This window comes from Phragmites australis, chromosome 8 (genome assembly GCF_958298935.1).
Source record: "Phragmites australis chromosome 8, lpPhrAust1.1, whole genome shotgun sequence".
Classification (NCBI taxonomy): Eukaryota; Viridiplantae; Streptophyta; class Magnoliopsida; order Poales; family Poaceae; genus Phragmites; species Phragmites australis.
In genome coordinates, this window is record NC_084928.1 from 22,550,750 (window position 1) to 22,622,838 (window position 72,089).

General features: G+C 44.6%; 1 protein-coding gene across 1 annotated transcript; it reads left to right on the forward strand.

Moving 5' to 3' along the window:
• Positions 1–3,633: 3,633 nt before the first annotated feature.
• Positions 3,634–29,703, forward strand: LOC133927663 (achilleol B synthase-like). The gene is made up of 14 exons (XM_062374102.1): positions 3,634–3,727; positions 8,397–8,563; positions 9,325–9,513; positions 19,715–19,828; positions 21,946–22,068; positions 22,145–22,267; positions 22,439–22,537; positions 23,343–23,399; positions 24,467–24,513; positions 24,606–24,749; positions 24,836–25,013; positions 25,590–25,664; positions 28,391–28,474; positions 29,278–29,703. The coding sequence occupies exons 1-14, from the start codon at positions 3,634–3,636 to the stop codon at positions 29,392–29,394; spliced, it is 1,611 nt and encodes a 536-aa protein (XP_062230086.1). The 3' UTR covers positions 29,395–29,703.
• The last annotated feature ends 42,386 nt before the right edge of the window (positions 29,704–72,089 follow it).

The window sequence follows — 72,089 nt, forward strand, 5'->3', positions numbered from 1 at the left end:
CTATGAGCTGGCCGCCCAAACTGACCTCCTTCGCAATGGATGCAGCCAATCCTGCCCCTACATCGCACCGCACACCAACCTGCTTGATGATGTCACGGGCTTCCTCGATGGACATTGTTTTTTGAGGCAGAGCTGCAGGAGAAGGACCAGGGGAATGCGGGAGAAAAGAAGCTGGTGTGCACGGAGGGGCTCACCTACTGGGAGGCGCCGCCAGTGCTGGCACATGATGGGATGGGGCGCTGGCTTTCAGATCATGGCAGCTCGCCCCCTCCAGACACCCTCGTCACCTTCTGTTGCGGCCACGCCAAGGTCGTCCTCACACTACAACTACTCCAGCAGCAACAGGGAAAAGGTGCTCACCGTCATAGGCAGCTTGATGTTGTTGCGCCTCAACGGGTGAGCAATGCAACCGGATCGACGAGCTTTGGCGGCTTTGCCATTTTGAAGTGATTTGCTTTCAAATTTATATCAATTTGACTAGAAATCATATCGAATTGCTTTTCAATTTTGTTTCCATCTATACAAATTTTGGTTCTCAAAATCATCCAGTTTTTCGTGCAAATGTTATGTTGATTTTCGTTTTTCTTTCAAACTTAAACCGGAGCTGTTTTTTTGGTTGTCAGCTGAAACAATTTTGTATTTGATTTTCTTATACATCACGTATTTTTGCTTCTCGATTTGTTTAGATCTGGTTGTACATAATTATATATTTTTTCTTTTGGATTTGTTCAAATTTTCTTATATTTGTTTTTCAGAATTGCCTATTACTTCGACTTACTTCGAACATAGTGGAGATCATGAACGTCTGAATTTTATGAAATATCAGCTCCTCCTTTTTGTTTCTTCGCATAAAAATAGTACTTAGGGGGCTGGTGTTTGTGATGCTATGGTAAAGAAATGAAATATTAGTTGTTTTTTTCCAAATGATCCCAATCCTGCTCTGATCTCCAATCTTTAATGAGTTTGCTCATGATCTTTTACACGTTTGAGAGTTGGTAACGATTTGCTCCAAAATATGTTGTAGTTTTATTACATAATTATCACGATTTGCTTTTCAGTTTGCTCTATTTTGTTCTATTTTTTTAGTTTTTGCTTTTTGGTACTATGATAATTTATCTATCCATTTGAACACGAAGAAAATGAATGGAAGAGGATGGGGAGAGACGAAACGAACGACCAAGTGGTTCCCACACTGTGCGTGTAACCACCACATGGTGGGGATATTAAGAAATGGATGTGCGTGCAAGGTGCTAACGGATAGCCGTGTCCATTTAGCATCAAATACACGGTCGTACGACGGAATGAATTCGTCCAACTACCCAACCCAAAGTCCTCTTGTCATTACCATCAATATATTCGTTACAATGCATCAAATGAGATTGTCAGTAGTAGTGTAGATGAAAGTGCCCCTTGCTCTCGTGTCTTACTCAATCAAAATTCAAAAAACCATCAATTAGGCGGAACCCATGACTAACTCTTTCTTTTTTAGGAATGCATGAACGACTTCCTTAATTAACCATAATGTTTATGGGTAAAATAGAAATATCCGAAGGATTAGAGAACCAAACACAACAACCTGGTCCTCGTATAGTACACTTTATTGGCTAGGTTTGGAGCCAATTTGAAAACGATATTTTGTCCATAAAGCATGCACTATCACAGAAAAGTCATCAATACCGATTCAAAAACTGCATTATTATCAGTTTTTGAACCGGTAGTGATTAAGAGACAGTGATAATCACTGCCAGTTATAGAATAGGTAGTGATTATATATATCACTGCTAGTTTATATAAGGAACCAATACTGATACAAACTAAGCGGCACTAATACAAACTATCACTATCGGTTCTTGAGCTTATTCTGTCGATTTATATACTTATCACTACCTGTTTCAGCTACAAACCAGCAATGATACTCAATCCAGGACATAAAAAATTAAAATTTAAACAGACAGGCAATAATTTAACCGAGATTTATATTACTAATATTCAAAACTAGAGCTTTATATCACACTAATCTATAATTAATTCACTAAATCCATCACTCTACACGAAAAACAAAAGGCATGCATGGCTACGCACAAAAAATCTAAACCCGTGTGTGCAAAATACCCTAAGCGTGTGTGTTGTGTCTACCGGTCGGTCAGACTACGAAGAAGTAGTCGTCCTCGTCCTCATCGTCGTTGTTGTCGTCCTCCTCATTCTCTCTGTCGTCGTTGGCCTTCTCCTCCCACTACTACATAATTGTGCTTATATGCCGGCCTATCACTGTCAGTTCCTCATGGGCCGGCAGTGAAGGGGCATCACTGCTGGTTCATAACCCGTGTGGGAAGAATCAGCCATCGTGGCTTATGAACCGGCAGTGATAAGGGTCATCACTGCCGGCTGATGGATTGAGCCGGTAGTGATACCCAGCACCCTCATCACTGCCGGCTTAATTCACTGACCGACAGTGATATGTACATCATTGCCGGTGGATTATATGAGCCGGCAGTGATGTCCTCCTCTTCCCCACCTTCTTCTACCTCGAGCTAACAGTCATTTCAGAACTCTCTCCCTCACAAAATCTCCTATGGCAACAACCACTTCATCCCTTCTCCCGCATTGATTCCCCAACCACTCAAGCTCAAGTTTAGTCAAGAAGGAGGTCTAGATGAGCTCTCTCTAGCTATCTAAACAAAATCCCTTATTTCCTCTCCATTTGCTCATTTGCTTTTTCTTCATTTTTTGGCGCAAGTGAACTCTGGATTTTTCCCCAATAGCAAGCAAGCTTCTAGCAAGAGCCTCTTGAGCTCAAGTAAGTTGAAATCCCCAAGATTAATCCTATATTTAGCATTTTAACTCAAAATATTACCTGAAAAACCAAAGTTGATCTTATCCCTATAGAGATCTAAGCAAATCTTCAAAGTTGATCCTAATGAACCATAGGAATAAATTTAGAAGTACAGAAACTTTAGGTATGAGCATATTTATTTTTATTTTTAATGAATTAGAAAAATTAGCCATGATATTTAGGTATGTAGCAAGATCCAGTTGTATTTTTTATATTTTATTTAATTAGCAAACTCCAATATAGAAACTTTAGGTATGAGCATATTTATTTTTCAGGTGTTGAATAATAAAGAAAATTTCTAGGGATTGCACCAACAAATACTCATCGGAAGCGGACGCGAAAGCATACAAAAGGTGGCTCCTCTAACCCGGGCCAATTGCTAATAGGAGATGGTGAGGTAATTTATTTGTTGTTGATTGCAAAATCTTGTAGATATTTTGAATTTGGATTTACAATAATGATATAATTGTAGATGAACAGAAGATGGATGTACAATGTGAGTCGTGTGAGCGTAGAGTACAAGAATGGCGTGGAGGGTTTCCTGGTAGCAACCGTGGTGCACAAGTCAAATACACAATCTCAATATATATGTTGTCCATGCGTCAATTGTGAGAATAAGAAGCAGTTCTCCACCACGCAGCAGATACATTCCCACTTGATGCCAAGGGGCTTTATGCCTAGCTATACCCGTTGGACTGAGCACGGTGAAGTTAAGATCGTACAGGAAGAGCAATACATTGGAAGAGAAGACAAAGACATGTGCACCTATATGCCAGTCGATGAATGATGATCTAGAGGAGATGTTGGACAATGCCAACATCGATGATTTGGAGAAGATGTTGCACAATGGGGAGGAGAACTTTACCGATGAAAGAGAATTTCAGAAGTTCCAGTGTATGGTAGAGGAATTTAAAACACCGTTGTTTCCGGGCTGCGAGAAGGAGCACACAAAATTGCGTACCTTGCTTTCGCTGCTCCAATTGAAGGCATGCAACGGGTGGTCTGATACGAGCTTCACAGAGTTGTTACTGTTCTTGAAAAAATTGCTTCCAAAGGAAAATGGACTACCAGAAAACATGTACCAGGCCAAGCAGGTTGTGTGCCTATTGAGGTTGGAAGTATAGAAAATACATAAATGTCCAAACGATTGCATGTTGTATCACGGAGAGCATACAGACTTGCATGTGTGTCTCGTCTGTGGTGCAGCACAGTACAAGTGTGACGGTGATGATATCGATGGTGAAGGAAAGATGAAAAGGCGTCCCATGAAGGTGATGTGGTATTTTCCTGTAGTCCCCTGTTTGGAGCATTTATTCACGAACAAAAGGCATGACGAACTGATACGATGGTCCGCCGATGAGCGCAAGGATTATAGAATGCTGAGACACCCTGCTGATTCTACGTAGTGGAGAAACATCAAAAGAAAATACAAGAAGCCCTTTGCAGAAGATGTGAGGAATATAAGATTTGCATTGAGTATGGATGGGATAAATCTATTTGGCAACATGAGCAGTAGTCATAGCACTTGGCCTGTGACTCTATGTATCTACAACCTTCCTCCTTGGTCGTGTATGAAGCGGAAGTACATTATGATACCGGTGCTGATATCAGGGTTGAGGCAACCTGGCAACGATATCGATGTCTACCTGAAACCATTAATGGAACATCTTATAATACTGTGGAACAATGATGTGCAGGTATGGGATGCATACAAACGAGAGAACTTCACCCTATGCGTAATGCTATTCGTAACAATCCAAGATTGGCCAGCCCTTGGTAACCTATTGGGCCAGACTGTCAAAGGGTACTGTGCATACGTGCATTTCTTGGACGAAATAGAGAGCTTGTGGCTGAAGAACAGCCGAAAATAGTGTACCTAGGTCATCATAAATTTCTTTGCAAGGATCACCTGTACCACAACAACAGGAGAGCTTTTGATGGAAAAGTTGAGACTCGATCACCTCTTAAGCATCGCACTGGGAGATAGGTATATGACATGGTAAAGGGACTTAGGGTTATCCTTTGAAAGGGACACGGGAGTACACTGGATCTAAAATATAATCTTAGAGCTCCTGTGTTCAAAAAGAAATCTGTCTCTTACGACTTAGCACATTGACCGAATTTGGTGGTTTGACACACAATCGATGTCATGTACATTGAGAAGAACGTGTGTGATAGCTTGATTGGTACGTTACCTTAGACATACCTGGCAAAACAAAGGATACACTCCAAGCACAGAAGGACCTGATATGTTTCAAACTCAGACAGGCAACAAATATCTTGGCCCCGCTAGCTACAATCTAAGCAAGGCGGAGAAAATTGCAATGTGAAAGTGCTTGCATGGAATCAAAGTTCCATCCGGTTACTCCGCCAACATAAAGAGACTAGTAAACACAAAAGACTTGAAACTAACTGGCATGAAGTCTCATGATTGTCATGTCATGATGAAACCAATGCTTCCATTTGCAATTAGATGTATTCTGCTGCCAAAGGTCCGAAATCAAATCATAAAGCGGTGTTCATTCTTCAATGCGATATCATAGAAGGCCATCGATCCGACCAAGATAGATAAGCTGCAGGAAGACGTGGTCGAGACTCTATCCCAGCTTGAGGCGTTGTTCCCTCCATCATTTTTTTATATCATGATGCATCTCATTGTTCACATTGTGAAAGCGATACGAATCCTTGGCCCCGTGTTTCTGCAATAGATGTACTCTTTCGAGAGGTTCATGGGAGTTCTGAGGAAATATATTCGTAACCAAAATCGGGCGAAAGGCTGCATGGCCAAGGGCTGAAGAACAGAGGAGATCATTGATTTCTGTGTCAACTACATGAATCTCAAATTGATTGGTGTGCCTGTATCTCGCCATGAGGGGAGGCTACAGGGGAAAGGGACGATAGGTGCAAACTCATTTCGCACTGATGACCCCGTATCATTCACACAAACACACAGTTCTGCAACAACCGGTTGTAGTGGACCTATATGTTGAAGAACACCAGACCATGCTACGCACCAGAAACCTAGGAAAGTCCGATGTTTGGATCGCACGAGAGCACCGGGATCCTTTTGGCGCCGGGTTATCTAGATAGGTGATGAATAGGTAGATAGAGTGTGCTCATTTGAATGTGTTGGCTCATGGACCATCAAATACAATCCTCACATTCCATGGTTTTGACATCAATGGCTATACATTTTATACGAGAGCATAGGATAATAAGAGCGCCAACCAAAATAGCGATGTCCGTATAGATACCTACGACTGCAATGGAAATAGGGAACCTACTACGGATTCGTAGAGGAGATATGGGAGCTCGACTATGGAGTGTTAAAGGTTCCTCTTTTCCAGTGCCAATGGGTCAGACTCCCAGGGGGTGTGAAGATCGACAAGTACGGTATGACTATAGTGGACAAAAAATTAGTTGGATACAGAGAAGAACCATTCGTACTTGTGAATGATATTATGCAAGTCTTCTATGTAAAGGACCCGGACCCGACTAACAAGGATGAGCGTCAAGTGGTTCTTCAGGGAAAAAGAAGGATTATCGGAGTATAGAATGTTACTGATGAGGAAGACTACAATCAATTCGATGCGCTACCTCCTTTCGAACAGGACGTCGACCTAGGTCCCATGAAAGACATCGACGAACCTCCCTATGTACGCCGTGATCATAATAAAGGGCGAATCGTTAAGCCAAAGTAGCTAAATTGTATTAATTACTATGTATGAATTTGTTTTAGATGCAATTATACCTCACTTATGTTATGGAAGCTTCAATTTGTAATTTAAATAAATACGTATTAGGATTTTAGGTTAACATAATATTAGTAAATACAAATAGTAAAAAATCAATCGAAAACATTCGAGTAGCATAGTGATTTGTTCAGTTTTACTTAGAGCAGGTCATGGGTTCAAGTCTCAGCGTGCGCGCGCAGCTAAATCAATTTTTTACTCCCCGCACCTGCAGTAAAAGGGGCTTCACTACCGGTGCACATATTCAACTGGCATTGAAACCTTTTTACTGCCAGTGGACTTTGGGCCGGTAGTGAAACTCCTTTCACTGCCGGTTGTCCTATTGAGCCAGTAGTGAAGGTCACCTTTCACTGCCAGTGGACTTCTTTAGCCAGCAGTGAAAGTCCTCCCCCTATAAAACTGCTCTACGCCTCATGCCCTTTGACACTTAGAATTTTTTCCCTTCCTCGCCCCCTCACCGACACCGCCGTCCCCGTCCCAGAGCCCCGACGCAGCCATCCCCGACCCGAAGCCCCGACGCAACCGTCCCCGCAGTCCGTCGTCCCTGTCCCGGAGCCCCGCCATCCTCTCCTTCTCCACTCCAAAGGTTAGTGACGACATCTTCCGCCATCCTCCTCCTCTCCTCTTCTTGTTCATCAGGTTCCTGTGACCTCGTACTAATGTAGACCGCAGACCGTTGCTTGTACCGCATACCGTTTCTTGTACATATTTCCCGAATGAATGCTTTGTGCACTTATGCATGTTCAATGGATGTTTTTCCATAGACAGGAAGTTGAAAGTCATCTTTAATAGCACATAGAATTCATGAAGTCAACTGCATTTTCTTGCCTATTGGGTGCTGCATGTGTTCAAGATATTCGTTGTTTGTATTGGCCTGATGGACAACTATTTGCACTTCGAGTTATATTTTGCAGCAATTGAACAAGTAGGTAGAACCATAATTTGTAAAACCAGTCCAATTTCAACTGAACAGATGCATGTGTCCTATTCCAATGCTCTCCTGTTTCTTCATAAGTGGTGAACTTGAGTGTAAGACTATTACAATTTTTAGTCTCCTTTTCAACTTTCCCCATATTGTAAGACTATTACAAAGTTTAGTCTCCTTTTCAATTTTCCTCTATCAAACTAAGTCATGCTTGTCAATGTAAAGGATGCGTCAATGTTCGCAGTCAAAAAGAGCTATATGATCCTTTCAACAATGAGAAAGTAAATATGGGATTACTTGCATATATTGTTGTATATCCCAAGTAATGCAGTTTCCTAGGACATGATAGGAAGGGAACTTCAATCAACTAGCTGACATGTTTTTTAAGTTCATTCAAAACTCAGCCATTGAAAACTGCACTATTTTCTTACTTGTTTTAGTTTTTTGAAAATGATGAAATTAGAGAACTATTTACCATACATATGACTGCAAAGCTCGATTGGGATGGTTATTACACATGCACCTTGCATGTCTTGTCACTATCCCAGTTGAGCTTGCAGTCGTATATAATTATCTTCATAATCTAATGCGGACCATCAAATAATAGACTCTTTGTTGGATGGTGGTTACATATGATGCTGGTGACTATTTTTTGTTTTTGTTTATTGCTTTTCTTCTTTTTAAATACAAGTATAAGGAGTGACCTTTATATAAACGTTCTGAGAAGCTATATTGGACTAGGATTCCTGAAGCAGGATCCAACATAAATCTCTGTCTTCTAATTATGATATTTGAATATGAAAATAACCCTCAAACTCTATTATATATATATTCGGTACATTTGTACCATGCATATTATGGTATGAATGAGCTTTGTTTTGCACAGGGCGATTCTGGTGCTTCACAAGGATTACTTACATGTCAATAGCTTATCTTTATGGTAAGAGATTTGTTGGTCCAATTACACCCACTATATTAGCATTAAGGGAGGAACTCCACAGTTTGCCATATAACGAGATCGATTGGAGTAAGGCTCGCAATACTTGTGCCAAGGTATGTCAATATACTTGCCCTATAATCCAAAACATTATTATGACTCCATTAAAATATGTGCAAAACATTCATAAAGAAAAGCCCTTCCGTAGCATCTTTGCATTCCACATTGACATTTCGAACATAAAGTTGAAAAAATTTCACAAATTTAATCTACAATGTGTCGAAATTTCAACACAAAATTTAGCCCACACGTTAATTAAGAGCAGAAAAATCAAATTCTGATTAAAAGGACATTTTAGCTAAAGGGAAGAAATAAATATTAAAGTTACTATTCACTGGAATTTTCTCTTCTGTTTTTTCACTGCGTATACATCAAGTGTTAGTTTATAATATGCAGGATGCTTTAAAATCCCTTTATTCATCTAGCCTGTTTTATTCGAACTTTTTCATGACCATCCACATGGCTTTTTTATGCAATATGCATGATGCATGGATGTATCGGAACGGACGAGATGCATTCTATGCATCAATGAAAGTACATCTTCCGGTCTCAACAATAATCAGATGTTAAGATGTCCAGGATGCACATAACGATTTTTTTCAAGTTAGGCACTCAAATTCACACTCGAACTTGTGTGGTTTAGCCATACATTCACACTCTTAAACAACTAAGGTAGGCTCAGTTCCCATATTTTCATGCCTAGGATGCATTTGATGTTTTCCCATGTTTTTTATTTGTTAGGAGGACCCTCAATATATGAATGCATTAAGAAGACAAATTGATATAAAAAAATTTGAGTCTTGCTGTTTTTTGTTAGGAGGACATGCGCTATCGACCTTCAGCAATATACAAATCTATTGCAACTTGTTTGAACATGTTTATGGAGCCGGTGTTGAACTGTTGGCCGATTAACAAGCTAAGAGAGCGATCTTTGAGCCACATCATGGAGCATATCCACTATGAAGATGAAATTACTCAATACGTTGGCTTATGTCCTGTTACAAAGGTATCGTTTAATGTTCTGTTTTTCTCATAGCTACTTCCCCAGATTAATCCCGTTAACTTTGTTCTTTTATTCATATCCGATGAAATGTGTCATTCATGTAAATTATTTTGTATGCCCAAAATCTTTGATGATATATATTCATGCAAAGTCATTATTACGTAGAGAAATATGAAAGTTTACATGACTTTGTTCTTCTCTAGCTAAATGCTAGCTTTAACATTATTAATAAAGAACAACAAAATTATGGAAACCGGTATTTGAAATGGATCATGTGGTAAACACTTAACCAAAGGAATTTTTCCTTTTACCTCAAATGCTTTCAAACTAGTTTGAATTTGAAATGAATCTAAACACCATCAATCCGAATAGGCCCTTGACCCTTTTGTTCCATGTTCTTTCTCACATTGCCCAATGTAGAGGTGTAATACCCTGGTCAATTATTATTTTTGTTTTAGCCCATGTTGTTCAAATATTCTGGTATGATGGGATTAGTCTCACCATACATGGTAATCTAGATAGGTTGGGATCAGCTTATAAGCCTTTGTATTTCAAACATGGTACCTAGAGATTACCCTTTTACACATTTCAAGAATGAAGGTGCGTGCAATAGAGGTGATGTACATATGTGTGCCTGTCTCATATGTGGTGTGGGCTAAAAGTGAATTTTAGACATAGGGTGTTAGAACTGGTGCCTTACTAAGCATGTGTCCGGTGAGTGCATAAGGGGAGCTCAACCTATGAGCATACAAAGGGTGAGTACAACAAGGTCAAGAGTTGCTATAGTGATGCAAAGAACTAAGGAAAAGAAGAGAATATGGGTGGAAGTTGTGATGCATTTGAGTTGTTTCCAGTGAATGTCCTCACCAAGGAGAAATATATTGATGATCCCAAAAATATCGAGTACCGACACAATATCCGATCACTACTAGAAAATTCATTTATACAAACGGTTCACAACACCCGCACGGGACGCTTTTTCAAACCATCTATGGAAAAATATCTGTACAAATCGAATTTATACAGACAGGTTTTGATCCGTCTATATAAACATTTGTACAGACAACTCATGACTCGAGCCATCTGTACTATAGATTATCACAGACGGCTCCAAGTTTCGAGCTATCTGTGACATAGGAATAGTACAAATGGCTCTAATTACGAGCTGTCTGTACTAGAGATTATCACAGACGGCTCTAAGTTTTGAACCGTCTATGAAAATGGTTCAGTATAGACTGCTCCAGTTTTGAGTCAACTGTACTGTGCATTTGTACAGATTATTGTAGGCGTAGAACCATCTGTATTGATTTATATAGTACTGCATTCATATATTATTGAATATAAACTGACATATCAACAACAAATCATTCATGGATCATTTGCATTCAAACAACAATAGATCGAACAACATACACATATCATACACACAACAATCGAACATCTTCATTCAATGTCACAAAGTCATACACATAAACAGAAGTAAAATATCAATATTACAAATCCTTACAACATCGCAAAGTATTCTTCATTCTTCATTCTTGAGTCAACCCTATGTTTGACAATAAACCAACAAATTAGCTTTAGCACACTAAATTAAAAGGAAGTAATAAGTTCATTTGCTTCATTTTCTATATCATTATCCATAAAGGTATAATACATCAATAGACTATAAGATGCAAGCATTTTCAATATAGTGAAATGATCAGCTTCTGTTCATATTACAAACCATAGCTCCTAAAGTTGTCGCGATCATGAAATTCGTCACTCTCCTTTATATCTTTGCAAGTATGAAATGGATGAGCCATTTTTGAATATATATATATATATATATATATATATATATATATATATATATATATATATATATATATATATATATATATATATATATATATATATATATGAGATTGTCCTTCATGAGATTATTTGTAGGAAATTTAAATGTCTGTAGAAGAAAATTAAAATAGTTAGGCACAACGATGAAAAATGCATTTTAATGTACTATAATTACACTAACTGATAGATATACTAGTGGACTAGAGCCAACGATTTGCAGGATATACTAGGGAACATGGAACCCAAAGAGGTTGGTGCCCTGCGACTGCCTGTGACACTGTAGAGATTTGTGCACGGTACATTTAGTTCTATAGAATGCATATTATAATGGTAAATTGACGTGCAACAGAGGAATTATTACCGAAAACTTATGTTGGTGTGTCGCTGAGGGTTTATCTCTCCATACAATCCCCCCTATCGAAACATACTTCGCGAACACCCTTGTCAACAAATCTGTCAGATATGAATATCTATCTGGGTTGTAGTACATCGAGTCAAAGTATATGTAGTGTTCATTGTGTGTATATATACAAACTAGCATCCAATGGTCTCAGTAGTTGTACGGTAGAAGAATAAAGTCATTCGATCGATAGAGAGCGATCATGGCCTCCGCGACGTATTTTTGACCTTCCCTGGAAACCAAGTGATCGTGGACCCACATACGACCTGTAGATTGAGGAATTCAATTCTCAGATTCTCTCTCCTAGCTTCTTGAATCATAAGTCTACACATAAGAGTAATATAGATGAATGAGCGTATTAATGAGTTAGGCGGTTCATTAAGCATGGACCATGATTAGTAACACTTACAGTGTCCAGCATTTCACTAGACCGATGTCCAGCTTGTCAAGACGGTACAGGAGGAATAAATCCCCGAAGGTCACGAGGAAAGATCTAGCTATTTTCAGGAATGTTGTCACTTGTACTTGGTGCTGAAACAAGGAGAAATATGTTTCTCCTCATGGAACCTCTTCATGTATAGGTCCTGCAGAATCATACTTGCCCAGCCCAATTGTTAATGCTTTCTTGTTCAATAACGGCTGGCCTGCCACGTAGGAGTTTGATAGAAGTTCTTCTTCTACCTTCTTGCTCTGGTCCTTTTGTTTGCTGGCTTTGCACTTTCCAGGAGATGCCGTTTTGGCGGACTGTTGGCCAATTTTGCTAGACAATTGTTATTGCTCATGTGGTGCAGAAGGAGATTTGACCTTCAGTGGAGCACGATGAAAAGAGGAGTCGCTACCGTCACGTACTGGAGACAGAGGCTAAGGAGGCGGTGGAGGGGCAACCAGTGTTATGAATTCTTTTTTCACTAGATGAAGGAGTGGACGGCCTCCCCAAGTGTCCTAACATCGTCCTGTGAGGGGAATAGGAAGTGGGAGGGATGTGCAATTCCTGTATACCATGTCCACTAACACCCTAGCGTAACAAGGCTCTAGCGGGAGTCTGTGGATCATCTATTCCCCACCACATGGGAACGCCAAGCCCGTGCCAACCTCAATGATGTTATTGGAGCCAACATTGGTGGGCAGTAAGAGCTTGCACTTGGTGGCTGCCTCTATGTCGTCGACAGGATATCTCTCGCTAGGGACTTCTTTTGGAATGTTGTTGTCGGGGAGGGGGGGGGGGTCACCTTCAAATACACCGATAGGGAAGTCAAGTTGATCAAGCATGTTATCTGGATCATTATCAAGTGCATATGCGCAAATGCTCCAATGCTGAGCCAGTGGAGATTCAAGTTCGTGGCTGCATCCTACTGCCTCATTGCCCGTACTCACTCCTCGACCTGTTGTTCCATCCTTTCTACAAGAATATGCATCTATTCTTTCATCCTTGCTTCAAACTCAGCGACAATCTCCATTCTCATCCGTTCACATTTGGCTGCTTCATGCTTAGTTTTGTTTCTCATTCGGCTCCTATGTGAATCAACGTCGTCAGAGAATCTCAACTTCCATGGAATAGAAACACCTATGCCACATGCGTGACCCGGGTGCTCTTTGTTCCCCAGAGCCGAGGTTAGTATGTCTTTTTCTCGAGATGGCTAGAATGATCCTTGAGTGGATTCTTTCGAAAGTTACAGGATTCTTTGAGCCACTTACTCGGTTTCTTGTTTCCCAAAGGTGGCGGAACCATAGACTGAGCGTACGGCCCGTCCTCGGAACCAGTTTCGGGCTCGCCTTGTCTCCTTGTCATCCTCCCGAGCTACCTGCTCATCCTCCTTATCCTAGTCTACCCACCGGTGCCGAGCCTGTGGGGGTGTGTGTTGCGTGACTAGCGCGCCTTGTTAGCCTAACTCTGCTGCTGAAATTCCTCAGGCTGGCACCTCACCACAAACTCTGCCCATTGATCCACCAAGTACCCATAAGCAATATTATTAGGGATGATATCCTGCTTCATATTTGTATTATACAGCTCGCTCTTAAAGATCTTCCACGCCTTGCCATCTTGGCTATTGCCTATCTTTCCATGTCCTCCAAGGAGGTTCCTTTAGGGAAGTCAAATTGGGCTTCAATTGTTTCCCACAAGAAGTTTTTCTCGCTTTGCGGTATGGCGTTCTAGTTTGGGTAGGTTATCCTGACCCTTGTCCGTCCAAGTGAGGCGCATGCTCTACGAAATGTGCCTCAACTTGCTGAGGCTGTGTTGGCACGCTTGCCTCATTGACATGAGTTGTGGTGTAGTGACCTGTGGGCATTTGCTTTTTGCCCCGGTCACCTCGCTTTTGCTTCTGCGCCTGAGTTTCTTCTGTTTGCTCCTGAGAAGTGGCCTCTGCATCTTGTTGAGTACTAACCAACTCTTGTTGCTGAGGAGAAGAGGCTAGAGGCCATTCACATTCATCTCCAAACACCATCTTCAAAATAGGAAGTCACTTAGCTCAAGCTAACTATCACTTAGCTCAAGAATGGGGAAAGATTCAGCAGAAGGATTTTGCTAAGTATCACTTAGCTCAAGCTAGTTTCAAAGAAGAACAGCATGGGGAAGTATCTTGAGAATAGCATGCAAGTTGTAATATGTGCGATAATGAGAGCATGAATAACAAGATTTCATAAAAAACATAACAAGAATAGAACTGATCAAAATTGATATACATGAACTTGAAAGAAAGAGCCATCAGAGCATAAGCAAACCATCATGTATATAAAACAGTACTGAACAACAAGCTGACGGATTAAAATGTGCTCTCAGATAGTTCTAAACAGCTAGCCCCAGAACTATAAAATTTTGCTCCCTAGCTGATCATAATACGCATCACAACTAGGCATTTAGCTAAGATCACACCTAGAAAGATAACATGCCATCCATTCTCTAAAACTAAACAAACTTACTAGACAGAGCTACTAAACAGGTTCAGAAAAGCAGAATGTAACAAAAACTGCAAAAATCGAGCTGTAGAGAAATAGATGGAATTGAATAGACCAACAATTCTATAGCTCCACCAATGTAGTAGCAATTTATCTAGAATTTTAGGTTACTAGAAAGTGCGCAGAGAAACGACCGAGCTGCAAAACTCGATATACAGGGGTTACTCAGAGATTCCCAAGTCACAACTTTCACAACCAGCTTGAGAAAAATAGTAACAGAGAAGTTTATAGGCTCAATATATTATACTTAGCCTAAATGCCCAATTTCAGTAAACATTATCATCATCGAGCATACATAAGCAGACAACCATGCTGTTTAGGACAAAAAGATTAAAAAGTATTAGTGAAAACTGATGAAAGGAGTGGGTGAGAGAGGCAAGGCAAGCAGGTAAACTAAAAACAAAGCAATTTGATGCCTAGATCCCATTGAAATTAGCTAACAGGTCCTAACATACACTAGACAACAAAATCACCTTTCTCACAGCAAAAAAAAAAAGAAGCATAAATGTCAGATCAATCCTAGACTAGAATGAGTTTGCATAAAGGTGATTAACTGAATTTTGCAACATTAGCACATACTGGATTCCATATAAAATGAAACAAGATGTACATAAAAAAGGAATTATGGGACAAGCCTTGTCATGCTGAAACAACATTTGATAGGATTCAAATCAAGCTAAAACATTTCAATCAATTCTTTAAAGGCTAGGGTTATAATGTATACAAGAAACTTATGATACTAGAGCAGTTAGATAAGGATAATGTGTTATCAACTAACCAAATGTGTAGAAAAATATTTTAAAGAGTGAGTTGCTAGAAATTTTAGAGGATGAGGAATTATATTAGCTTAAAAGGACCATTAGACTCCCCCACAAGAGTCTATGACAAAAGCTTAAAGCCAATGTCATATAAATTATGCAATTTAGTAATATAAATGCTTCATTATGTGTGCTACTTAATTATCCAAAACTCAAACTGGTCATTTATTTGAACATTCGAACTTGGAAATGAAGACACCACAGAGAAAGGAACCGATAACCTGTATAATCTAAAGCTACCAAACTGCATGAAAGTTCCATAGGCCAAAAACTGTGCAAAGGATGCAATTTTGGCAATTTTTTGAAGGAAAAATTGCTCTCAGACAATTGGCCCCAGGACTTTGAAAGTCTTGCTCCCTAATTGTCCTAGCGAATTTATCATCAATTGGGCAATGTTCCTAAGCATCAACTAGTAAAAAAACCTGAACTTAGAACAGTAGTAGCAAACCACTGTCGAACCAAAACTGAAATTGATTCGAGTCGTACAAGACATGACAACAACTTGGACTTAGCAATTCATCCAATACCAAAAAAATGTGAAGCATATACATAGATCACTGCAATACCGAACAAATCACTAGGTGTATCTCGATGCACCGAACAAAGCCAAAACTAGAGAATTCACATGTCTATACTAGATTACTCAGAGAACATGCCCAATTTCAGTAATCTTAATCATCATCGAGCAAATACCATACAAGACTTGCACTGTCTAGAGCATCATCTAGCGTAATCAGGCATCACATTGCATAATCATGCATATCACAGAGAAGAGAGGACCACGGCTTGGCCGGAGCACCGGCAACGTTGGCTCGACCAAGAGGGAATGGCTGCTCACCACCGTGGATGGATGGAGCATGGCCGCCGGGAGCAGGGAGGTCGCTGGGTGGAGCACAGTCGCTGGGGAGCACGGTCGTTAGGGAGAGGGAGGTCGCCGGGAGGAGTACGGTCTTCGGGGAGCATGGTCGGTGGGGGGAGGGAGGTCATCGAGGGGAGGGAGGTCACCGGGAGGAGGATGGTCGTCGGGGAGCACGGTCGGTGGGGGGAGGGAGGTCATCAAGGGGAGGGAGGGAGGGAGCCCGGAGGAGGACGGTCGCCGGGGGGAGGGGGAGGTCACCGGGGGGAGGGAGATCATCGGGAGGAGGGAAGTCACAGGGAGGAGCACGGTAGCCGGGAGGAGCGTGGTTGCCGAGGGGAGGGAGTTCACCGGGAGGAGCAAGATCGGAGGGAGGAACACGGTCTCCAGGGGGAGGGAGGTCACCGAGAGGAGCACGATCGTTAGTGAGGAGCACGAGAGATAGCTAGGGTTTTTTGGAGAACTTGGTGTGGCGCGGGTTGGATGAAATGTGATATATAGTGACATTAGTACAAACGGATCTATAGGGTTGCATTCTGTCTAAAAAAGGATCTTTCATTTCTACAATCACAATAAGGACAATATATAAATTCAACACCCTTCTCTAATCGATCCTCCTCGGTAGCTACCTTGAGAACCGTACATCCATCCACGATCCATCTACAATGTATGAAGTAAATTAATGTCAAATCAACCTAATAAAAGAGAGCAACCAAACTTTTCGTGAAAAAAAATGGAGCTACCATGAATCCATGCATGAATGAACCATAAACAAATGACAATTAATTCAAAAATAATTAATGATTATCATTATATTATACACATGAATACCTAAAACTAATAGCAAATATTAATTCATAACTTGTTAAATACTATAGTTATTGTTAATTTTATTTTTATATACCAAAAATCCAAAATTTATCTACAACACTAGATTAATGCTAGTCATTTATGGTAACACATAATTAAACCTTCATCTATACTTTGAGCTTCATATATACCTAGAACAACTAATATATTTTAGATCATCAAGAAAAAAAAAATCTAAATCTAGATGTAGATATTTGATCTCTCAAAACCAAATTAGAACACAAATCTATATCATCTAATGAATCGAACAAAACTATATCATCATGGAAAAAAAATCTAGATCTCGATCTAGATCTAGCTAGCTCTCCAACCAAAATCTAGACCATCTAAACTAAAATAGAATATAATGCTTACTTTAGAGTAAGAAATGCCAATAAATCTTCAAGTTTTCACCGAAATCTAAGAAATTTTTGGTCAAAATCGCCTTCTCCCTCCAAAAGCTGCGCATATTTGGTTGCCATTGTTCTGCTTCGATCTGGAGATAGGGGATGATGTACTGTTCTAATAGTACATACGGCTTCATATTTGGAGCTGTCTGTACTAAAGTGTCCCACCTCTCCTCGGCTATTTTCTCATATGGCTCGTGTTTGAAGTCGTCTATATTAATTTTACGGATGCATCATGTTTGGAGCTGTCTGTGATATTCGTTTTATTACAGACGACTCCAAATACGAGCCATCTGTATTAATATTACAAATAGCTTGTATTTGGAGCCGTCTATGATATTGATTTTATTACAAACGGCTCTAAATATGAGTCGTCTGTAATACTAATACAGATGTTCCCAATAGGAACCATCTATAATAAAAGTATCCCACCACCTCCGGAGAGGTCTTGCCATTATCACAGACGATTCTTATTTAGAGATATCTGTAATAATCTTTGCAAAAATTGCTCCACATATCCATCTGTATAAGGGCGTCCCAATAAATCATTTATGTAGTAGTGGATAACGACCACACTTTGAACCCTTTTGTAAGTCAACTAGATGGAAGTGCAAGGGAGTGGAAAAGGAATAAATGATTACTACTATAAAACACCACATATGTAACGCCCCATCAGTACCGGTTCAATAGTAGTCGGCACTGAAGATGTATTAATGCCGGTTATTAAACTCTCGCGCGTGAACAACGACTAAGGAGCAAAGAATCGGCACTTATAGTGACTGTATCAGCGTCGGTTCTAGATACGAATCGACACTGATACATCAATGCTGGTTCTAGCCAAAAACCAGCACTGATAATCAGTATCAGTGCCGGTTCTAGCTACGAACCGGCATTGATGATTGCTATTGTTACATCTCATCTTAAAAAATTCATGATTTTTTCACACGAAGTCAGATGGGGAAAAAATGTATATAAAAATTATAGATCTCGATGAGATCTACAACTTTGTAGTTGAAACCTTCTTAATTTGAGATCATTTAAATGCCCAAATAATTATAATAAATTTACAGCAGTGGTCGATGACAGCTCATGACAGCTCATATTAAAAAATTCATAACTTTTTCACACGAAGTCGGATGGAGAAAAGATTTACATGAAAATTGTAGAACTCGACAAGATATACAACCTAGTAGTTGACAACTTTTCATTTGAGGTCATTTAGATGTCCAAATAGCCATTCAAACATTCGGTCAGAAGACGTCAAAAGGATTTATTGTGCTACTATACTCACGAACAGACGATAGCTGAGATGGTTATAGTGGTCACGCGCGCGCACAGGCTCTAAGGTCTTGAGTTCGAGTCTTGGTTGCCACATGCGAGTGAATATCGCATGACTAGCGAACATTGTGTGCGTTCGAGTGGGCACCCTCTAATCGGGTGCCCTTGGTCGCGAATTTTTTTTAAGCTTTTTTCAGCCCAAAAAACGTTGACTCCAGATCGAGACTGTCAGTGCCGGTTGGTAGCTCCAACCGGTACTGATAGTCCACTGATGGAGATTTTGAACCGATATTGATGAGGGTTTTTGCAGTAGTGGATACATCAATAGGCATTTGGCAAGCACCTTAAAAACATGACTTTTTTCTGCAATGCTTGTGTGTATGAGAGAGAATAAGAGATGGAAGATGGGTACAGTGGAATTTTCCCAAGCATTTCCATCAGGACTCTCTTTTCCTCAAGATGCACATAAAAGATAAGTTCGTTAGGAAAGGAAAGGGAAAATTCTTGGATTGTAATTTCAACACAATGAAACCAATGTCCTCAAGAGAAGACACTTTTGAATTGTGCCTCATAGGCAAGCTAAGAACAACATCATTGGAGATTCTATATGATGACGACTATGTGTCCTTGAATCAAAACAATTGTATGTACATGTCTTGTGTAATGGTTTATAGGTTTATAATATGGCAAGAATAACTTTTAATGCTATAATTTAGTAGTATTAAGAGTTGCACATGCCAGTTTTTATCTTGTCCTAATCAAATTAGTTCATAACTAACATTTCTTTAAATTCATTGATGATCAGGCACTGAACATGATTTGCCGTTGGGTAGAAAATCCAAATTCAGATGCACTCAAACGACATCTTCCAAGGATACACGATTATTTGTGGATTGCTGAAGACGGCATGAAATCCAAAGTACTGTTTTGTTCTTCTCTTGATATTCTTGTATTGCATTCATTTGTGTTTACATGAAGCTTAATATATAGGACACTTGTGCATAAGTATAAACCATAGCATTTTCGATAGATTTATATTGATATATAAAGACAACTCACATAGGCATTTGATGCTGAACTGAACCTAGATTTTCAATCATGACCCTTTGGTTTTCCTAAAGTTGACCAAATACTTTGGGCTCCAATGCCCAGCTTTCTAGGGCACAAAATGAACGACCAAACAGAATAAGCACCTTATTTGGGGGCTCCAAGCTTCTCTGAAGCTACATTGTTCATAAGCTGCATTTTAAGCCTGAAATGAAAAATGAGCTTTAGCCACCAGAGATATTGCAACAACTCACGAATTGTGGCAATAGATAGGTGATATTGCCATGATTAGAAATTTTGTGGTTAGACATCGACTATATTGCTATGAATTCCTAACATTACCATATTCAACATTTCATATTGCAAGAGGTTACCATGTGTTTAAACGGAAAAATATATCAGTGCATTATGTTGATTATTTTGCCACCATTTAAAATTGTTGTGATAGTTTTTCTTTTTTGTGGAAATATATCACTTTTATTGCCACAATTGGTTTTGTTGTGGTAATAAGTACTTTTATAATTTTGTGATACATTAATGTGGTAATAATTCAGAAATTGTTTGCAATATAAATGTGTTGTCACCATGAGCGAAGAATTGTTGCAATATACAAGTACCATTACCATGATGTTTAACTATTTCCGTGTTTTCTATACATTCCCACTTTTATGTAGAAGGACAAAATGATATTATTATCATGCATTCTATACATGAATAATATCGTTGACATGTTGGCAAAACACTGTGCATGGAATGGCAAGGTCTTAGGTTGGACTCCTATTCATAGCAGTGAAGCCAACCATAAAAATATCACGATTTTAATTTACAATGACTTTATCTCTAGAAACCAATATTGTTGCGATAATGATTTTATTGCCATGATAAAATAAAATCAGGGTCATAATTTTTTATTTCCAAGATAATGGTCATTGTAAATGTGGCCTATTGCCATGTTGATTTTGTGGCAACATAAACAATTATTACTATGAAATGAAAGAGATGGACAAAATTTCAGAGCATGCTACTCAATGATTTTAAAATTGTTGTGATATGTACATATTTCCACAATTTTTGCCCTACTGCAACGAATTTTTCGCCGTGGCAAAAGCTCAATTTACTTGTAGTACCCATAGAGTACTATAGTGATGAAATATTTATCCTCAGATGAGAAGTATGCTTGGACTGTGTAGCTTAGTAAAATCACGATTCAGAAACACAACCCAGTGCTTAACTGACATGTGCCCGTGAGTAGGGAACCACATCTCATCCTACAGTACTGTATTGTATTTTCCAGTTTATACATTTTTTTATATGGTACTGACCTAATTAAATCCTTTAAGAATACTGCCTTGCATCAATAATATACCTCTTCTTACTTACTTTCATTAATTACAAATGATCATTTGATTGATATCTTGTATCGTCTTCATTTGAATGTTTTATCACACACACATGTATTGAATATCACTTTTTCTTAGAAATGCTACCCCATGTTTATATCTGAAGAATATCCAATAACCTTTTTTGCGTGGGAAAGGGAACATATTTATCACCAACAAAGGTTACACATTCATCATGGACCAGACAAGTTAAATATCCAATAAAATATAACTGAGTGCTTCTTTGCTCTTCTAAAAACTAAACCATCTAGATGATAAAGGACTTCTACTAGTGGCGGAGTGGTGGATGGTGGCGAATTGTGGTCCATTGTAGATCTCTTATGTTGATAGTCGTATGCTAATTAATATTTAGCATACATCTATTGTAGGTGTGTCCCAATTATATGTGCACATGGTTTTGAAGAGTAAAAAATCGGATTTATGATATATGAATTTGTTTGCCTTGATTTTAGGCCATTATTATATATTTTATCTCAATTAATAATTCATTGTGAAGAAATTGTAGTATTTATTTTCATAACAATGATGGAGATGTTTTCAAAAAATAAAAATTGATATCATTTTTTGGTTCATGATATTCTTTTTGTAGATATATAGTGGTGCCCAAAACTGGGAGATAGCATTTATAGTTCAGGCATTCTTGTCATCAGACCTTATTGACGAATATGGTCCGACCCTTGAGAGAGCACTCAGATATATGAAGAAAGCACAAGTCTGTTGTTCTTCCTCTTCAATTAATATAAACTAATGGTTTAGAACAAATTTGACATGAATATTGTAACAATCAGGTTACTAGAAATCCTCCTGGGGACCGAAGTTACTGGTTTCGCAACAGATCAATAGGTTCATGGACACTTTCAACTGTAGATAATGGCTGGGGTTCAATTGACACTTCTGCTGAAGTAATTATGGTTAGCACAAACTTGTAGCATGTTCAAGTGAAAGTTCTTAATCTAGATGAGTAAGATAGTTTTTTTTTCTAGTACAAGTAGATAAACGAACTAAAAGATAGCAGGAATATTCTCAATTTAGATAACATTTCTATGACTTGACGGAATCTGTATTATTTTTTCTTCCTTTAGGCAATACTGTCACTATCAAGGATATTTCCTAACATTGATCAGAATTCAGAAGAAAATCAATGGTTGTTCGATGCTGTTGATTTCATTCTTAGCAGCAGGGTATGATGATTTTTTAAGTTAATTTCTATCTTGAAATAATACTTATCTTACACATTTCTGTGGTAACATCGTCATACCTGTAAATACTTTTAGAGCAATAATCAACAATTCTGATAGTTTATTCCAGAGTACGTAGAAGGAACAGATTTTAACATCAAAGTTCAAATTTTATGTGATATGTCCAAAGTTGTATACAAGACTTCCATTTATAAATATTGGTGAACATTAGGTAGAAAGGCAAAAAAAAAAAAAATTATGCAAACATCTGTAACATTGTGATATATCTTTCCCTAGAACATTCAGACCGTAGTTCTCCAATGTTATGATGATTTAAATGTGTTTTCAGTTTGTTAATAAATTTATTTAGAATATGATGGGATGTACTTAGTGTGTCAGAATATTGTTTCCTTCAAACAAAAAGCAATATTTTCATGAACATGTCATTTAACTCAAAGTTGAGCTTTTCTGTAATTTGGTTGCATAACTTATTTCTGAAGAGTGGCTGAGGACTGGGGAATTGATAGCTACGGGTGAAATTACAAAAAAAGAAGATTTTAGTAGAAAATTAATTTTTTTACATGAAATATCATTACAAGATAAATATTCATATATCTTTAGTAGCTATTTCAGTTTTATGATGCACCTATTTGTCATATATAGTTATCTGCACTTCTCTCTTTTAACAAAATTTTGATGCTATTTATTTTCTGGATGAGATTTTATGACTTTATTAGATTTGCAGTGGTTGCTTGATCACTTTACTTCAATGCAAATTAACTAAAAGAGATTGTTTTGTTCTTTGAAGAACAAAGATGGTTCATTTTCTTCATTTGAAAGGCAAAGAACATATTCGTGGCTAGAGGTTAGTAACATTTTATTAAGCTGCAATCATACGAGCTCATAAATACGACATGTGTGTGTGCTGTAGTAGGACCAGTATCACCTTCTGTGCAACCATCTCTAACTAACAACAAAAGGTGCTGGTGATCAAACAGATTTGAGAAATAAAATTATCTCAGTAGCACTCCAAATTTATGATTAAATATAATGGAGAATGATGTTGCAACCAGACTCAACTGGGAAACTCAACAGAATTATTATTTTTACCTCTTCAAGCTAACCATCACTTTTGGAGTGGAAACTTGGTGAGCTAGCACAAGTGGATCAAATGAGTCAGTACATTGTCCATGCAGTAAACAAACCAAGCTGCTAACCCACTTCATTTCTGAAACTCATCGACTGCGTGCAAGTTGAGAGAGGTGCAACGTTCCAGAACTTCTCTATCGCCACAAACCAATCTGCTGTAAATAAGTAGCCTTAAACCCAAGTTTGAAGACTCTTACCACAAATTTGCTTATTTCCAATGTCATCTTCTAGCTGAATTCGATTGTAATGTCACTCTCCTAGATTTATTTAGTAAGCTAATTTTCCCCAACAGAAATTAAAGTTGCAATTTTATAAAAAAATCTGAAAGGCGGTCTTCAAGCAAAAATAGATTTTGGCTGTAATATGCAAAACACTGTACAAGTTTGGCCACTAAAACTTCACAAATTACATGTCATAATTTTACTTTGGAGTGTACAAATCACGAATCTTAAAAAAAATTTACTTTGTGCTAACTGCTAAGGAGAGTATTAATGGGTCAGAAATTCCATCAGGTGAATGGGTACAGAAAATCAGAGTTGTGTTCAAAACTCTTCTTTGTTTAATTGTTCCACTACCAATTTACAATCCAAGGAATAAAAATTCAGAATAAGTTAATTACAAGGAACCATATTGCTGTCACTATGAAAAAAATGTTTGAAATTATCATGATGATGTTATTGTTGATATCTTATTTGAAAATTAGCCAAGAATCTAAGTATTTTATATTACCAGGTCCTATATCAGCATGCATGTACACTGACATTGCTTTGTTTGACTACGTAGATTTTGAATCCTTTGGAGAGTTTTCGAAATCTCGTCTCCGATTACCCGTAAGAACTTGTACAAATGTCTCTTTTTGAACTGGATCATCCTATATCAATTTACTTACGTAAACTTAGTCATGGAATGCCACCATGGACAGAACGGTTGAAGTCACTTCCTCAGTTATGCACGCTCTGATAGTCTTTGGAGAGCATTATCCATGGTACCACAGAGAACAGATGACAGAATATGTCAACAAAGCTGCCTTATATATTGAGAATAATCAGAAAAAGGACGGATCCTGGTTTGTATAAATACATATTATTCTGTACAAAAATTGACCTTTAATTTGTTGCACACCTAATAACTTAATTTGTTGTTATCTAAAAGGTATGGCACTTGGGGCATATGTTTTATCTATGGGACCCTCTTTGCCATTAAAGGCTTAGTTGCTGCTGGGAGAACTTATGAGAACAGTATTTGCATCAAGAAAGCATGCAGCTTTTTGCTGTCAACACAACTCAGAACAGGTGGCTGGGGAGAGAGCTATCTTTCCTGTGAAAGAGAGGTGAATAATTGATTTTTACTTAGTTAATATATATTGTCATCAGTTAGTTGATAATAGTTGTTTATACTGTATAACGTCCCTTTCAGAAAGCTCATAAATATAATATCTAATTCCCCTCGAAAAGAAAATATAGTATATCTAACTGTGGTTCCAATACTTATTTTGCAAATTTTCCATAGAGCAACATTTGTAGAATTTTGAGCAGTAAATATGCATAGAAGGCTCTCATTTTCACGACATGTTGGAAATAGTACGTATACCTCACAAATGTGAGGGCAGATTTCTAGAGTAAAATAAAGGTGAACAAAATAATAGGGCAAAAAGATAAAACTAGGAAACCAAATCATATATCAACCATATTAGCTGTTTTATATGAATAAGGATGAAAGACAAAGCAAATCAAAACTTGAGTTATAAGTGTGGCTGGACCAAGCAAATGAATTGACTTTCTTAGCTTCCTTTCCCATTCAATTCCATCAACCTAGTTCTTACGTGGTTAGTTGGCTGACATTTTTTCTAAAATATGGAGAAATGCCATCAACAATTCTCATGTTATTAACTTGTGATCCTGAGCAGGTTTATGTAGAGGGTAGTTGTACTCATGCAGTGAGCACCGCTTGGGCAATGCTAGGTTTGATTTATGCTGGACAGGTACGATTTGTTCGTTATATATCACATACTACAAAAGAGTACTCCCTTCAATATGATGTTTGGACTATATACAATTAATCAAACTTTTATAACTTTATATCAGTAGTCCAGAATGCCACATATCTAAGAGGATCATGTGAGATGCTTCATGAAAACAGTCTATAAATAACATGTCACCGATTTTTTTTAAACACCATCTATGATAGGGGTTTTGAACAAAAACAGTATATGATGACTAATATCACATACGGTTTTGTTTGGTGACCGTATCACATACGGTTTTAAAAAAAAATACCATTTGTGATGTCCTTCATATCACAGATGGTTTTATGATATGAGGTTTTAAAAAAATCATTGTTAGAACAAAAACCATCTATCATAGGAGGTTTTTTTTAACAAAAACCATGCATTGTGATAATAGTTTTCACAGATGGTTCTATGTTAAAACCGTATGTGAAATTGTTTTCTCAAATTTATAGTGAAATCTTCCGAAATTCATTATTTTTCATAAAATGTTAGATGGAGACAATTTTTATATGTATAGTTTTTTATGAGATCTACAACTTTAGAGTTAACTATTTTTTTTTATTTGAAGTGATCTTTAAGACTATGGTTAACGAGCAATTTTGCATCAATAACTTATCTGGATCAGCTGCTTTTCATCATGGTTCACTCATTGGAGTACCTAGCACTCCTAAACTACATGAAATAAAAGATAAAGCTAGTAGCAAAATAATGAAATGATAATATATATGTTGTCGACTATAAAGTTATAAATCTCTTCAATAGCTACAACTTTTATATAAACATTTTCTTCATCCCACCCCATATGAATATTTATAAATTTTTGAATATCCACTACTACAAAAATAGTCTTTTTGCCAGCTCATCACCGTTGGATCAATTAAAACTGGCAGTGATACATTTTTTACTGCCGGTTCGTAAGAAAAAAAAGTATCACTGCTGGTTTTAGAAAACAACCTGCAGTGATATATATGGTATTATCATTGCCGGTTCATAACAAAAACTGGCAGTAATAGTTGGCAGTGATATTATCACTGTCGGTTTTTGTTATGAACCGGTAGTGAACCCGGAGCCAAACCTGAATTTGACATTTAATCCAGTTTAGTCATCACGTTCGCTCGCCCGTCCCAGCCTAAAAATCTAAGTTCGATTTGATCAAACCTCAAGTCCGCTTGTCTCCCTTATCCTGTATCTCTCCCGTCGTCCCCTCTCTCTCTCTCTCTCCCTTATCATCTCTCACCACTAGATCTCTGCCTAGCCTCCGACTCGCCCCATGCCCTGCACCACCACCAGCACCACCAGTGAGCTCACCTCCACCACCGATGAAGTCCCCACTACCACCAGCACCGGTAAGTTCGCCACCACCACTGGTGAAATCTCCTCCACCACCAGCACTAGTGATCTCGCCACCACCACCAGTAACATCACATCCACCACTAGCAGTGAGCTCGCCACTCCCATATGTGAAATCCCCTCAACCACATGTTCCCGTTGGCTCACCTCCGCCGCTAGTCAAATCTCCTCCACCGACGGCACCAGTAAGCTTGCCTCCACCCCCAGTGAAATCCCCACCTCCTTCAGCTCCAGTAAGTTCACCACCACCACATATAAAATCGCATCCCCCACCGGCGCTAGTGAGCTCACCGTCCCAGTAGTGGAATCCCCTCCACCACCGGCTCCAGTGAGCTCACCGCCCCAGTGGCAGAATCCCCTCCGTGCTAGCCCCTCCTCCCGACGACGGTGTCTTACATGTTCTTTCTTTTTGTAATTTTGGCTCCAGTGAATGTTGAAGTTAGTTTGATGTCGAATCAGTTTGATGTTGAAGTTTGGCTCCAGTGAATTTTGGCTTTAGTGTTGATTGAATCATTTTGATGTTTAAGTTAGTTTGCTTTAGTTCATAGCTCCAGTTGAATCAGTTCTGGATTTTTAGGGGAAGGCAAATCGGGTCCTATGACGACGCCAGTGATGGTGGCGTGTTGTGTGGTGACAGCCTTCGTGCCGTTGTGTTTCTTGTGCAGAGCGGAGCAAGGCCGAGCTGGCGCGGCAACGGCAGCAGAGCACACCGGCACGCAGTGGCGATAGCCGGCTCATTTATTTTATTTTTGTTTCCTAAAAATACTAACACTACTGGTCGACAATAGCCGACAGCAATAGCAATTCGACTATCAATGTCCGTTGCGTACTGCCGGTACCAAAACTAGCAGTGAAAGCCAGTTTGGAATCGGCAGTGTTAGGCTATTCTGTAGTAGTGATCTCATTTACAAACATTCAAAGTGACACTCATTTCCCTTACTTCATCATGAACGGCCTTAACCATTGTATATATTATCATTTCACCATGGAGCTGTACCTTTATCTAACCTATATTTTTGTACCCTTCCGTTTTTCGTCCAACACGGAATTAAGTTGGTGCATATGAACATCAAAGAATAACTTCAATGAGTGCATTTCATATAGCATTATATTGATGTCTCTATGAATATGTAGATCAGGATACTTATATATTCACTGCAAAAAGTAATTCCCTGATATAGTATTTATTAGGATTAATAGATATATTACAACATAAATTAATAATGAAAAATTTATTTTGTATAATGTTTGGTGTCCAAAATGTCACTTTTATATATGACCCGAGGGAGTAACATTTATGAATATGTTCTTGTATCTAAAATGTTGTTCTAATTGTTGAATACAATTAGATGGAGCGTGATCAGACACCATTACACTGCGCCGCGAAAGTATTAATTAATATGCAGTTGGAGACAGGTGATTTTCCTCAGCAAGTGAGTTTTTTTTCCTGCCAACATTGCTATAATACAAGCATTGCTTTATTTTTTATCTTTTCTATGAGCAATTGAACACTTGTTGAAACTCAATGTAATCAAAATTCTACCCTCTCCAAATTTAGTGAGAATGCCATATTCCCTTAATACTTACAGCCCAATTGGTTGTTGTACCAAAAGGTTTGTACGCTAGGTCCTTTGTTGTTTATTCTGTTCCAATTAATATATTGTTGCATTCCCTTGTGCTAGCATTGTAGATTAATAACCACATTCATTTACGTCACTTGTGTAAATATGATGCATTCAGTTGTACATTTTTTCTGACTGTTGTTATATTGTTGCATCTGTAGTGTTAGCCTTAATTATAAGCTAATGTATTCTCATGAATTATTATTTCATTCCTATATTATAAAATAAAAGTGTTCAATACTGTTCATTGTCATGCTTAGTATATTCCGTCTTCAAGTATTGTTGCATTTACACCTTCATTATAGATCACACTTGCATCGTTCTCTTGTAAGACAACTGTCATTGTCTCAGACTGCAGTGTTGTATAGATAGAGGTCATTTTTTATTTTTTCCTTTTTGTGCATTTCATGATTTTTTTATGCTTTGGCGTGTATACGGTGTGTGGTCTTTGTGACAGTTGATAAAATCTGTAATTTATGCCCGGTAACTAATTAAAACCATATATTCAAGCAATTCAAATTAGTCACATACGATTCTAAGTTTTCATGGATCAATGGTAGATTAAAAACTAATCCATCTTTAATACTATACTTTTTCTTGTATTTTGATGATAGGAACATGCTGGAAACAACAACTCCTCTGTTTACTTCAACTACCCCAACTACCGCAACTTGTTCCCTATTTGGGCTCTTGGAGAGTATCGTCGCAGACTTGTTGCAAAGAAAAACTGACGTTGACTCGTGAAGCAAATGTGTCATACACCTGATAGTATCACACAGGAGCAAAAATAAAATAATGGTGCTTGATTATTGTAATACAGCCCCTTGTATTTTTGTAAAAAAAAATGGTGTTTGATTGTAAAACAACTTGTAGCTGCAATGTGTACAAGTGCACGTATCTTGAGCCAATACAGCACATAATAATATCTGGACTACAAGTTTGTATGGTGCATATAGAAACAGTACATATCACATATACTGCTGTCACGTTAATACCTGAGAAGAATTGGAAATATGCATCATGCAAGTTTTATGATGGATTCCATGCATTGTGCTCTGCTGGTTCCTTGGCTACTCCATGTCGGTGCCGACGTGCTACGGTCGCTGGGCGAGTAGTGTGTTCAAAGCCAACATTCCTAGAGCTCCTGCACGGGTCGGGGTATGAGAAACTTTGGAGCAGCTGGTCACAGCACTTCTTCCTTCGTCTACCTCCTGCTGGTCTGTCAGGTGCCATGGGGCTCTGGTTTGGCGCGCGCAGGACGATTGCTTCCGAAGAAGGAGGTCCGAGTTGTGCGTGAGTTGCGTTGGCCCAGGCTGTAATGTGGGAGGCCCGAGGCAACGCTGTGTGGATGAGACAAGAATAGCGTTCGAACACCACCTTTCTAAGTCTTCTTCTTCTCCACGTCTCTATTCCTCGCCATGCTTTCTCCCTCTCATTCGCCACCGTGACATCGAGATCGACCTCATCGGCAAGACCGGCCGACAGGAATGTGATAATTGGTATCATAGCCATTCACCTCCTTCGCTACATTCGCTCTAGCGCCGCTGAAGAAACCGTCGAGGTTCGAGGCGCAAATGGTGACTTCGATGGAAGGACTAGCGGAGCAGTTCCAGGGCTTCGAGTTGATGCTCCAACAGACGCTCGACAAGTTGAGCGCTCGACAGATTCTCAATCTGATAGTACTGACAAAGTTGAGCTGGAGGAAACCATATTGTCAGTTAAGGAGCAGGCTACTTCCAGCAAGAAACCTCGGAGAACTATGCATTTTCAAGGATTTATTGACAAACGGGCAATATTGATATTGGTGGATTCGGGCAGTGTGGGTACATTTGTGGCCGAAAGTCTAATAAATCATATCAATCTTCAGACTGATGAAGTTCCAGCAGAGAAGTTCACGGCTGCTGATGGCGGTGTCATACATTCACCCATGATGTCAAGGTATTGCCCCTTCGGTGTTATGATCTTATTTTGGGTGCGGACTGGCTTGAAGATCACAGTCCGATGTGGGTGCATTGGAAGCTTAAATACATGCGTTTCAATCACAAAGGGTGCCATATTCAGTTGTAAGGAATTCGTGAGCCGCTGTCTGATTGTGCAGAGATTAGTCCTAAAAAGTTGGATGGTCTTATTCGGCGTGGAGCCCTGTCTCATCTTGTTGAGGTTCTGCCAGTGGCCACCCTGTGTTCAGTTTCAGACTCTGACACCACACCGTTGCCAGATGAACTACAGAAACTGATTGACGAGTTCTCTGAATTGTTCTAGCCGCTGTCGATGCTGCCACCGCATAGACCATTTGATCACCAGATCTCGCTGATTCCTGGGCTCAACCTGTCAATATGCACCCTTATCGATGTGACCTACACCAAAAGTCCGAGATTGAAATGCAATTGAACAACATGCTTCAACAAGGTATTATCTAACCCCTTTGCTTCTTCCATGTTATTGGCCAAGAAGAAGGACGAGACTAGGCGATTTTGTGTTGATTATCGACATCTTAATGTAATTACCATGAAGGACAAACACCCTAAGCCTGTGGTGGATGAGCTTCATGATGAATTAGTCGGTACCACTGTGTTTACTAAACTCGTCTTCAGTGCTTGCTTTCATCAGATCCGTATTGCCAAAGGAGATGAGTTTAAAATGGCTTTTCACACTCACCATGACCTCTTTGAGCTCCTCATCATGCCATTCGTATTAACAAATGCTCCCGTGACTTTTCAAGGCATGATGAACCATATTTTTGACACCTTGCTGCGACACTGTGTTCTAGTGTTTATGGACGATGTTCTCATTTACAGCAAGTCCCTGGATGCCCATCTGTTACATCTTCGCTAGGTATTTGAAATTCTCCATCTCAATCACTTTCAGATCAAGCCTTCCAAATGTGCATCTGCTTAGTCATTGATCAAATACCATGATCATTGTATTTCTATGCAAAGTGTGGCCACTGATCCTTCCAAGATCGCCGTTGTTGCTGCTTGGCCTATACCCACCTCGGTTAAACAATCGTGTAGTTTCCTTGGGCTCACTGGATATTATTGTTGTTTTATTAAGGATTATAGCATGATTAGCCGGCCTCTAACATATCTACTCAAGAAGGGGGTGCCATTCCAATGGACACTGACAACTGATGAAGCATTCATATGCTCAAGCATTCTTTAACCCATCCTCCAGTTTTGGATGTGCCGAATTTCGACAAAACATTTGTGGTGGAAACTGACACTAGTGATAGTGGGATTGGTGCCATTATGATGCAAGATGGTCATCTCATATCCTTTTTTAGCAATTCTCAGTGTGAAAAGAATAGAGCTCGGTCTATGTGAGAAACCGTCCAAACAGTATTCTAATTAATTATTAAATCGATCATTTACTGAATCACAACTTCAATGATTAATCAGAATATCGCTATGGTAATCCTAGCACATGTTTTGTGTCCAAGATCAAAACACATGCCTTTCCAACATATCATATCACAACAAAGTTTAACAAAAGCGAGTGATTACATTATATCACAAGTTCTTAAGCATCTACAATTTCTTACAATTTACAGCAAAGAGAGCTATCACTACTACAGAACTGGCCATATATGATGGCCCATCACTGCTGGTACCTAATAGGCCGGTAGTGATGGAGCATCACTGCCGGTTCAAAAGCCACGTGGGAAGAATCAACCAATGTGGCTTGAGCATCACTGTCGGCTGAAGGCTTGAGCCGGCAGTGATGCTTCACTGCCGGGTGAGGGCAACGAGGGGTAGTGATACCTGAATTATCACTGCCGGCTCTAGCCACGAATCAGCAGTGATAGTTCATCAAGTATCATTGCCGGTTCGTGTTATGAACCGGTAGTGATAATGGGTATCACTACCGGTTCGTTTGACAAGCCAACAGTGATAATGGATGACAGCATACCTTAAAAAATTTATAACTTTTTCATATGAAATCGGATGGGAAAAACTTTACATGAAAATTGTAGTCCTCGATGAGATCTACAACTTTGTACTTGAAAACTTTTTAATTTGAGGTCATTAAATGCCCAAATAATCTTAACAAAGTTTCAGCCGTGGTCGATGATAGCTAATCTTTACAAAATCATAATTTCTCATACAAAGTTGGATGAAAACAAACTTTATATGAGAATTTGATTGAATTGGAGAAATCCTAGGAGAATTGACCTCACAGGAAGGTCCACTACAGAGGAGTTTGTACTCACCAGAGCATTATGCACAGAGGCTAATAGCCTCACTGGATAGTCCAGTGCCCTGTGTGTTGAAATCACCAAAGTATTTTTTAATAAAGGGGAAGAAAGCTAAGAACCTCACCGGATAGTCTGGTGATCTGCAAAGGGTAACACCGAAGCATTTCTTGCAGAGAAGAATACGAGTGTAGAAGACTAAAGATGAACCCACCGGAAGGTCCGTTGCTTAGTTTGTGCACACCGGAGTATAGCACCAGAGCATTTCTTGCAGTGGTGGCTGTAAGTACTGAAGAATGAAGATCAACCACCAGATAGTCCGGTGATGACAGAGATAGTTGCACCAGAGTATTTCCAAGTAAAAGAAGAGAAGGTTTATCTCATTGGATAGTCCGGTGTGAATAGAATGAACACCGGATGAATGCGTCGGAACATTTTACACAGAGAGGCTGCAAAGTCTCGGATGGCTCAAGATAACTCACTGGAAGGTCCGGTGATGGAATTGAAGGCACACCAAAGTGTCCGGTGTTCACAGAGACCTTGAGTGGAGTTCCAACGGCTAGTTTCTAATTTTGTACTTATCGGATGATCCGGTATTAGTACTACTGTTCTCACTAGATCATCTGGTGTTAACAGCTTTTCTAAGCCATTAGGAAAACAACTAGCCGGTGGGTTTGAGGCTATCAATACCCCTCCACTCAGTCATTGGAGGTGTGGCATTCTGCTGGAGTCTAGAAGAATCTCATACACACTTAGGAAGACATCCAAGCCACTAAAGTACTTGAAGTGATTATCCAAGGCAATTAAGCACAAGATTAGATAGTGTTTAGTACTTATAGGCCTAGAGTGAGTTGTAGGTAGGTGTTGTAGCTTGAAGAAGGGATCAAGGAGTGATCCTAGCTTGTACCGAGTGGTACGTCGACATCTTGGAGTCTTGGTGACTCGCTAGCACCTTGGGCCTTGGTGGATCAAACTTTTTGGCCCTCTTACTTGGTGTGGAGGAAAAACACGTGTACGGGGATAAAGAGACCATTGCCTTGGTGGCTCAAGCTCCAAAGTGATCACGGCAGCAAGTGACTGAAGAGAGGCTAGTAGTGAAACCTTGCCTTGGTGACTTGGTGGATCATCGTGGATTAGGGGTGGCATTCATGCCATCGATACCATGGGATAAAAATCCCTTGTACCGAGTTTGTCTCTATACCTTATTTACGTTTCCGCATTTACATATGTACAATTTACCTTGCTAGAGTATGTTGCAATCCTCTTTAGTAGTAGAGTAGACACACTAGATAAACCTAGAGCACATTTAGGTATAAATTAATATAGGTTTATCTTGTGAATTTTTTAGAGCTAATTTGTTTTAGGTTTCTAAGTGTCCTAATTCACCCCCTACTTAGGACGTCACCGTTCCTCACAATTGGTATCAGAGCCTCATGCTCTTGATAGCCTTAACATCCTAGAGTTGTGACATCCGGGATTGGGATGGATACCTATAGTGCTCTACTTTTTTATGGCACAAATTTCCCTATTGAAAAATTCTAATGTCTTGTTATTTACAAGCTAAAGGTCTAGATATTTGAAGAGTCACCGAGGAAGGGATGAGACATCGCATCACCAACAAGGAGGGGCAATTAGTTGCATTGGAAAAGAGTATCCTTTTATCATCTTTAAATGTTGATGCATTTAATCGTGTTTATTCTCTCACCAATGCACTTGATATTTGGACTAATCTAAATGAAATACATGAATGCACAAAGGATGTGCGCAATGAGAAATATCATGTGCTTGTTACTAAGCTCAATAACATCAAATAATTTGTCCATGAAAGTGCTAATGACATTGTCGGTGACACAGGAACCAGGGGTCCCCGAGTCCCGAGGCCAGATCAGCAGTTTGCCACATGGCGCCCTCCCGCAGAATCACCTCCGCGAGGCACGAGAAGACTAAGTCCTGGGAGAGGGTGTTCGGGGCCATGAATAGTAGTCCCTGAGTACCCGAGTTCCCCGATGACCCGAGAAGACCAAGTGCCGGGAAGAGAGTGCTCGGGGCTGTGAACAGTGGCCCCCGGGCACTCAAGTCCCCCGACGACCAGAAAAGCCAAGTACCGGAAAGGGGGTGCTCGGGGCTGCGAACAGTGGCCCCCGAGCACCCGAGTACCCCGAGGACCCAAGGGAAGTCAGTTCCAGGAGAGAGTGCTCGGGGCCATGAACAGTGCCCCCCGAGCACTCGGTTCTCCGAGGACCCGAACAGTCAGTTCCGGGAGAGAGTGCTCGGGGCCGTGAACAGTGGCCCCCGAGCACTCGGTTCCCCGAGGACCAAGAAAGGGCATATCCAGGAGAGAGTGCTCGGGGCTATGAACAGTGGCCCCCGAGCACTCGGTTCCCCGACAGCCTCAGAAGTCCGTCGCAGGTGGCCCCCATGGAGGTCCAGCGGTGAGGTGTCAACCAGTGAAAGGTCTAATGCTGCATTTAAGAGGGCGTGTGGCCTGTCACCTCCAATTGCTCCTCCACGCTTGCTGTCAGTCCCTGCCACTGCCTGGCAGGGAGGCGTGGGGACATTTAATGCATGGGTCCCATCGCGGGACATCCGACACGCCTCGGGATAACATCGCGAAGCCCAAGGCACCCCGCTTGCCACCCTGCTGTGTCAGACTCGCTCTGACCGAGCGGGCACGCCGGGCTACTCGGTGGCTGCCCGGTGGGCCCTCCCCGCGGTGCCCGTTAAAGAACGGCATGATGACGAACAAGACCGGACGGGGGCGCGTTTTCAACCCTCCTTGTCACTTCGCGTAGCAGCCCATGATGGTTGCTTTCCATTTATGGCACCTTGGAACTCGTGCCCTCCTTTTCTAGGCACGCTACCGCCCTAGCGGGTATTTAAGGCGGGGCGGGCTCCCTGGAGAAGGGGAGACCGGTTGACATGGAACAATAGACAGAGGCTCGGTACAAGTGCAAAAGCTCAGATCACCGAAGAACAAGGAGCCCGAAGCTCTAGGCTAGACAAATATTCTTGTAACTAGCAACATCTCTGAGAGACATTCTCAAAGCATTTATAGCATACACACAGGAGTAGAGTGTTATGCTCAGTGCGGCCTGAACCTGTCAAAAAACCTCCTGTGCATTTACTACTTTCTGCATCCGATCCTTCCATTCCACCTGCATCGCATTTACGCCCATTTATTTCACCCGCAAAGCAGATTCAAAATCATGCCCCCGACCGAATCTCAAAGGGGGTCCCTCCGGATCCCTGCTTGAGGAGTTCACCCTCCGACAGCTGGCGCGCCAGGTAGGGGGGGTTGCATCCCTGAATTTGTTTTGTTTTCCTACAGAAAAAATGGCAGGTGGACATCGTCTCAGACGCAGTGGCTCCAGCTCCAGTGAAGAAATGGAGCCCCTCTCACAGGAGGCCCCAGTCGCTGCTGCTCCTCAGCAGCAGCCACGGTCCGCCCACACGGTGCTCCCCTCTCATGGGGACCATGGCGATGGGCCCAGCAAGGCTGCCGCCGCCGTTGCAAGCGCACCGCCTAACCCTCAACAAGCGGCAGAAACTCCTGCCGCGAGGTCCACGTCTGGACAGCGCCGGGCGCCATTATGGTGCAGGCTCGCCTTCGGCGATGCCAGTCCTGGGAGCGCGCTTCTTGCGGCGTAAGCTCTCCTCAGGCACCCGCCAGTCCAGGCGGCAGGGGAAACCCCAGAAGGCTGCTGGCTCCAGAAGGTGGCCGCTCTGGTGGGCATGGCTCACCGTCAGGTGTTGGCCGAAAGCTCCCGGGCTACCTCCCACCACGGCGCAACCAAGACCGGTCCATCCTCAGGTGGTGGCCGAACCGGCCTGGGGGCCTCCAAGCAGAGTGCCGCCCCCCTGGCCACTACCGGAGCTCAGGACCTCTGCTTGCATCTCAATGAGCAGAGGGCCATCGAAGATGCGCGTGTTACCCTCTAGTGCCAACGGGAGTCTCGGCACGAGGCTGAGGTAGAGGACCAAGCCTCCTCTATGCCGGTCCATGACCGCTGGGGTTCCCCAGCTCGCCGGTGTTTACCGCCCAAGGGCGCTACCCGCGTAGCAGGGTACGGCACAGGCTGCCACGCCTTCACCTGCGAGCTCCACCGGGTCAACTAGCCCATGAAGTTCCGGCCAGAACTGCCGGAGAAGTACAACGGGTCCATCGACCCCATCGAGTTCCTCCAAATCTACACCACCGCTGTCCAAGCGGCGGGCAGCAGTGAAAAGGTGATGGCCAATTATTTCCATGTAGCCTTGAGGGGCTCTGCCCGTTCTTGGCTTATGAACTTACCCCCAGGATCCATCGGCTCCTGGGATGACCTCTGCCACCAGTTTGTGGTAAACTTTCAGGGCACATTCACACGCCCCGGTCTGGAGGGGGAGACGTTGCGGTGCTTCATACAACGCTTCAGCCAGGTCCGCAACACCATCCCGCGGATAACCCCCCACGCCATTATCATCGCGTTCCGGCAGGGTGTCTGCGACGAGCGGATGCTCGAAAAGCTGGGCACGCACGAAGTCGAGACCACCACGGAACTCTTCGCGTTGGCCGACAAGTGCGCCAAGGCAGTGGAGGCTCGGGTGTGGCATGTTCCACGCCCTGAGCAACCAGCTGCCAATCAACCAGGTCCTTCCCGCTCTGACAGGCGGAAAAAGAAAAAGAGAAGAAGGCGCGAGGTTGTCCCTGTCGTGCCGGCTCAGGGCCCTGCCCGTAGGTTGGTCGAGGAGCCTGACCGCCGGCCGGTGCGCCAAGCGGTCGCTGACAGAAGGCCTGCACCCGCAAGGGCTCCGGCTCCCGCGAGGGTTCCTGCTCCCGTGAGGGCTCCTGTTCCCGCAAGGGCCCCCGCTCCTGCAAGGCCCAAGCCGGGGAAGTGGTGCCAGATCCACCAGATCGAGTGGCATGACCTCACGGAGTGCCGCACGGTCAAAGGCCTCATCGAGCAGCGCCAGAAGGACTGCGAAGAGTGCTGAGGGGACAACGGCGACAGAGCCACCCCCGACAACCAAGATCTCGGGTTCTAGGAGCCTGAGCATATCGTCGCCTTCATCGACGGAGGTGCGTACAAGCCCTCCTCCCACTGCTATGTCAAAACCATGCGGCGCGAGGTGTGCTCGGCGACCCCGAGTACGGAGGCCGCAAGGCCCTTGAAGTGGTCGGACTCCCCGATCACATTCATCCTGGCCGACCACCCCTCAAGTACTGTAGGCGTGGGACGACTACCCCCACCATCTGCAACGTAAAGGTCAACAGAGTGCTGGTCGACGGGGGTGCAGGCATGAACCTCCTCTCCCGAGAGGCCTTTAAGAAGCTGCAGGTGCCTTTCAGGCGCCTAAAGCCGTCGCTCCCCTTCTATGGGGTGACGCCCGGGCACACCCTGCCCCTTGGGCAGATCGAGTTGCTCATGACATTCGGGAGCCGGGATAACTTTTGGATGCCTGGCGCTCGCTCGGTTCATGGTGGTCACACACTATGCATACCTCACGGTTAAGATGTCGGGCCCAGCAGGCCCCATCTCCGTGCCCGCCGAGACCGGCAGTGCCGTCTCCTACGCCGAGCAGCTATACTCAGCCTTGGTCTCTGCTCAGACCGAGGTCAAAGGACACCAAGGGGGACTGGGACACTCTTCATCCAAACCCCGACTCACCGCCGATGCCTCCGTTCCTACGAAGGAGGTTGTGGTGGGCGAAGACGCTTCCCAAGTCGTCCGAATCGGCGGTGACCTGGGCGGCAAAAAGGAAAGCGTGCTCGTCGCCTTCCTCCGGTCTAACGTCGACGTGTTTGCATGGAAGCTGTCTGATATGTCCGGGATCCCTAGGGAGGTGATCGAGCACCACCTTGTTGTGCGCCCGGACACACAGCCAGTGAGACAGAAAGTCAGACGACAGGCGCCCAAGCACCAGGAGTTCATCCGGGAGCAAGTAAGTAAGCTCCTTGACACTGGCTTCATCCGAGAAGTCCTCCACCCCGAGTGGCTGACAAACCCGATCATCGTCCCGAAGGCCAACGGCAAGCTCCGCATGTGCGTCGACTAACTTAAACAAGGCTTGCCCCAAAGATCCTTTTCCTTTACCCCGCATAGATCAGATTGTAGATGAAACCAACTCTGGTTATCACCAAATTTGCATGGCCATAGAGGACGAAGAAAAAACTTCCTTTACCACTCTGGTGGGGACTTATTGTTATGTGTCAATGCCATTTGGTCTGCGCAACGTTGGGTCGTCTTTCCAGCGCGCTGTGCACATTACCCTTGATTCGTAGGTTGGTGGCAACGTTGAAGCTTACATCGACGATCTCATGGTCAAATCCCGAGACCGCACCACCTTGCTGGAAGATCTGGCCGAGACTTTCGACAGTCTCCGCACTACCCGCTTGAAGCTCAACCTCAAGAAGTATGTCTTCGGGGTGCCTGTGGGCAAGCTCCTCGGATTCTTGGTCTCTAGCCGAGGAATCGAGGCCAACCCAGAGAAGATCCGGGCCATCAAGCAGATGCGACCCCCGGCTCGACTCAAGGAAGTTCAACGCCTCGCTGGGTGCATGGCGGCCCTGGGGAGCTTTATCTCTAAGCTCAGGGAGCGAGGACTCCCCCTCTTCAAACTCCTGAAGAAAACCAATCACTTCGACTGGATGCCGGAGGCTGAGCAGGCCTTCCACGACTTGAATAAATACCTCACCTCGCCGCCGGTACTGGTGGCCCCCTCCGAGGGCGAGCCTTTACTACTCTACGTCTCAGCCACACCTCAGGTCATGAGCATGGTACTGGTGGTGGAGCGTGATGAGTGCTCGGGGCAAGGTGCTGGGTCCCAGCTCCCAGCCACCCCCGAGCAGTCTCCAGTTCTCGCGGCTCCTCCCGAGCAAGAAGTCGAGCCCGAGCACCTGGCTCCTCCCGACCAGGGAATCGAGCCCGAGCACCTGGCTCCTCCCGACCAGGGAGTCGAGCCTGAGCACTCGGCCAACCCCGACCACGCCGCAAAGCTCGTGGGCTGTGACAAGCCCTCGGGTGAAGCCACAGTCTGGGCCCGCAGTGTACAGCGACCGGTGTACTTCGTCAGTGAAGTCCTCCGAGACGCCAAGACAAGATATCCCCAAGCCCAGAAGCTACTCTATGCCGTGCTCGTCGCTTCCCGAAAGATGCGCCACTACTTCCAGGCACACAAGGTCTCGGTGGTTACGACGTATCCGCTGGGGCCAATCCTCCGGAACTGATAGGGCACTGGGCGCATCGTCAAGTGGGCGGTGGACCTGGCGGAGTTCGACCTGCACTTTATCAGCCGCTAGGCGATCAAGAGCCAGGCCCTGTCTGACTTTGTGGCAGAATGGACGCCCGTGCCCGAGATTGACCATGAAGAAATTTCCGCATATGCCAGGCACGATGTGCCCAGGTACTGGGTTATGCACTTCGATGATTCCCTCACGCTGAAAGGCGCGGGGGCTGGAGTGGTTCTCACCTCCCCAACGGGTGAAGAACTCCGGTACGTCATCCAGCTGCATTTCCGAGCAACCAATAACATGGCAGAGTATGAGGGCCTCATCGCTGGCCTTCGAGCCGCAATGGGCCTTGGGATTCGTCGCCTGCTGGTCATTGAAGACTCCCAGCTGGTGGTCAACCAGGTGTCCAAGGAATACCAGTGCACGGATCCTTAGATGGCGGCGTACGTGGCGGAAGTCAGGAGGCTGGAGAGGCACTTCAACGGCCTGGAGCTGCGATACATATTTCGCCGCGACAACGCTCTGGCCGATGACCTCTCTCTCCTGGCCTCTTCCCGTGCGCACGTCCCTGCCGGAGCCTTTGAAGAAAGGCTCACACAGCCTTCTGTCCTGCCTGCCGACCAGGATGAAGGGGAACCCTCGAGCCTAGTTGAGGGAACCCAGGCGGCACCCTCAGTGGGGAACCCCATCAGGGTGCCGCCGCCCGGTGAGTGCGCTGCGCTTGCCAGCGGTTCTCAAGATGCCTCGTGGATCGACGAGATACGAGGGTACTTGAAAGAAAATATCCTCCCCGGGGACGATGCCTCTGCCGAGAGGATTGCACGGCAGTCCAAATACTATGTCATGGTAGACGGGGGTCTCTACCGGCGCGGCACGAACGGTGTCCTCCTAAAATGCATCACCCAGGCAGAAGGCGGTGAGCTTCTCACTGAGATCCACGAGGGCGAGTGCGGTGGCCATGCATCATTCCGCACGTTGGTCGGGAAGGCCTTCCGGCAAGGTCTACCGGCCTACAGGTCTCTAGGATGCTTCCGAGTTGGTTCGGTGCTGCAGGGCGTGCCAGTTCCACGCAAAGCAGATTCACCAGCCAGCTCAGGCTCTTCATACCATCCACCTGTCATGGCCCTTCGCGGTCTGGGGGCTGGACATCCTGGGTCCATTCCCCCGAGCAATCGGGGTCTATGAGTACCTTTACATCGCCATCGACAAATTTACCAAGTGGACGGAGGCGGTCCCAGTCATCAAGGTTACCAAGAACACGGCGCTTCAGTTCATCTGCGGTATCACAAGTCACTTCGGCGTCCCGAACAAGATCATCACCGACAATGGCACTCAGTTCACAAGTGCCCTGTTCGGGAACTACTGCGAGGACCTCGGCATCAAGCTCTGCTTTGCCTCTGTCGCTCATCCTCGGAGCAATGGGCAGGTCGAGCGTGCCAATGCTGAGATATTGAAGGGGCTCAAAACCCGGACCTACGACGTGCTCACAAAGCACAGGAAAGGGTGGATCGATGAGCTACCTGCTGTGCTATGGGCCAACTGGACCACACCAAGTCGCGCCACCGGGGAGACTCCTTTCTTCCTCGTGTATGGCGCTGAGGCGGTCCTCCCCTCCGAGCTCACTCTTGGCTCCCCTCGGGTGCATGCCTACTCTGAAGGCGAACAGGAACAGCGAAGGCGCGACGACGTCGACTACTTGGAGGAGCGCTGGCGACGTGCCACCGTCCGAGCAGCCAGATACCAGCAAGGCCTGCGGCACTATCATCAGCGTCACATCCGGGCCCGGTCACTTGAGGTTGGGGATCTAGTTCTTCGACGCGTTCAATCGCACGAAGGAAGGAATAAACTATCCCCCATGTGGGAAGGCCCCTTTACCATGATCAGTGTCCCGCAACAAGGCTCGTTCCGGCTGGCTACGGAGGATAGGCAGCCACTCCCAAACGCGTGGAACATCAAGCATCTGCGCAAGTACTATCCTTAGGTGGACATGTTTGTGCTCGAGCCAACCAGGCTGGGGATCCCCCCGCCCAAGTTGGCCGGGGGCTACCACCAACCATGTAAGTCACCCAACCTTGTACAAAATTGTCAATATATACTCTCATTTTCCAGTTCTTATTTGAAATTTTATTTCAAATTTTCTCTCTAGAATCCATATGTTTAATCTAACTGGTGAGATGCTCAATTGTGCGAGAAAAATATGCTCTCTCAGTTTTCCCGTTGATAAAAGAATCCCGATCGGTATGCGCGCAGGCGATTGCTGTTGACCTAAGTCTGTTGTGGTAGGCTGTAGTGTTCGGTGCCATGGTAGTACCCTGAGCATCACCGAGACTCTGGGGTTCTTGGGTAATCCTACCGCTTGAGTAAAGAGTGGTCGGGACCGCCTAGACCCCAGGGGCGGGCTGTCGGTGCTCGGTCTGGTCAGTCCTTCCCGGGCGCCACCGAACCATAGGACCTCTGGGTTATGCCTCTGTCTGTATACTTCGCTGGTCTGGGTATTCAAGAGGTCTCGGGTCAAAAATGAGAGCAGTCTATAACGAGTAACGCACTAACAGAGCGCACCAAACAAAGAATCTTTTCCTATTTCCTAAAGCTTACAGATCAACAACCAAGAATGAAAGCAACTCGACTGCAAGGGCCTCCGGGCCCAGGGCGCTGCTCGAGCCCATGGGGTCCTCGGGCAGTCCTACCGCTCGAGCATGAGTGGTCGGGACCACCTGGCCCCTGGCTCCCTCTCATGCTCTCCGGTGCTCGGGCATTCCGTCTGAGGGAACCAAGTTCCCGGGTACCCCGAGCTCGGAGCGCATACCCCTCCTGGATCGGTCGGCCGAAAGGCTGATAGCTGTCCGGTGAGTGGCTAAAATCATACGAGTTTACCTTCTTACTTACTCAGCAATCCATAATTCCCGAGTTATCCTCGAGACCCTCGCATTGTAATTTGTTCGGCAAGATGGTCTCCTCGGGCACAAAACCCTGCCCACGTGCTCGCTTTTTCCGGAACGACAGAACAGATAGTAGTCGGGTGTACCGTACGAACGATGATGTTTGACCGAAGTCTTTCATGGTGGTCATGGTGTTCGGCCAGCTGGGCAGTACCCCGGGCACTACTGAGACTCTGGGGTTCTCGGTAATCCTACCGCTTGAGCAAAAAGTGGTCGGGACCGCTTAGACCCTGGGGGCGAGCTGTCGGTGCTCGGTCTGGTCCATCCTAGCCCGGACACCACCAAACCGTGGGGACTCTTGGTCACATTTCTGCCCGCACGTGTCTCCGGTCTGCTTGTTTAAGTGGTCGCAAAGTGGAAAAGTGTTCACTGGTCGTGGCGTGCTCCGTGCTGGATCGACCTATCTCCCGAGCAAGAAAGTTCATGCCTTTGTCTCTTGACTTAGCCGCTGCGGAATCGCGAGGGCTCGGGGGCTGAACGTGCAGATTGGTCTCACTACTCGTGCGATGAGTGGTCGGGGCGACTTCGGTCTCGGGGAAGGAAGGTCGGGCTCGGCCCAGCTAAGTACTTCTCGGGACGCCAAGTGAAAAGCGAGAAGACATCATCAAGCATCAAGACAAACATTGGAGTTGCGATCCCGAAGAAAGGCTTCTATTATATTAAAAAAGAACCATTCGGAGGGATCACTCCCATATTTACAGCAAATCAAAAAACAAAAGCCTAATCTAGGTCGGCGGGCTCTGAAGGCGGCGAGGACTCTTCGCTGCTGCTGCCACTGCTCGGTACCGGCGGTGGGTCCCTTGTGAAGCACGCCGCACCTCAGTGGCAATGCACCGGATAGCCTCCCGGGCGGCCCCTTCCTCGGCCTCGACCACCCCCTGCCGGACCAGCTCCAGCGAGAAGTTGGGGTCTCGGCTCCGGTAGCAGGCCAGGACGTGCTCGGCCACCGCTTGGGCCAGAGCGCGCCCCTCCCGGGATGCCAACTCCTGCACAGCTCGGGGAAGAGCCTTCAGGTGCCTGCTGATCTCCTCGAAGCCGAGGGCAATGTGGCCGATGGTCTCTTGGTCCATCCCCTTCTCGCCCATGTTGACTCGCCTGAGCCCAGCCACCCTCACGGACCTCCGTGCTTGCCGAAGGATGTCCCGCATCATCAGCTTCACGTTGGCCCGCTTCGTGACAACGGTCTCGAGCTTGTCCTTTGCAATCTGTAGCCGCTCCTCAAGGCTAATCCTCTCTGCCGTGCTGCTCTGGACGCCGCTGGTCCCCGCTTCACCTGCTCGGCGAGAGCAGCAAGGGCCCACTCCCAGGCGGCTAGCTCGGCCTCCCATTTGGCGGCCTGCTCCTCCCGAGCAGTTAGGGCCGCCGATGCCGAGGCAGCCTCCGCTTCGTGCCGAGTGATCTGCTCCTCCCGGGCGTCCTGAGCCATCGCCGTGATCTCGACATCAGTCTCATGGATTGCAACCTCCTCCTCTCGACAGTAGTCTTCGGCGTGACCCGCTCAAGTTCGTTGTTCCGGCAGGATAAGTCTGCCCGGGCGGTCTCCACAAAGCTCTCGCGCTGACCGATGGCCTCCTCTCGAGCACGGACCAGCCGCTCCCACGCAAGGAACTCCACGGCCCACCGCAGCGACGCTTGCTCCAAGTGGCTGGCCTCCTCCTGCACGGCGAAAGCCTCATCGCGCACCTCCTCCAGGGCCTCCCGCTCCTCAGCCACCGCGCGCATCGCCCTCTCGTGGGTTGCACAGGCCGAGGCGATGTGGGCCTCCAAGAGTTGGTCGACCTCTTCTAGGCGCCCCCTCTCCTCGGCGAGGGCGGTGTGGTCCCTCTCGAGCTGTGCTCGCTCCCCAGCCGCTCGATCACCTCCTGGGTGCTCCCTAGCACGTCCGGGAGGGGTTCTGCGGCTTGGCTAGATGACGGCTGGGCGCTGGGTCCCCTGCGAGCCCTCCCAGCAGAGGCGCTCGGGGTCCCCGATGTTTGCCACGTCGGCGCCGCCCTCGCCGCGGCCACTTACCCCGCCCTCGAAGTGCTCGGGGCAAGCTCAGCCGGCGTCAGCTGCTCGGGCGCGGCCGCTGCCCTCGGCTCAGGGCAGGGCAGCGCCTGCGGCTCCGGTTCGACCGGCGCACTTGGCTCAGGGGCAGGAGCCGGCCTTGGCACCTCTGGTCGCCTTTGATCTCCGACGGGGTCCTTGGGTGGCCTAAGAACAGAAAAAGGTTTGTCCCATAACTTACATCCGGGCAAAACACGCTTGGGAGAAATAGAGAACTCACATAGACTTTGGTCCGCGAAATTGCCACCGGGGCTCTGGGATCTTGAACTCCGAGCCCTGCGGCTTCGACCCGGGGTCTGCCTTCCTCCTCTTCGGCAGGGAGCTCTGTCCCTCGAACCGTTGAGGGGCCGCCGTGGAGCCTCCCTCCAGCGGTAGGTCAGCTCGGGCGCCCGCTGTAGCGCCGCCGCGCCAGCCTTGGTCTTCGGGCTCCCGCGCCCTGGACCTTGCCTCCGTCGTGGATTCCGCGCCGGACGACAGGCCGCCTCAGCCTCCCTCCTTCACGCCGCCCGCTGACGGCCACTGCCGTGGAGGCGACGACGACGACGAGGACGACAGTTGAGGCACGAATGCCCGGGGGTGCTTTCCTTTGTCCCCCGGGGCTGCCGCTCCACTGCCGGCAGTGCCTCTCCCGCCGGCCTGATGGCTGCTGCCTGCGCGCCGCCCGTCTCCTCATCTACCCCGGGAATCTAAATAGTCCCGGGGTTCCGACGCCCCGATCGATCGACTACACCCTGGGCGTCGAACTCGGGCAGCGTCGCTTGCAGCGCCACCTGGCCCGGGTCCGCGCAGAGCGCCAACGACTCCCGGGGAAGGACCTCCCGGGTGAGGTCTTCCACTCCGGTCACCACCCGCAGCAGGGCCGCTCGCGCCCCCTCGTTCAGGTTCCCGTCCTCGCCGATCTGGGTCCTGGTGATGTCGTTGGAACCTGTGTACAACCAGTAGGGGCGGGCCCGCTCCTGCAGGGGCGTCAGGCTGCGGCGCAGATAGTCCACCACCACCATCACCGACGTCAACCCCGCCCGGCACAGATCGTTGATGCGGTTCAGTACAGGCCGCATCCTCGCGTCCTCCACCGGGGCCGCCTCCTAGATTGACCTCTGGGGCTCCACCGCCAACTCCGGCAGCGTGAGGCGGTCGTGGGGACTGACGTCGATGTAGACCCAGTTGCGCCCCAGTCGTCCCACTTGCTCCGCAGTATTTGCGGGATGTATAGCTCCGCTAGCCCGTCCCGTAGCTGGAAGTTGTAGCAGCCGGCAACATCCGTGGTGGAGGAGCCTCGCTTCTTCCCGGCCGGCCGCAAGACGAAGAAGTGGCGGAACAGCGCCACCGACGGTGGCACACCCACGAACATTTCGCAGAAGTGCGCGAATATCGCCAGAATGACCACTGAGTTCGGACTCAGGTGGATCAATTGGATACCGAAACGGTGGCACCAGCCCGGCCGCCACAAAGGAGACGAAGATGATGATGCTCTCCGACCAGTCCATGATGGGCGGGAAGCTCGCCGACCTCACCACCGAGGCCTCCCGCTGGCCTTCGGGCACCATAAGCTTGTGGACCTTCTCCGCCCCCTCCTCGTTGATGATCCGTGACTCCGGCAGCACACTGTCGGACCCCTTGTCACGGCGGCTGCTTCCTGCCTTCAGCATTTTGTCGGTGGTGGGGAGTGTGCTGGAACAGCTGGGGGAAAGGAGTGCGCTGTGGGCCGGAGAAAGAGCGAGAGCTCTCAAGCGCAAGGAAGAAGAAGAAGGCAAGAGACTTGATCTCAAGGGTGGCGTAAAGGGGCAGCGGTTCACCCCCCTCTCCTTTTTTATATCATGGGGATTTCAAACGACGCCTGCCACGGCGCATTCGGTGAGACGAATTTCCTCGTTCGACGCGGGCGCCAGGCGAATCTCCCTCGATCTGTGTGGTTACCAGGCGCACTATCCTTGATCTGCGCGGTTGCCATGCACGCCGCCCGCCTCGTTATCACGCGCCTCTGGAGTCGGTGGGACACGCGTCCGTTCGGCTCCCCGCTGGGCCGTACAAGAAGCCTGGGCCATAGAGACCAGCGCCTGAAAACAGGCCACGTGGCTTCAGTGCTGGGATGTGCCTCGATGAAGACGAGGGCCCCATCCGCAGTCTCTGAGCCATCACCTGCAGATGGGCCCGAGGGCTGCTGTCGGTGACACAGGAACCAGGGGTCCCCGTGATGAGGACATCACTCTTTCGGATACACACACACTGAGTATTCCTCCAACAATAGGTCCATTGACGCGAGCTCGTGCACGTCAACTAAATCATGAGGTGAGCTCGTTCCTTAGTGTTCCTTTATATTTTGATAAGGATGGGATGCTACTGAATAATTGTGATGTATTGTTACTTAGGAACATGGGAGAAGACCAGCAAGGGCGCCCAAGCCAAGGTGGAGGTCCAATCAAGTTCGAGTCCGTTTCGGAGTCCAGGACCAGACTGCACTAAAATCATCGCCCAGGACACATACGGACTCTGTTTTTGCCGTTCTATACATTGTTGGAAAGCTAAGGAGATAGGCTTTCCATCGAGACTGGTCCCATATCCAAATTCTTTCTGAGTCAACAGGAATCATCGAAATAAGTGGACATCCAGAATTTGTCAGGGTGCTACACCACCATCTTTTGGCCCGTTGGACCGTGTAACGTGTTGGAGTCCATTAGGGACGCGTCCAGGGGTCCTTGGCTGACCCTAGTCTCTTATATCCAGTAGCCATCATCCCAATTAGGGTTGGGTTTTGCTTAGATATTGATCTACACACAGATTGTGAGATTTTCACTCTTGTTCCGGACCGACTAGGCCGCTGCAGGTGTTTATGGAACCCCAACTTCGAGTGCTTGAATTCTATTCGCAATATTTTAGATTGCATCTTCTACATTCTTGCTTGTGTTCTCGGTACGCTTACAGGGATTGAGCCTTCTTGGCGAGGTCAACCGCGCGACACGGTTGATAACCAATGGAGCTGTGGTGTAGTGATTGCAAGGGAGACGATTTGTTCGGGTCGAAGCCTTTAGATCATCAACGTCAAGTTCTCAACCTACCGACTTATCGCTACCTATCGGAAGATCAGGCTAACAATCCCATCATCTGGTATCAGAGCTTCAGGTTGCCCGTTAGGTAATTTCGTTTTCCCCTTTAGATTAGTCTGTTTTTCATTACCTAGAGTCCAGAAAAAGCCAAAAAAAATTCCATCAATTTCCGTTGCCCTAGAACCCTTTGTGCCTTTGCAATTTTTGTTTTCAGTTGCGCGTTGTTGAGTTTGTGTCCGTGGTCGAGTCTTGTTGCTGGTTTAGAGTCGTGTTCTTGGTCTTTAGTCAACGCTACGTGCTGTTTTGATCACGCCGCTATCCCATCGCCACCATCCCCACCAACAAGTCGAGCCACCACATTACTCGATTTGCCACCGCGAGCCGCCTTGTGTTACTTTCCGCCATGCCAACCCTAGATAGGTCGCAAGCCGCCTTGTATCAATTGCCCTGCCACCGCTGCCCTCCTTGTTCCACTCGCGATCCTATTGCTTGCTATACCTTAACGAGAACAATTTCTGCAAGAGGTGCTTTGAAAAAAAAAACCCTAACTCGACACGGGTTCAGTAAAACGGCCATAACTTTCTTATACGGACTCGGAATCAGGCAAAAAAAAAATTCACGGGTTCCGCCAAATTTTTTTTTCCCAAATTCGGCTTGGAAGATTGATTATTTGAGCCGCGAAGTTTTTGCACGCTTTCAGAGAATGTGCTTGATTTTCTATAGGCCACCTCTTGCATCCGTTTATGCTGAAAATTTCTGTGGTTGTTTCTTGTGTGCTCCTAGTTCAGAAAAAAAATATCAGAAAAATACAAAAAAAAATTGTGATTTCTACTAGTGCTAAAAGACAAAAAAAGAGAAGCACATAGAGAACACCCAGATAATTGTGCTGTTTGCTGTGTCTTTCCATCTTGTGCTTTATCTGATCATCCTGTTTAGCTTTGTTTCAGCTGTTGTGCTAGGACTAGGGACACGTGATAAACCAGCGACTGTGATTCATACTTTAGACACTTATTTAGCTTTGCTCATCTGATTACAGTTATTGCTAATCCTTGCTACCAAATTGTGCCTTTCTAAGCTCCACCTCCTTTGATCCGAACTGGTTCACTCTTGCAATCATCCCACGCTTCACACGGTTTCCAGACTTGTCACCGGTTGTTCCTCCTTGCTGCGTTGATAAGAACATTTGTAAGAGCGTGGTAAGACGCTTGAATGTGTGTGATTCCACCTTCCACCACCTAGTAGTTGATAGGGATAATATTGTGTTGTCCTTTGTTTTCTACTAACCATGTCAGGTGATGGCTCTCCGTCGAATTTTAAGGATTGTGTGTCCAAGGAAGAACTCAACAAAGCCTTGCAGGATCATACTAGACTATTGACAGACATTAGAACAAGCATTGCTAACCTTGTCACGCGAGTGAACGACCTTGAGTTGCGACAGCCACCACAGGATGATGAACATTCACATGATGATAATAATAATGGTGACGGAGATGGTGACCAGGAAGATGGTGAGGTTTTTGTTGGGCAAGATGCGCGTGCTGAGCAACGTCGTCCTGCTGAACAATTACATCGTGAACAACAACAATGTCGTCAAGGTAACGGAGGTAATTATGTTAATCGCAATGGTCGCGATGATCCTTATTCTAAGATTAAGTTTTCAATGCCTCGTTTTGATGGTGCATATGATGCTGATGCTTATTTGGATTGGAAAATGATGGTTGAACAAAAGTATAGTTCTCATATGGTTCCTGAAATGCATAGAGTTAGACTAGCCACTTGTGAGTTCACGAATTATGCTATTATTTGGTGGAATGGTTTAGTTTCTAGTGGCTTAGAACCTGAATCATGGCCTAGACTAAAGCGTGCCATGCGCAATAGATTTATTCCTCCTGATTATACACGTGAATTGAAAAAAAAATTGCAGCGCTTAAATCAAGGTTCTAAATCTGTGCATGATTACTATCAAGAGCTTCAAATTGCTATGCTTCATTGTAATATACAAGAGGATGATGAGGATATCATGATTCATTTTTACTCAGGGTTGAGACGTGAAATTCAGGACCTTGTTGATTATAAAGATTACAATACTACCAATAGGTTGTTCCATTTTGCTATCTTGGCAGAAAAAGAACTGCAGGGTCGACAACAGGTGCAGAAATTGAGGAACAATTTTGGGAGTACATCTACTTCACGAGTACCACCGGGACAAGCAAAAACATTCCCTTCTACATCTACACGATCTGCTGCCCCCTCCTCCAACACTCGGGCGTGTTCAGCAGGAGCATCACCACCATCACGTGAGGTGAGAAAATCTACTGTTTCGCAGGATCCAATGCCAAGCTCTTCTTCAAGTGCAGCTACCACGGGTCGTACAACGGGCATTGTGTGCCGTCGCTGCTAAGGCATTGGCCACGTCATGAAGGATTGCCCAAGCCAGCGAGCATACTCCGCAACAGCAGATGGTGGATATGTTAGTCATAGTGATGTCGAGGAAGAATATGCATTTGAAGCTAATCTTGCAGCAGATCATGACATGGATAGTGAGGGGGAGGAGATTAGTGGTACCGCTGCCACGGAGAGTTATGCAGCACGCACCTTCATTGTGAAGCGAGTTTTGAGTTCTCAAATGGAGCAAGCAGAGCAGCTACAACACCATAATCAATTCCAGACATTCCTCATTGTCAAAGATGCACGTGTTCGTACCATAATTCATGGCGGGAGTTGCAACAACCTCTTGAGCTCCGATCTTGTGAATAATCTTTCCTTGCCAACACGTGCACATCCTCATCCATACTACGTTCAGTGGTTCAATAACAGCGGTAAGGTTAAGGTAACACAATCTGCGAGAGTACATTTTTCTATTGGTTCCTACCATGACTATGCTGATTTTGATGTAGTGCCTATGCAAGCATGTTCACTTTTGTTAGGCCGTCCTTGGGAATTTGATACCGATGCTACACACCATGGTAGAAGTAATAAATACTCTCTCATGCACAAGGGAAAGAAAATCACTTTGCTTCCTTTGACACCTGCTGAAATTATGCAATGTGATAAAGCGCTAGCTGAAAAAGAAAAGAAAGAACGTGTTTTGGAATCTGAAAATCAGCAAGTAGCTCAATCTGTTTTCCCACCTAAGAAAGAGAAGAACACACCTAGGTCCGAAGGCATTAAGTTAAAGGGTGGTGTTATGCTTGCTACTAAATCTGACCTTGCTAAAATTCAAGATAATGATGCTTTGTGCTATGCTTTGGTATGCAAAGAGGTTTTTCTTTTCAATTGATGATATACCTATCTCTTTGCCTGCTGCTGTCACTAACCTTTTACAGGAGTATAAGGATGTCTTTCCAGCTGAGATACCCCCGGGGCTGCCACCATTGAGAGGGATAGAGCACCAAATAGATTTGATCCCGGGAGCGACTTTGCCAAACCGCGCTGCATATAGGACCAATCCGGAGGAGACTAAGGAAATTCAGCGACAAGTCCAAGACCTGTTGGACCGTGGGTACATACGAGAGAGCCTTAGTCCTTGTGCTGTTCCTGTTCTTTTGGTTCCTAAGAAAAATGGTACATGGCGCATGTGTGTTGATTGTAGAGCCATTAATAATATCACAATAAGGTATAGTCACCCTATTCCTAGGCTAGACGTCATGCTTCATGAGTTGAGTGGTTCTATTATTTTCACGAAAATTGACTTGCGTAGTGGTTACCACCAAATAAGAATGAAATTGGGAGATGAATGGAAAACTGCTTTCAAAACTAAGTTCGGTCTATATGAATGGTTAGTGATGCCTTTTGGTTTAACTAATGCACCTAGCACTTTCATGAGATTGATAAATGAGGTTTTACGTGCTTTCATAGGAAGATTTGTGGTGGTGTACTTTGATGATATTTTGATCTATAGCAAGTCACATGAAGAACACATTGATCATCTACGTGCTGTTTTTACTGCTTTGAGAGAGGCGTGCTGTTTTTACTGCTTTGAGAGAGGCACGTTTGTTTGCTAACCTTGACAAGTGCACCTTTTGCACAAATAGAGTTACTTTTCTTGGCTATGTTGTTACTCTACAGGGAATTAAAGTGGATGAAGCTAAAATTGAAGCCATCAAGAACTGGCCGACCCCTGGGACTATCACACAGGTGAGAAGCTTTCATGGCCTTGCAGGGTTCTATCGGCGTTTTGTGAGAGATTTCAGCACCATTGCTGCCCCACTCAATGAGTTGACAAAGAAGGGCGTTCTGTTCCAATGGGGGCCAGCACAAGAACAAGCTTTTAATACGCTGAAAGAGAAGCTTACGCATGCACGTCTACTCCAACTTCTAGACTTTGATAAGACTTTTGAGTTAGAATGTGATGCTAGCGGCATTGGAATTGGAGGAGTGCTACTACAAGGAGGTAAACCCGTTGCTTATTTTAGTGAGAAATTGAATGGGCCATCTCTTAATTATTCGACTTATGATAAGGAGTTGTATGCTTTAGTGCGAGTTTTAGAAACATGGCAACATTATCTTTGGCCCAAGGAGTTTATTATTCATTCTGATCATGAAGCTTTGAAACATATTAGAAGCCAAGCCAAACTGAACAAACGTCATGCTAAATGGGTTGAATTTATAGAGTCGTTTCCTTATATCATTAAACACAAGAAAGGTAAAGACAATGTCATTGCAGATGCGTTATCTAGACGTTATACCATGCTGTCCCAACTCGATCATAAGATTTTTGGTTTAGAAACAATTAAAGGATTATATGCTACTGATTTGAACTTTAAAGATGCTTTTGAACATTGTAAAGAAGGAAGAACTTGGAATAAATATGTGCTGAATGATGGATTGCTATACCGTGCTAACAAGCTATGCATCCCAGCTAGCTCTATTCGCCTATTGTTCTTGCAGGAAGCGCATGGAGGTGGTTTGATGAGACATTTTGGAGTGAAGAAGACCGAGGATGTACTAGCTGCTCACTTCTTTTGGCCTAAGATGAGGCGCGACGTCGAGCGCTACGTGGCACGCTGCACTACTTGCAATAAAGCTAAGTCTCGCTTGAACCCACATGAACTTTATATGCCTCTTCCTGTTCCTAGTGTGCCTTGGGAGGATATTTCTATGGATTTTGTTTTAGGATTGCCTAGGACCAAGAGGGGGAGGGATAGTATATTTGTCGTTGTAGATCGTTTTTCAAAAATAGCACATTTTATACCTTGTCACAAGAGCGATGATGCTATACACATAGCTGATTTGTTTTTCAGGGAAATCATCCGCTTGCATGGAGTGCCTAACACCATTGTTTCGGATCGTGATGCAAAATTTTTGAGCCACTTTTGGAGGTCACTTTGGAATAAGCTTGGGACAAAGCTGCTGTTTTCGACGACATGTCACCCTCAAACCGACAGACAAATGGATGTTGTGAACAGCACATTATCCACCATGTTGCGAGCTGTTTTGAAGAAAAATTTGAGGATGTGGGAAGAGTGTCTACCCCATATTGAGTTCGCTTACAACAAATCAGTTCACTCCACCACCAAGGTAAGTCCGTTTCAGGTAGTGTATGGTTTTAATCCCCGTGCCCCTATTGATTTATTGCCTTTACCAATATCCGAGAAATTGAATTTTGATGCTAAGACACATGCTGATTTGATTCTGAAAATGCATGAGTTGACTAAAGAAAATATTGAAAAGATGAATGAGAAGTATAGAACTTATGGTAGCCAAGGTCAGAAACATATTACTTTTGAAATTGGTGATCTTGTGTGGTTACATTTGCGCAAAGATAGGTTTCCTGATGTGAGAAAGTCTAAATTGCTACCTCGAGCTGATGGTCCTTTTAAAATTCTGGAAAAGATCAATGATAATGCATATAAGCTTGAGTTGCCTACAGATTATGGGGTTAGTCTCACATTTAACATTTCAGATTTGAAGCCTTAATTGGGAGAAGAAGATGACATTGCGTCGAGGATGACTCCAATTCAAGAGGGGGAGGATGATGAGGATATCACTCTTTCGGATACACACACACCGAGTATTCCTCCAACAATAGGTCCATTGACGCGAACTCGTGCACGTCAACTAAATCATGAGGTGAGCTCGTTCCTTAGTGTTTCTTTATATTTTGATAAAGATGGGATGCTACTGAATAATTATGATGTATTGTTACTTAGGAACACGGGAGAAGACCAGCAAGGGCGCCCAAGCCAAGGTGGAGGTCCAATCAAGTTCGAGTCTGTTTCGGAGTCCAGGACCAGACTGCACTAAAATCGTCGCCCAGGACGCATACGGACTCCGTTTTTGACGTTCTACACATGGTTGGAAAGCTAAGGAGATAGGCTTTCCAACGGGACTGGTCCCATATCCAAATTCTTTCTGAGTCAATAGGAATCATTGAAATAAATGGACGTCCAGAATCTGTCAGGGTGCTGCGCCACCATCTTTTGGCCCCAGACATGTACTCACGTTTGAATATTCTTGTCAATGAGATCAATAGTCTAGGTTTGACGCCAATTGACGATGATCAAGTCATGAGAAGAATACTTCAAGCTTTTCTTCCAAAGTACAGGTTGATAGCCTCCATCATCTACGACAACAACGGCATCAAGTAGATGACTCCAAGTCAAGTGCTCAGCAAGATCACCGCCCATGAGATGACCATGAACATGGGGGAGGAAGCCTCTTTCTCATTCGACGTCAAGAACCTTACTCTCACAAGCAAGCAAGCACCATGCCCACATATAAAGGTGAAGATGATGAGGCAAGAGCAAGAGTCAAGCTCAAGCGAAGATGATAGAGATGAAGATAAAAATGAAGAGGGCAATGAAGATGATGAGAAAAACACCTCAAACGATGAAGAGATGGATCCTGAAGTTGCCAAGCTCATCTCTCAAGTGGAGAATAATATCAAGAAGATCAATGCCAAGATTGGTCATCGAATCTCCATGAAAGACTTGGTCAAAATAATTGATCACATCAAGAAAGAGAAAAAGACCAAGAGCAAGAGGGAGGCAAGGGGAAGAGCCAAAGCATTTGCATGTATGGGAAGATGAGCGAGTGAATGTGAAGATTCAAGCTCAAGTGATGAGAGCTTCATCACCCAGTCCTCCAAGAGAAGCTCTTTCTCAAGGTCATCATCACGCAAGTCAACACGCAAGCCATCTCACAAGTGCCTTATGGCCAAAGGTATGGATAGCGATGTAAGTGATGATGAATTTGATGAGGATTCTCCCTCCTATGATGAACTCCTTCATTTGATCAATGAGCAACAAATGGTCCTTAAGAAACAATCAAAAGAGCTTAAGAAATTCAATGCACTTAATGACATTTATGCTACCATTGTTTCTAATTATGAATAATTATTGAGCAAATTCAATTTGCTAAACAAGGAGCATGATGAGCTTCAGGCAAAATTTGAATGCATTGAATCTAAATCTAAGGCCCCTTTGGCGCAATCTACCTCTATATTTGATTTTAATCCTAAGGTATATGCTTATACTTCTTTCAATGATTTAATTGATATATCATGCTCACCCCTTCGCAATGAGATATGTGTTGAGAATGTTCTTGTAGAACCATCTAATGAACTCATTACATAAGAAATGACGCTCAAGCAAGAAGTCAAAAAGCTCAGGAAGGACTTGGCAAGATTAAAGGGCAAGAACCATGTCCAACCTCCTCAATATAACCATGCAACCATGGTAAAGAAGCTTACGGAGGGGTTCACTGTGACATGCTTCAAATGTCATCAAGAAGGTCACAAATCCTTCCAATGCAAGCAAGTCAAGAAGAAGACTAAGAAGAAGAAGAAAGCAATGAACCTCTCCAACAAGACCTCCAACATCTACACCAAGTCCAACTACAAGATCAAAATCAAGAGAAACCACTATAAGCTCAAGAAGAAGAACAATAGCAAAGTTGTTACACATATGGTTGGGAGAAAGAATTGGGGGTAGAACCAACCCATTTGGGTGCCCAAGGAAGTCATTACCAACATGAAGGGGGCCTAATAAGTTTGGGTTACAAAGAAGACTTGAAGCTCAAGGTGGCTATGGGATTTGGAGACTTGGCTCAGAAAATAAAGTGAAAGTTCAAGCAAACAATCCAAGTGTATAAGATTGGACGCTTTGATGAAGATCGTGATCATCATATACCCAAATCTCCATCCAAAGGTAATGAGGTAATGGTAGCTAGACTTTTGTACATATTTTTTGAACCATTGCCTTGTCAAGGATTGCATATGCTTACTTCAATTTATTGCAATGCCTAGTTTTCATATGGTAGGTCACTAGGTTGCTTGTGCTTGTCTCTAACCTATGAGCAACCTACATGGTTTATTAGTTGTAGGTTCTTTTCATGGCATTAGTTTCACAATTGGCATATGTTATGTGTCATGAACCAATCTATAGGGTACCCTTCCCATAGTTATTAATAACAAGTGCATATGTCTTGCAAGTATTCAAAACTTGTATGCACATATTTAGGGGAGTATATCATATGGATTGTGATTTTGAGACTAACATGTGTTGCTAGATGTATCTTTTGTAGTCTCATGGAGAAATCAACACGTTCCCGGAGGTATACAATGCTTAAATACTTTAATTGGTATCATTGTCAATTTATTTCTACATTTAAGCTACCTCCATGCATGATATGACTTAAACTTCCTACCTCTACTTGTTGTCTAGATGTGCATATATTGCTACATTTCTACAATTAGTATTTACAAATGGGTCTCAATATATGTATGCACACATAAAGGGTGAGTTTAGATTATATCATGTGAGTTTCATGAATTATGATCCTTGTTTGTCTTTTTCAATTGACATCAATGTCTCATATCCTTACAATTGGTATATCTTTTCAACTGGTATCATTTTATTTGATCATGATTTATGAAGCTTTCTCCCATGTACTCTAATGCTTTTCCTTGAGTTCAACATATGTTTGTAGCCCCTTTTTTATATTGTTGACAGGGGGGGGAGTTTGATGACCAAAGCAAGAAGAAAGATACAAGATATCTAGGAATACCGAAGTTGACAAAGAGGGAGAAGAAGAAAATACAAGAAGCAACATGAGGCACCTAGGGTGACAAAGAGGGAGAAACTCTTGCATGGATCAATCAAGGGAGATAGTGGCAATGGAGAAAGGGAGAGCCACAACAAAGGGGGACTAGAAGAGACTTAGCGACCGGAAGCATATCCTTTGTGAAGCTCCAATGTGGATTAGGGGTTGTATCCATGCAATCGATACCACGAGATAAAATTCCCTTGTGCCGAGATGATTGGTATCATTTATTAGTTCCCACTTGCTTTGTTTGTGTTGTCATCAATCACCAAAAAGGGGGAGATTGTAGCAAAAATGACCCTATTAAGCTATGATTGTGATTTTGGTGATTAATGACAACATAGTCATTGGGACTAACATGTTTGTCAATAATATATGTTAGTAGGTCTCATGGATGCAATACATCAAGAAGTCACCGCAGCTGAGGCAAAGTTTAATTGAATTGGAGAAAACCCAGGAGAATTGACCTCACCGGAAGGTCCGGTGAAGAGGAGTTTGCACTCACTGGAGCATTGTGCACAGAGACTGATAGCCTCACTGGATAGTATGGTGCTCTGTGTGTTGAACTCACCGGAGTATTTCTGACAAAGGGAAAAAAGGCTGAGGACCTCACCAGATAGTCTGATGATCTGCATAGGGTAACACCGGAGCATTTCTTACAACGAAGAATGAGAGTGCAGAAGACTGAATATCAACCCACCGAAAGGTCCAGTGCTTGGTTTTTGCACACCAGAGTATAGCACCGGAGCATTCTTGCAGAGGTGACTGTGAGTGCTGAAGAATGAAGATCAACTCACCGGATAGTTCGGTGATCACATGGATAGTTGCACTGGAGTATTTCTAGAGAAAAGAAGAGAAGGTTTATCTCATCGGATGGTCTGGTGTGAATAGAATGAACACCGAATGAATGCACCGGAGCATTTTACACAAAGAGGCTACAAAGGCTCAGAGGCTCAAGATAACTCACCGGAAGGTCCGATGATGGATTTGAAGGCACACTGGAGTGTTTGGTGTTTATAGAGACCTTGAGTGGAGTTCCAACAGCTAGTTTGTAAGTTTGTACTCAAGGAGTGATCCTAGCTTGTACCTAGTGGTATGTCGCACCTTGGATTCTTGGTGACTCACTAGCATCTTGGGCCTTGGTGGCTCAAGCTTGTTGACCCTTCAACTTGGTGTGAAGCGGTGGCAAGACACGTGTACAGGGACACGGAGACCCTTACCTTGGTGGTTTAAGCTCCGAAGTGATCATGGGGGAAAGTGGTCGGAAGAGAGGCTAGTGGTGAGACCTTGCCTTGGTGGCTTGGTGGCTCATCATGCTTGAGACCTTGTCTTGGTGACTTGGTAGCTAAAGAGCCGTAACCGGAAGAGACTTGGCGACCGAGAGCATATCCTCCGTGGAGCTCCAACATGGATTAGGGGTAGCATTCATGTCATCGATACCACGGGATAAAAATCCTTTTGTGCCGAGTTTGTCTCTCTACCTCATTTATGTTTCCACATTTACATACTTACAATTTACCTTACTAGAGTATGTTGCAATCCTTTTGAGCGGTAGAGTAGACATACTAGATAAACTTAGAGCACATTTAGATAGAAATTGATATAGATTTATCTTGTGATGTTTTTGGAGCTAATTTGTTTTAGGTTTCTAAGTGTCCTAATTCACCCTCCCCCCTCTTAAGATGTAATCATTCCTCACAGCCGAGAAGCAATCTTGCTTCTTAGAAGTGAGATCATTTATGAAGCGATATTGTTTCTTCTCATTGGTACCAACCTCTTTCGGAGCATACTGTGCCAAGTGATTGAACACTTGCACGTACTCCATTACCGACTTGCCCCCCTGCTGGAGGTCCAGGAACTCTCGCCTCTTGATCTCCATTAGCCCCTTGGGAATATGGAAGTCACGGAAGGCTCAGTGGAATTCCGCCCAAGAGACACGATGAATGGCGGCATGCATGGCCAAGTAGTTGGTCCACCATGCTTCGGTCGCACTATGGAGATGACGAGCAGCGAAGAGAGCCTTCTCATGGTCCTCACACCGAAGAAGAGCAAGCTTCTACTCGATGGTACAAAGCCAATAGTCGGCGTCAAGAGGATCCTCAGTCTGCATGAAGGTGGGTGGCTGAGTTCAAAGAAAATCCGAGAAATCGTCTTGGCGCCCAGCCCCACCTCCTCCATGAGGGGCCATGTTGCGTACGAGGGCCTCAAGGAGAGCAGTCTGAGCTTGATGGTTCTGCTCTATCTGCATTAGGACATCTGCCATACTTAGTGGAGGAGGTGACACGAGGTTGTTCTCATTAGAACCCTCATGAAGATCACTACCGCGAGTCCTCATCCTATTGTGACGATAAGACGAAAAGAGGCAAAAGTCAAACTCCAACATACATCAAGCAAGTGCTATTTTCGCTATGTCGGAAATCGCTTACTTGGACCCATATACTATTGGTTGATGATAATGCATGCTGAAAGGTATGGTACGAAATGAAGAATAGAGTATGAAAATATGCTCGATCCTTATCTACACGTTTGTTTCTCGAGTGCATCTATCCCAAACAATCATCATAATCACATTCATCACCCTTCGCACGAAAAGAATAAGTATGTGTGTGAATGGTGCTTGTGCAACTCGCCGCACAAGCGATGTCTCATACGTTGTTGCCAACGTATTCACGTCCCGTACCATCGCCTTACGGGACACCCCATGTAATCGTCACATGGGTAGATGATCATATCTACCATCGTATGGTGGATGTTCATACGTTATTACTAACATATTCACTTTTCATACCATCATCGTATGGAACATACTAGGCCGTACCTCGCACTGGTTGAGCCCCCGATATTTGTCGCTATTGGGACGCGTTGATGCAACATGATTAACAAATGCATCATAAAAGAAAACAACACAATGCATAAAGAAACACTCTAAATGCAACAACGAAGCACACGTTACACTTAGGGGCATAATATAGCAAGTGTGTACATATTAGCACGAAGAGGTTAAAAAAGAAACTTTAATTGGTTGCTTAGTGGGTTTGACACACTTGCTAACCTATGTCCTAAGCATTCTTAGGCTACTTTATTAAACCAAGATCTGATGCCACGCTGTGAGGAACCATTCAAACAGTATTCTAATTAATCACTAAATCGATCATTTACTTAATCATGACTTTAATGATTAATCAGAATACCACTTCAGTAGTCCTGACATGTGTGCCCAAGGTCGGAACACATGCCTTTCTAACATATCACAAAACAACAAAGCTTAACAAGAGCGAGTGATTAAATTATATTACAAGTTCTTAATCATGCACAATTTCTTACAATTTACAGCAAAGAGAGTTAGAAGGAGACTAAAACTAATCAACTCCTAGACCAAAGAGAACTATGCAGAAAAAGCTAAAACTATGAACAACAAAAGGAGGATGGAGCCACATGCCCTTAGGCAGCATCACAAAACCATGACCTCCGAGTAGTTGCCTACTCATACCCGCCACCACCCTCAGCGGACCTAAAGTAGCCAAAGACCAGCTCCTCCTAGCCGGTAGCACATGAAAGAGAAGCGTAAGTACAAAGATACTCGCAAGACTTTATCCATATTGGGTACTTATAGATAACCTGACTCCAAGGATTATGAATTGGGATGTTAGCAAGAATACAGTCACATGGTTAAGTAAATTTATGTGCGAAAGTAAAATTTGACAAAAACATGTGTGAGCATCTATACTTAACCAACACAACTATCTAACCCATAACCATCAACTGAACATATATGTATAAGGAACCATAGTAAAAACATCTGTAAAGAATCATCTGAGCCCAACAACCACCTCAAACCAAACTCGTAACTCTATGACTGTTGCAAATGGACAAAAGCAAGCTCATGAACGAGATCGTGGCACTTTGAAATGTTTTTACACCCTGCAGGGGGTATCTTTACCCATCAAACTCGAGGGTCATACGGCTTGAGTGACCACACAGGTCCACACAAGGCGTACTCTTGCCAACCTTTCCTAATAAACCCCAACCATTTGAATCAGGCATCGCTTAAGTGTCTCCTACAAGCTCGCCCGCTCACACCGTCGATGTGCAAGCTCAAATGATTACAGCTACAGAGGTATTCGGCTTATCTTACCATTAGATCAACATGTGGTAAGTACGGTAAGTGCTAGAGCAAACTATAACAACGATCAGTCTATGGTGTCCGAGTTCCTCTCCCAACCTACCCCGGGGAACTCCACATCTGGGCAGGAGAAACACCATTAACACTGCCCACATCTCGCCTCATCCTCACTACTCAACCAAACAACACCATCAACCCAACATTATTATCAATGTGATAGTAATTAAAGCCTACAGATAGCGAATGGGGTTGAACCACTACTTGGCTTCTACAGAAGAATCTTAGCATGGCTAAGCATTTCAGTTAACTTTTAAACTAGATCATCATCAAGTTAAACCATGGTTATAAGGAGATGGATCACTAATGACTCAAGACGGAGTGTAATGCATCAACATAGGTTCTACCCATACACGACCCAACATCAACACAATAACATGCAAAACGTACGTAAAGCATATGTTATCATATTAGACACATATGATACAAATTAATGGAAAAAATATACTTAGATGCTTGCCTTGCTGCTCAGGCGGCTGTCTGATGCTAGCCACATAGAATTCACAGAACCTGTGTGGCTCGGTGTCACCTTTAACTACACCTGTGTCATGCTCCGAATCCTCGTTCACTACAGAAGAACGCTTGCAATGATGAGTATGAATGAAGTGCAACAATATATGCTACTATATGCATAACAACAAGTTAATAGTGTAAGACATGCGAAATAATATCAAACTTTGCGATCTAAACGACTTCGAAAAGTTAACAGGAGGCAAGAGACTCCGGGTTGAACTCGAAACCCCCGGATTGTACACCGGATGGGGGTTCTAGGTTAGCCATTTTGACTTAACTCGGAAAGTCCGGGATGAGTCCAGAACCTCTGGGTTAGGCCATAATGTACGGATGAGGCTCCGAGCGAGGGCTCTCTGCTAAATCTAAATCGAATTAATTCTGACCCTCCGGGTTTAACTCAGACTACCCGGGTCGGGCGGATTATTGTGGGGAACCGTCCAAACAATATTCTAATTAATCACCAGGAGGATCATTATTCATAATCACAACCTCGATGATTAACCAGAATATCATCCCGGTAGTCACGGCATGTGTTTTGTGCCCAAGGATCAGAACACATGCCTTCCAACATGTACATCACAACATAGCTTAATAAAGAGCGAGTAATAAACATTTATATTACAAGTATTAAGCATTCAACTGATTTCAACAACTTACAACAAAAGCGAGCTAGGAGGAGATAAAACCCCTCAACTCCTAACCACAAACAACTACGCAGCGGAAAGTTAAACTTATGAACAACAAAAGAGAACGGCGCCGCATGCCCTTAGGCACCATCTCAACATGCCACCTTCAGAGTAGGATGCACTACTCTTGCCCGCCACCATGATCGGCAGGCACGAAGTAGCCAAAAACAGCCTCTTCTCCAGCAACAGGAGTACCTAAAAGCACAAGCATGAGTACGAAGGTACTCGCAAGACTTGAACCATATAGAGCACATATACATAGCTTGACTCCAAGGATTATGCATTGATCATTAGCAAGGATGAACCACAGGTTAAGTAAAACATATGCACTAAGCATCGTAGACATATGTGTGAGCGACTGAAACTGCACCAAAACATATGAAAACTATCCTGCAACTAACAACTGAACAAAAGTGACTGTAAACAACATGTATATCAATAAGTAACATGAACCAACATCACCATCTCCCACATACTGAACCACAAACCATACTCGAAACTCTACGACCAATGCAGATGGACAGAAGCATGCTCATGACCGAGGGTGTGGCAGTTCGAACAGTTTATACACCCTACAGGGGGGATACACCTGGACCCACATGACATAAGGACCATTCGGCTTGTGCCACCGGCCAAAGTGCACACAAGGCGGTACTCGTGATAACCATTCCCAACCAGCCCCAACCGTTTGGATCATGCATCGCTCGGCGTGACGGTACTAGAACTACTCCCGAAGCAAACTAGTACCGCTACAAGCCCGCCTGCTCACACCGTCGATGTCCAAGCCCAAAAAGCCACAGCTGCGAAGGTATTCAGCTCGCCTTACCATTAGATCGGCATGTGGTGAGTAAGGTAAAAGCTAAAGCCAACAACACCGACGATAAGTGCTTAACCGGCGCAAAGCGGTCTACGGTGTCCAGTTTCCTCTACCGACCTACCCAGGGAACTCCACATCCGAGCAGGACAAAACACCATCCTAGCACCGCGTGCAATGCAATGAGTATGAATGAAGTGCAAAAAGTATACCACAAAGCTTAACAACATGCTAGAATCATAAGATATGTGAAACAATGCAATACTAAATGATCTAAATGAAATCTGGAAAATAACAGCCATCCAGAGTATCCGGAATGGTTCGGAGTATCCGAGCTCGAACCCTTCGGGTGACCCTCCAGAAGAGGCGCTCGGTTGCTACTTTTTATTTGACTGGCCCGGAGTATCCGGGTGAATACGGAATGTCCGAGTTTCGGAGTATCCGGGCCATCCTCCGGTGAAGGCTCTCGGTTAGCTCTATTCTAACTTGACCCGAAACCTCCAGGTTGGTCCGAACTATCCGGGATATACCGGACACTCCGAGTGAGGTTCCGAACGAAGCTCTCACCTACACGATCACATAACTACCCGGAGTCTCCAGGTTTTACCGGATTATCTGAGCGATACAGACTTGGGTTCTTCACGATTTTTCCCTTCGGGTGATTTCACTCGTTTTACAAATCTGTGATACACAAACGTGCATATGCCCGATCCAAAAGGTTCTAAACCAATCTCGAACCCTAAACCCTAACCAATATTGAACACAATTCAACGGACAAATTCTGCTGAACCCGGAGTATCCGGGTGTGTCTGGAGTATCCGTGCCAGCCCAGAAAACTGTTCTCGAGTGCATTTTGGTTGATTCAAGTTGCGATCTTTTCCAAGCCTAAAAGGAACATGTTACGAATAGTCCAAGGGTACTAGAACTTACTCATCAACTACCAACACGACTCTAGAGCTCATTTTCGAACAAAACCCCCCTATGTTTGCTTCAAAAAGCTCAAGAACGCCAAGAACTTCAAGTACTACTCGATTCCTCCAAGAAAATGAAAATGGATTGGATAGATGAGTAGCACATGAGCTAGAGAATAGAATGGTACCACATGCATACCTTGAATCCTCCACTTGAGCTTAGATTTTTGGAAGAAAAGAGAGAGTGCTTGAGTGGGAGAGGGAGAGAGGGAGGAGAGCTGCTGCTGCAGCAGCTTGGAGGACGTGGGGAGTGAGGGAGGAGAGAGAGGGAGCAGGTGGGGCTGCCCCATTTGGTGGGTGGGATGGTGGGGCCACTAGTGGGGCCCACATGTTAGAGAAAATGGGTATTCTCAATGCAATTTCTATTCTTTTCTCCCCCAATTTTCTTTCTCTTATCCAAATTATTTTTAACGAAGTGCATTAGCACTCCGAATTACCATTACGCAAAAATTAAGCATAATGCTTAAGAAGCATGGTTTTGCTTAAATGCGTGATTAAGAATTTGGGACGTGACACACCTCCCCCCTTAAAAAGAATCTCGTCCCGACATTCGGCATGAGTCGGGGAGAGGACGATGAGGCTAGGAACCACGCTGTGAGAGATACCACACTGTGGGTAACTATCACGCGATAAGTTATGGAACCTAATGCAATACTTTCATTCACACAGTGATGAGCATAGACTTGCAAGAGGTCCCAATTGTGCAAAATTTACACAATGTTTACAAGCTCGCAAAGAGCTCGGGATACTCGGAGCGGATTTTATCCTCACGTTCCCAAGTCGCCTCATCCTCGGTGTGGTTGTTCCATTGGACTTTGATGAATTTTATGGAATGACGCCGAGTTTTTCGTTCCGCTACATCCAATATCCGAATAGCTCACCCACAATATGTAAGATCCGGCCACAACTCTTGAGGTGCAACATCAACGACCTCGGTTGGAACTCAGAGGCATTTCTTCAGTTGCGACACGTGGAAGACGTTATGCACGGCGGAGAGAGATGGAGGCAAGTCCAGTTGATATTCCACCTCTCCACGTCGAGCAACAATCTGGAATGGTCCCACGTATTGAGGCGCTAACTTGCCTCGGACTTGGAATCGGTGAACACCCTAGAGTGGTGAAACCTTGAGATACACATGATCTCCAATTGCAAACTTGAGATCTCGGCGGCAACGATCCACATAGCTCTTTTGACGGGATTGAGCCATGAGAAGACTCTTATGGATATTCAGAACATGATCTTCAGCCTCCTTGACCAAATCCGGACCTAGGAAAGCCCGTTCGCCGGATTCGGACCAATTCAGCGATGTTCGACACCTTCGGCCATATAGAGCTTCAAACGGCGACATCTCCATACTCTCTTGGAAGCTATTGTTGTATGAGAACCCCACAAAGGGCGAACATATGTCCCACCTCTTCCCATAAGTGTGGACACAAGCTCGAAGCCTGTCTTCCAAAATCTGATTTACCCTCTTGGTTTGGCCGTCGGTCTGAGGATGGTATGCCGTGCTATGAATGAGCTCGGTTTGAAAGCCTCTGAAAACTCCTTCAGAAGTGAGAAGTGAATTGTGTGCCTTGATCAGAAATGATCTTCTTTGGAACCGCATGTAGGCACACAATTTTGGTGAGATACAACTCTACATATTGCTTGAGCGAGAATGTGGTCTTGACGGGCAAGAAATCAGCGGACTTCATTAATCGGTCCACAATCACCCATATGGAGTCATACCCATTCGAGGTCTTCGGCAAGCCAGTAATGAAATCCATTCCAATTTCCTCCCACTTCCAGGAAGGAATGGGCAAGGGCTGAAGTGTACCGAATGGCTTGAGGTGCTCGGCCTTCACTCTTCGGCACACATCACACTCAGCTACATATCGAGCAATCTCTCGCTTCATGCGAATCCACAAAAACCGTGGCTTGAGGTCTTGATACATTTTTGTGCTTCCTGGATGAATGGATAACAAAGTGTCATGAGCCTCATCAAGAATCTGCTTCGACCCTTGGAACCACTAGTCGGTTCCCCAACCACAGAACACCCTGATCATCTTTAGAAAAGCATACGGCCTTGCTGATCTTCATCTTCTCCCGGATTCGGGCCATGCCCTTATCATCCTTTTGAGCTGCTTTGATATCGTCCAGGAGAGTGGATTTGATCTCTAAACTGGCAAGGAAGCCATCTGGAACCATTTTGAGCCCAAGTCGGCGAAAATCACCACAAAGTGTGGCATTCCCAGGCTCGACTCTAAGGCAATGACAATGAGCCTTCCGGCTTAGTGCATCGGCGACCACATTCGCTTTGCCTGGATGATAATGAACCTCCAATTCATAATCTTTAATCAACTCGAGCCATCTTCGCTGCCTCATGTTCAGATCGGCTTGAGTGAAAATGTACTTCAAACTTTTGTGATCCGTATAGATACGACACAAGTTTCCCATCAGATAATGACGCCAGATCTTCAGAGCGTGCACGACTGTGGCCAGCTCTAAGTTATGTGTCGGATAATTCTCCTCGTGGCACTTCAACTGTCATGAGGCATAAGAGACAACCCTGCCTTCTTGCATAAGGACACATCCGAGGCCCATGCGAGAAGCGTCGCAATAGACATCGAAACCCTTACTCATATCTGGCTGAATGAGAACTGGAGCGATCGTGAGCAACTTCTTCGAAGTCTGGAAAGCAGACTCACACTCACTTGACCACTCGAACTTGTTGCCTTGCTTCAACAACTCGGTCATTGGCTTCGCAACCTTGGAGAAATTCTCGATGAACTGGCGGTAATAGCCCGCAAGTTCGAGAAAACTCTAGATATCCGTGAAATTCTTGGGTTGTACCCATTTAAGCACATTTTGCACCTTGCTTGGGTCAACTGCAACACCATTTTCTGACAGAATATGACCCAAAAAGGCTACCTTCCTGAGTCAGAACTCACACTTGCTGAACTTAGCATAAAGCTGATGATCTCTGAGCCGGCCAAGAACAATACAGAGGTGCTCTACATGCTCTGCATCAAACTTGGAGTATATGAGAATGTCGTCGATGAAAACCACAACAAACTTATCCAATTCCTCCATGAATAATGTGTTCATTAAATACATGAAGAATGTCGGTGCATTCGTCAATCCGAAGGACATGACGGTGAATTCATATAGCCCGTAGTGGGTCGAGAAAGTCGTCTTTGGAATATCCTCCGACCGGACCTTGATCTAATCATAGCCCAGTCTCAAGTCGATCTTCGAGAAGACTCGGGATCCAGTCAGTTGATCAAACAGAATATCAATCCTAGGGAGAGGATATTTGTTCTTGATAGTGACCTCATTCAACGGACGGCAATCAACACACATCCGAAGAGATCCGTCTTTCTTCTTCACAAAGAGTGCCGAGCATCCCCAAGGTGAGGAGCTTAGGCGAATGAACCCCTTCTCTAGTAACTCCTTCAACTGCTTCTTCAGTTCCGCCAATTTGTTTGGTGGCATCCTATAAGACCTTTTTGATATTGGGGCCGCTCCGAGCATGAGATCAATAGAGAACTCCACTGCTCGGTCGGGCGGCATCCCTGACAATTCATCTGGGAAGACATCCAGGAATTCCCACACCACACGAATACTCAACAGGTCTATAGTGGGGATAGCCTTCAAAGCAAAAAGACAAGAATCGACACCCTCAAGCTTCAATTGAATTCGGGTGCCGGACGGACCATTTAGAGTAATTTTCCACTAAGCACAATCCAAGACAGCCTTATTCTTAGAGAGCCAGTTCATCCCCAATATGATGTCTATCCCCTTCAAGTCCATCACCAACAAATTTGCAACAAAGGGTATTTCATTGATGATCACTGATGCCTTGGTCACACACTGGTTAACTAGGACCTTGGCTCCGGGGGCGTCTATAACATACGGTGTAGGAGTGGTACTGACGTTCAGCCCATGTCACCAAACATAACTCGTAGCTATGAAGGAATGAGAAGCCCCAGAATCACATAGAACAACTGCAGAAATGATGATAGAATTAAAATTCATATTCAACGTACCCATCAGTACGTTGTCACCTTCATGAACTCATTCAATGGTGGTGCGACGCGCTCGGACACTCTTGGGGATGTGCGTAGCCTGAGAGATCTGCGATGCAGACTGAGCAGCTGGTGGCCTTGGAGCGGTCACCACGGCTCCCGGCTTCGGATATGAGCAGTCTCAAGCATAATGCCCGACACGGCCACAGTTGTAGCATGGGACTCTTGGGCCACCGTTCACGCTCACTTGAGAGCCAACGGGTCTTGCAAGCTACCCTTGTGGAGCGGAGAAAGACCGGCGCCGCACCAGCCACATCGACCATGGGGCTGTCGAGGCCGACATGTGAGATGGTGGAGATGGATTCTCCGTGCGGGCACATTGAGAGCTCCCGCCCATGGAAAACGGTGGACCGCTCTTGCGCTTCTTCTCGTCTTGGTGGTTCTTGAGCTTGAACTCCACCATGAGGGACGTGCTCACCAACTTGTTGGAGTTGATGAACTCGTGTGCGAACAACCGGTCCTGCATCTTCGAGTTGAGGCCATTAACAAAGCTGTATTGCTTCCGCTCATCGGTGTCGACCTCATCTTGAGCATACTGCGCAAGGTGGTTGAACACCTGCACGTACTCCATGATAGTTCTACCTTCTTGCTTGAGGTCCATGAACTCTCGCCTCTTGATCTCCATAAGGCCTTTAGGTATGTGAAAGTCACAGAATGCTTGGCGGAACTCCGCCCAAGACACCCGATGATTGGCGGGGTGCATGGCCAAATAGTTGGACCACCATGCGCCCACTAGGCCTTGAAGTTGATGGGCGGTGAAAAGCGCCTTCTCGTGGTCCTTGCACCAAAGAAGAGTGAGCTTCTGCTCGATGGTGCGAAGCCAATGGTCGGTGTTGAGTGGATCCTCAGCACGCGTGAAGGTAGGCGGCTGAGTTCGCAAGAAATCCGAGAAATCATCTCAGCGCCCGGCTCCACCTCCTCCATGAGGAGCCATGCTGCGCACGAGAGCCTCGTGGAACGCCGTCTGAGCTTAACGGTTTTGCTCGATTTGCATTAGGACATCCGCCATGCTCGGCGGTGGGGGTGGCGGAGGATTGTTCTCATTAAAACCCTCGGGAAGATCTCCCAAACTGCCACGGGTTCTCATGATGTTGTGACGATGAGAAGGAAGAAAAGTGAAGGTTAAATTCCGCCCTAGGTGAAAAATCTAACTCCAACTAATGCTACTTAATATGATGGATCTCGCTTATTTGGATCCGTATACTATAAACTGATGAAAATATATGATTAAAGGCATGATGCAAAATGAGCAATGAAACATGAAGGCATGCTCACTTTTGAACTACACGTATCTTTCTCAAATACATCTTACCCTATCAAGCATCATAACTACACACGTTATACTTAGGAGCATAATATAGCAAGTTCATACATATTGATCATGCAAATGGACAAAGTAAATTTTGGTGAGTTGCTTAGTGAAGTTCACTACTTACTAAAAAACACTCTAATTATGTTTAGATTACTTCATTAAACCAAGCTCTGATACCACGTTGTGAGGAATCATCCAAACAATATTCTAATTAATCACCAGGAGGATCATTATTCATAATCACAACCTCGATTATTAACCAGAATATCATCCCGATAGCCCAAGGATCGGAACACATGCCTTCCAACATGCACATCACAACATAGCTTAATAAAGAGCGAGTAATAAATATTTATATTACAAGTATTAAGCATGCAACTAATTTCAGCAACTTACAACAAAAGCGAGCTAGGAGGAGACAAAACCCCTCAACTCCTAACCACAAAGAACTACGCAGTGGAAAGTTAAATGAACAACAAAAGAGAACGGCGCCGCATACCCTTAGGCACCGTCTCAATACGCCACCTTCAGAGTAGGATGCACTACTCTTGCCCGCCACCTTGATCGGCAGGCACGAAGTAGCCAAAAACAACATCTTCTCCAGCAACAGAGTACCTGAAAGCATAAGCATGAGTACGAAGGTACTCGCAAGACTTGAACCATATAGAGCACATATACATAGCTCGACTCCAAGGATTATGCATTGATCATTAGCAAGGATGAACCACAGGTTAAGTAAAACATATGCACTAAGCATCCTAGACATATGTGTGAGCGACTGAAACTGCACCAAAACATAGGAAAACTACCATGCAACTAAAAACTGAACAAAAGTAACTGTAAACAACATGTGTATCAATAAGTAACAAGAACCAACATTACCATCTCCCACATACTGAACCACAAACCATACTCGAAACTCTACGACCGATGCAGATGGATAGAAGCATGCTAATGACCGAGAGTGCGGCAATTCGAACTGTTTATACACCCTGCAGGGAGATACTCCTGGACCCACATGACACGAGGACCATTCGGCTTGTGCCACCAGCCAAAGTGCACACAAGGGGGTACTCGTGACAACCTTTCCCAACCAGCCCCAACCATTTGGATCATGCATCGCTCGGTGTGGCGGTACTAGAACTACTCCCGGAGCAAACTAGTACCGCTACAAGCCCGCCCGCTCACACCGTCGATGTCCAAGCCCAAAAAGCCACAACTGCGAAGGTATTTAGCTTGCCTTACCATTAGATCGGCATGTGGTGAGTAAGGTAACTGCTAAAGCCAACAACACCACAATCAGTGCTTAACCGGCGCAAAGCGGTCTATGGTGTCTGGTTTCCTCTACCGACCTACCCAGGGGAACTCCACATCCGAGCAGGACAAAACACCATCCTAGCACCGCCCACACGTCGTCTCATACTCACCACTCATACAACCATCTCAGCCTCGACAAGTGTATGTAATCATAAGAAGGCCCTATGCTCGCGAACAACGGGATGCGTCGTTGTTCGACTTCATACCTAGACATTGACAACATCTCAAGGCTACAAGGAATGTAAATACACAAGTATTCAAGGTAGAAGAATGCAATCGGCATAGGTTCTACCCATTGGTACCCGACACTGACTCACTAAACATGCATACAAACATAAGCATATTTCATCAATTTTAGACTTATCCAATTTCACAAGATGGATCAATATGCTTAGTTGCTTGCCTGGATGCACTGGCTCAAACAGGTGGGGCACCTCGGGATCGCCCTCGGCCTCCGGAATCGATGGATCGGTGATCTCTAAAAAGGATGAGCGCGTGCAATGCAATGAGTATGAATGAAGTGCAAAACGTATGCCACAAAGCTTAACAACATTATAGAATCATAAGATATGTGAAACAATGCAATACTAAACGATCTAAAGAAAATTTGGAAAATAACAGCCATCTGGAGTATTCAGAATGGTTCGGAGTATACGGGCTCAGACCCTCCAGGTGACCCTCCGGAAGAGGCGCTCGGTTGCTGCAAAAATTAAGCATAATGCTTAAGAAGCATGGTTTTGCTTAAATACGTGATTAAGAATTTAGGACGTGACAAACCTCCCCCCTTAAGAAGAATCTCGTCCCGACATTCGGCACGAGTCGGGGAGAGGACGATGAGGCTAGGAACCACGTTGTGAGAGATACCACGCTATGGGGAACTATCACGCAGTGAGTTATGGAACCTAATGCAATACTTTCATTCACACAGTGATGAGCATAGACATGCAAGAGGTCCCAATTGTGCAAAATTTACACAATGTTTACAAGCTCGCAAAGAGCTCGGGATACTCGGAATGGATTTTATCCTCACATTCCCAAGTCGCCTCATCCTCGGTGTGGTTGCTCCATTGGACTTTGATGAATTTTATGGAAT

Coding starts and splice junctions, on each gene's coding strand:
- LOC133927663 (XM_062374102.1), top strand. CDS start 3,634: ATGTTGGACAATGCCAACATCGATGATTTGGAGAAGATGTTGCACAAT. Junction 22,069..22,144: donor GATATATGAAGAAAGCACAA/GTCTGTTGTTCT, acceptor TGTAACAATCAG/GTTACTAGAAATCCTCCTGG. Junction 24,750..24,835: donor CAGAAAAAGGACGGATCCTG/GTTTGTATAAAT, acceptor GTTATCTAAAAG/GTATGGCACTTGGGGCATAT.